Source organism: Triticum urartu, chromosome 7A (assembly GCF_056163025.1).
Source record: "Triticum urartu cultivar PI428250 chromosome 7A, HENAU_Tu73, whole genome shotgun sequence".
NCBI lineage: Eukaryota > Viridiplantae > Streptophyta > Magnoliopsida > Poales > Poaceae > Triticum > Triticum urartu.
In genome coordinates this window covers 89,021,914-89,092,249 of record NC_141879.1, presented here as the reverse complement: position 1 = coordinate 89,092,249, position 70,336 = coordinate 89,021,914, and the positions used below count along the sequence as shown (strand labels likewise).

Genomic DNA, 70,336 nt, shown 5'->3' with positions numbered 1-70,336 from the left:
GTACTGTCAGGGTTAACCAAATCCCCAATCAACATACTTGTATTACAAGTTCACAGAGAGTATCAACCATGACATCACAACTTTGGGTTGCAGAAAAGATCACCCCAATTTTAGCCAAAACACCAAACACTACTGCGAAGAAACTCAAAGTAGACTTGGAAAAGATGTACCCCATTAAACTGAAATATACCACAGTGTGGAAGGCAAAACAAAGGGCAATGAAAATTTTATATGGTGATTGGGCAAATACATTTAGTATGCTTTACAACTTCAAAGCAGAGGTGGAAAAGAGGTCACCTGGCAGTGTTGTGGAGATAGATACAGAGGTATCAGCCAAAGGTGAAGTCAAGTTCTCCAAGTTTTTTATGGCTTTGAAGCCTTGCATTGATGGGTTCAAAGCAGGGTGCCGTCCATATTTGAGCATAGACTCATCATTTTTGACAGGCAAGTGGAATGGTCAGTTGGCAGCATGCAATGCTCTAGATGGACACAACTGGATGTTTCCTATTGCTGTTGGCTTGTTTCAGTCAGAAACAGAGGCTTCATGGACATGGTTCATGATCCAGTTGAAAAGATGCCTAGGGCCAGTGTCACCTTTGGCTATACACACAGATGCATGTAAGGGGCTTGAAAATTCAGTGAAAAATGTTTTCCCACATGTTGAGCAGAGGGAGTGCTTCGGTCATTTGTGGATGAATTTGATCAAAAAGTTTAGAGGAGAAGAATTTGGGCGCATGTGGCCAGCAGCAAGATCTTACACTAGACAGACACACAAATATCATCTTGATAAGATAATGGCAACATGTGATGAGTTTGGTCCATGGCTGAACACCTACCATTCTTTGTTATGGTACAGGTCAGCATTCAACACTGCCATCAAGTGTGACCACATCAACAACAATTTGGCAGAGAGTTTCAACAACAAGGTGAAGGAGTTAAAAGATTTGCCTGTGCATGACATGGTTGACCAAGTCAGGATCATGCTCATGCGGTTGTGGGAATTGAGAAGAAGGATAGGTGATTGTCTGCAAGGTGATAAGCTTCCAACAGTGGTACAACAGGTGGTCAATAGGAGCAGATGTCTTTCACATTTGTTTGTTGAAAAATCTTCACCTTGGGGTGCTGAAGTTAGAGATAACAAAACTGGAAGGAGACATGTTGTTAACACTGAATTGCATGATTGCACTTGCCTCGAGTGGCAACACACTGGTAAACCATGTGAGCATGCCATTCTCTTCTTAGCATCCCAACCGAAGATAAACATGCACCCATATTTGCATGAATATTATTCGGTAGCAAGATTCAAAGCTGCATATGCTACTCCAATTCCAGCACTTACAGATCAGTCTCGGTGGCCTGAAGTGGACATTGAATTTTCCATGTGTCCTCCCTTGACGAAAAGAAAGGCTGGCAGGCCTAAACAGAGTAGATTCAAGGCATGGTTTGAGAAAGGTGGGAGTAGTAAGAAGGGAAATAAAGATGGAAAGCCAAAAAAGGCCCAAAAAGGTAACAAAAACAGATGCAAGTTGTGCCAGGAACTTGGGCACAGAGTGGGATCTGTCAAATTCCGTTACACTCCTGATAAGCCAAAGTATGTTCTTGTTTATTTGTCTGTGTTTTGATTTGGTGCTTTTTTCCAATTACTATATCTATAACATTTTCCCAATGACCACGAGGAAGCGAGCAAGTCAGCCCCTTGTTGTTGAACAGTGTTGGCCAACAAAAAAAGCAAGAGTCAACGGCGGTAGAAAGAAGAGAAGTGTGCCTCAGCCTGAGCAGAGTGAAGAAAATCCTGCTGCAGTCAACATTCAGACTGAAGAAACTGCTCTCGAGGTTGAAACTGAACCTGAGCGTGTCGAAGTTCAGACTAAAGAAACTGCTCTCGAGGTTGAAACTGAACCTGAGCATGTCGAGGTTCAGACTGAAGAAACCCATGTTGAGGTACACATCGAAGAAACTGAAACTGCTGTCAACATTGAGACTGAAGACACTGATCACGAGGGTGTTGGCGAGGTGTTGAAAAGACCAGTGAAAAAAACCAAGATGATCAGTGAACTTGTGTGTGTAGTTGAACCAAAAACAAGAAGTGCTAAGGCGAAGAAGGGCACGCGACGTGGTAGGAAGAGGTAGAACAGAGAACAGTTTGGAAATTTGGGGCATGTAATAATATTTGTAACTTGGTGCGTACTGGTAGTCACTATGTATCCCGTATTTCTATTCGAATTTGTTTGTTGGTATCTTGTCTAAACCAGCCAAATAAAATTCAAATTTGGGCTCAAAATTGAATTAGGGATGGGGTATTGATGTTTTAATGCTATCTAAAGTACCTCAACTGAAATATGTTTGTTTGCTGATCATTCCGAGCCCTTTTGGTAAGTTGAACTCATAGTCATGAAAAGTGTGTCTCAAATGACCTCCAAAGGTAGGGTAAACGGCCTCATATTTAAGCAAGTTTTTTTGCACCTTGTCTAAACCAGACAAATAATTTTTCTACACATCTATTCTACCTATATAGTGTAAATCTGAAGTCTCACTATTTATTGAATTAATTTTCTATTATTTTCTTTTTTTGGAAAAACAAGGTTTAATAGAAAATTATATATATAACAAGTTTAAAACATGAAAATGAGAAAAGTAAGTTAAGATCTTTCTTAGTCAATCCAAAATGAAGTTTTGGTGAGGTTTTCAAACTTTTCATTTTCAAAACCCCACCTATACTCTCGGGTGCCCACTACTCTCTCCCTTGAACTCCATACTACATTGTTCGAGGAATGACAATTTTGTGAAGGATTTTTCACAAAAATGTATGTAAATCATATTTATATTTTTTTCTCGTTACTATACGACATAATAAGACTATGTGCGCAAGTTTTATATTTTTTTGATTTTTTTTGAATTAGTTATGCTCAACCCTAATCAGCCAAAACCCCTCAAAATCCCTCAAAAACCCTCTCAAAACCCCTCAAAACCCCGCACACTACTGGGTCGTCGATCGTTGTGCATGGACGGTTGAGATCAGGCGCTAGGGTTAGCTACAGTGTGCATCGATCCGCATGAGACGCCCTGATTGGTTGAATCAGTGTGCATCGATCCGCATGAGACACGCTGATTGGTTGAATCGGTGGGGTTTGGATCAGTCTCTCTCATTGGGGCATCAGGACCATTCATTTGAATCCAACGACAAGAGTTGACGCGGTGCATGGACCAAGCCTACGCAGTGCCCTTTCCATCATTGCATGTGTGCCCCATGCCTACCCGCAGCATGCATGCTCACCCGCAGAACTGCGCCCGTGCTTGCATGCATGGCCTCGACGCAGCCCTGCTCCGCCACCCCTATGGACACAGTAAGCTGTCGCATGCCTACCATTACAACCGATGCATCGTCGCATCAAAGCATGCACCCGGCCACAATGCAGCAGCCCGATAAAGACAACCAAAAATCCAATGCTGCATGGCGTGCTGTACATGGCGTGCTCCTCTTTGAGGATGCAATACTGGCATGGGGTATCGATGTGGGTATTGATGCAGTTCAAACGGCGTGCTGCCCGTTACAAGATGGGCAAATGAAGGCGTCCATTATTGTCACGTCTCCCATCGACCGAACGTTGCCCTCTAGCCAGGCCCTAGCAAGATGTGCAAATTAATGGGCTACGGCATGAATGCACGGGCGGCACATGCAGAGAACCCGGGGCAGGTGTGTCCCCTTGACCCACGACGGCACAGACGCGTGCGTGAACCCGTCCCCCTTGACCGGCGACCGGTGGCACAGAAGGATCGCAGCCCGTTTCCCACGCTTGTGTACACACTTTCATGGGGCGCCACCAAACGCCGCCCGCCCATTAATTCTATGGGGTGAAACCACGTCGCACTTGGGCTATTTAAGCCGGGCACTATCGTCTTCCTCTCCCTCCTCATCCACACCCCATCCTCTGCCTCCTCTGCCCTCCTTCTTCCTTCTTCTCCATCAAACCCTATCGAGCCCTCGAGCCACCCCACCACCATGCAGTACAATGGCCCCACCTACCGCTTCCCCCCAACCACGCCGGAAAGGCTCTACCTGGCCGGAGTGTATGTAGAGAGAACCCTTAGGGTTTGGGCGATCTTGAGGTGGAGGGGCGCAAGGGAGTTAACGGAGTTCTTCCTTGCGGCCGGCTTCCGCCACCTCCCCCGCGGCTCTCCTCGGATGTACCATCTTGAGGAGGTCAACCACAACGGCGTTGTGGTTGGGCTCCTCGCCACGTTCACTAACCCTTTCGATGCTTTCCATCTCCTCGGGCGAGCGTATTGGGTTGGTTGTGAGTTCATAGCTTTCACAACCTACAATATCTTCACCGACTTCAACGGCATCTTCCCCAACAACGGCGTTATGCACACCCTCCTGTACCCCATCAACAACAGGGAGGGGGAGGAGTGAAGGGCGGCGCCCGGAGGAGCGAGGGCGCCTGAGGAGCGAGGTGGCCCCGGAGGAGGAGGAGAAGAAGAACCCGAAGAACCCGTGTTTGGTGCCCCCCTATCTATCTAGCTTGCTATAGATCTATCGTATTAGTTTTGTTAAGTTGTAATCATTATGCTACTATTATTAAATTTTATTAGTACTTTAAGTTGTAAGGCTATCATGGAGTTGTAAGGCTATCGTGGAACTATGGGTTGCAATCGTTATGCTTCTATATAATCGTTGGGTATGCTACTATATATATTGTGTGTTTTGTTCTATTATTTGTGGATTGCTATGGGTTGTTTTTGCTTATTATTCGTGTATTGCTATGGGTTGCTACGGGCCCGGGTTTCTACACCCCAATCACCACACACAACATCTTCAAAATATTGGCCAAACCATGGACATGCAATTAGGAGCCCCATGCAAACCCACTATGGACATGGGTGCAACTAGGAAATGCAAACTAATTTACTGCGGGCACTTCATGCAAGCACGCAACTCGTTTAGTTCATGGAACCGTAGACATGCATAAAAACAATTAACATTTAGCTTTAGTGCATCAAAAAATGACCCATCACAAAATTTAGTGCAAGAAAAAGGCAAAATAAAAGGACAAGTAACATTTTATTGGGCCCCATTTTATTTGCCGAAGTTAGAGGTGGGCTGGTGCCCCTACGCGGGTGGGCTGGTCTTGGGCATGGTTATTTTCTCAGGGCCCATTTTCTCACGGCCCAACATCTATTCGGCAGCCCAGGTTTGTTTTTTTTACTAGAAACTGAATTTGGGCGTGTACTCTGTTAACTGAAGAACAAAAACAGAGGAAACAGAGCATGAACACTGAATAGGGCCCCTGAGAATATCATTACAATAATTCAAGCAAGTTTTGCTTCACACTAATTCAAATTCATCTAACAAATGGTCCCTGGCTAACTCAAACTACTGGGCACCCCTGAAACTAGTTGACACACTAACTGAAACTCTAACAAATTCTAGCGATTGATGAACATCAAGTAAAATGAACCCATAGCAATGACACAACCATAAAATGCTCCAGCCATCATATTTGCTTGCTGCTTCAAATCGATCAGATGCTTTAGTTGCTTGCCAATTTTCTTCAATTCACACTTCAGTTCTGCACTGTGCATCATCGGATCGGCTCTGTCCGCCAAATTGGGGGCTTGTTCCACGGCAAGCCGCCCCCCAAAATTGAGCTCTTGGGTTCCGGTTGATCCCTCCAATTTCAACCTTTCAACATAGTCATCGAGCCACTCAAAATGCCCACATTTCTTCAGAACCTGAAAAACAGGGGGCCAGAGGCGCATGAATCCTAGATCCACCACCCATATCCACCGCCCTAATTCGAGGAAAAAAGAAAGAAATCGGGAGAAATTAGACCATAGGATTGGTCAAGAACACAGATCTAACCTGCCCCGGCTGTGGCTTGCTCAAGCATTTCACAAACTCGCGCCCACGGTTGCCATTTTCTTCCCTCACACAAGTCAAACGCTTCAGAGGCTCCATGCGCGGGCAATCGGGGCATCTTGTCAACGGCAGTGGACCATACTGCGTCCATGATTGGCGGGAGGCCGAAGTCGAGCTAGACATCACTCGCCGGCGGCGCGCTTCGTTGCCGGAGCAGAGGAAGAAGAAGGTGGGAAAGGAAAGGGGCAGGGCAAGCAATGGAGGGCGGGGGGTGGGGTGGGCTGGCTCGGGCTCGTGGCTGGCTCGGGTCGGGGCACGCTGATGAGCACGGGCATGCTTGCGTGGATAAGTTGTGGGTCTCACCCACATGCGAGTAACTGCTACGTCCCGTGTGTCATAACTCGAATCGCTAACCCCTCGTGTTTTTCATTTCATGGTTAAATAGAGCCCTATCGCATTGGACCTATTGTTTGCTTCTAAAACGTCGCATCGCAGCCATTCATTCCAACAACGTCGCATTTCTTCCAATTCGCATGAAAAACATCGCCCATGACATGACAGGGATCTCGCCTCTCCACAGGGTAATCGACGCCGGCCGGTGGGACGCCGAGCGCCTCCTTGGCCGCCTCATAACCGTCGTCCACGCCGCCTTCCTCGACATCGGCGTCCGGCCGGGTTCCGCGGACGGTGGGCGCGACGGCCTCGACGCTCTCCCTCCGCTACGCCGCGCCGGGCCTGCGGGACGTGGTCGTGCTGAGGATGAGCGCGCATGGGATGCGCGTCGTCTTCTACGTGCGCGTCAGATCCGACCAAGGCCGAGGGCCAGGCCTGCGCTGGGCGTGCGTGGACGCGCGCGCCGCGGCGCCGCTCCTGTCCGGTGGCCTGGACGACACCGCGCGCGCGCTGACCGGCCATGGCAACGACGGCCGCGGGCTGGCCGCACTCTGGAGGGAGCTCGCCGAGAAGCTGTGCCGGGGTGCCCTCGTCGACCTGCGCCGTGCGAATGCCTTCGTGCTGCTCCCCGGCGACATCATGCTGGAAATCCTGGCGAGGCTCGTTGACGGTCTGGACCTCTTGAGGGTGGCGAGCACCTGCGCCGAGCTGTGGCGCCTCGTCGCCGACCACGACCGCGAGCTCTGGAAGCACAGGCTGTCCTCGGCGTGTGGCTGTGGGGATGGCTCGATGAGTTGGATGGAGAGGTAGTGCTGCTGCTGCAAACATACACGATCTGCGAAAGGAATTGGTTTGTCCAGTATGAAAGATGATTATCGTAAATATTTGGAGGGGCTAGATCAGTCAATAGTCAATACTCGCTCAATTGTACCGACGCACTTCTCAGTCCACCAACACTTGACATTTGTAGTCCCACCTTGCCTACGGTGTTCTCTGCCCCTGCTTGTTCTTTCTCTTTGAGATAGCTTACTGCTTGAGCCATGTGGCCGTGGGTTTTTCCTTCGGGTGTGGCTAGGTCTCAGTCGACTGAGCAGTCAAGTGATATAGTAGTATGTAAGAAGAAAAAGAAAAACTGAAAACAATTATTTTGTATGAATCACCATGCAAAATCAAAGAAAGATAGCATCGACTGAGACATCAATCGACTAAGACTTAGCAAAATTGTTTTCCTTTTGCTTGTGGTTACCCAACTCAATTTGGGGCCGGAGTTTCCAGAAGACGTCGTTGGCTATAGTCTAATTTTATGCAAGATCGTAGATGAAAAAAATAAATCCTATAGCCACTACTGCATTTCCTTGTGAAATGGTACACACTTGAATTTAGATTCTCCTATAAACCAAATCAGATTTCAAACATTTTTTGAAGAATCCTGTGCTTTTTCTGATTCCTATGAATCAAGCATCCAACTCCACAAAACATACAACCCTGCCTTATTCTTGTGATTTCCTTATTCCTACGTTTTCGGAATCCCTTGGCCTTAAATGGTGGACGTACGAGGAGGAGCTCCAAACTTATTTGGGATCCCTTCCCATTTAGAGTAACTCTAGCTGATTCCCTAAAACCGGTTAGAGGAATAAACATCTGGTTTTACTCCTCTAACCAGAACCTAGCCGAACCCGTATAAGCTATAGGTGATTATAAATTTTACTCCACCGCTTATCCGGCTAAAAACACTCCATCGCTCGGCCTCGGAGTAAAACTCCCCACGCCTCCTCTGCCTCTCCTCCTCCCCAATCCCTCCCGCCGGCGATCCACCACTGTTCCCGCATCCCCACCGTTGCTGCCATGGCTGGATCCCGTGTCCGTCGGTCCCCGCTACCCATCCACAGCGCGGGCGCATCCTCCTCATGCCGTCGCCGTGACATTGCGGCCCCATCCGATAGGTTCGCCGGCTTCCCCGACCTCCCCATGCTGCCACTGCCACAGAGGAAGTACGCAGTGTTGGGCAGCGGATGTGGGGGGTGTGGGTGGCCAAAATCACCGATTGGGACACCCACAAGAAACTTTGGCTTGGGTAGTTTCACACCGCCGAGCTTGCCAACCGCGAGTACGACCTTTGGTCGGTCCGGCTACACGACGCCGATGCCCGACTGAACTATGTGTGGAGCGAGATGCCGCTCTTTGATCCGCCGCTACCGGGGATGGTGAATGCGGCGGTGGCTCGGGAGGCGAGGGAACGGCTTTTGGTGAAGATCATCGACGAGTCGTACATGGGTGACCTCCGCCGCCAGTACCCTGTGCTAGTGGAGGCGGAGCACAAGCTGTATGAGGAGTGAGCGGCTGGAGGGGCGAACCTCATCATTCTCTCAAGCGACGAGGAGGACGACAGTGGTAGAGAAGGCGGCAACGACGATGGCTTCAATATCAAAGAGTGGAGAAGAACCTTCCCCGGCTGCGACGACGACAATACAGGGCCTGACCCCATTGGCTGTGGCATCTCTAGGGCGGATTGGCTATCCCTCGCGAAGTCAGGTAGCGACTAAGTTTTTGGGTAGATTTAAGTTTTAGTATCGGTTTAAACGAGACTGTTTCGGCGGATGGTAATGTGTATTATGTGTCGAATTTCAGTCCAGAAGTTTGAATCTATGTTCATCTTATCCAAATTTGATTTTTAGTCCGCTAAATTTAGGGGTTCGGATAGAATAGACCAAAACTTAGTAGGGTAAATATACTCCACTAAAGTTTACTTGGCCGGATAATCCTTTATTTTTTAGGAATCGGATGGAGTTGCTCTTCACGAAACATTTTTTAATACATGATCAAATTTTTTCATCATTTTTTTAATACATGGTCAACATTTTTATACACATTTAACATTCTTCAAAATGCGTGTTTAACATTTTTAAATACTTGTTCATTTTTTTCAAATTCTTGATTAACATTATATATACATGATAAAAAATCAACCTGTTTTTAATACATGTTCAACAATTTTTCTATACATGTTCAACATCTTACGAATGCTTGATTAAAATTTTAAATACGTATTCAACATTTTCCGAATGCTTAATTCATATTTTGTAAAATACTTGTTCAACATTTGTTTTTTCAAATACATGTTCAATATTTTTCATGTACTTGTTCAAAAAAATTCGAATGCTTTATTAACATTTTTCAATTAATTTTTCAACATTTTCCAAATATGTTTTGTAGACTGTGTTTTGTAAAATATATTTAGAATATTTTAAAGTATAAATAAAAATAAAAAATATAGCAAAAAACGAAAGCAGAAAACGTAAAAAAATTGTGGACTCGCGCGTGCGTGTGCCGGCTCATCTTGCTGTGCCGAGAAAATCGCCCACAGGCCCATGCTCGCACGGCGAGGGCGTGTGAGGAACGTTCCTTGAAATGCTCCCCCGCCTTGGCGCCCGAACGTAACCGTTTCAACCAACAGGTTTCGCTTCTCCCCCCTCGCCGGAGCGCCGAGAAACCAAGAACCCATCGTCCCCACCTCCACCGCGCAGCGCCCACCGCCTCTGCTCTAGAGTGGTCCAGCGCCGTCGACAGATGGAGCAGTTCCAGGACGGCCACCACGTGCGGCTGCGGAGCCGCGAGCACGGCATGTACCTGCACGCCGACAAGGACGGCCGTGGCGTCTCCCTCCGCCGGCCCCGGGCGTCGATGAACGCGGCGTGGGCGGTGCACTTGTTCCAAGGCGATGACGACGCCCAGTACGTGCTCCTCCACAGCGCCGCCTACGGCGGCTACCTGACGGCCATGGACGCACCGGCGCCGCTAGGCCACTGCGGGCGCCGCGTCGAGCAGCGCGACTACGAGGAACGGGAGGAGGAGGACGTCAGGTGGCAGCCCGTCAGGTTCGGGCCCGGGGACTACATCCTGCTCCGCCACGCCAGCGGCCGCTTCCTCCGCGCCAACGGGAAGTACCTCCCCTGGAACAAGGGCGCCAGCGTCGACGACTTCGACACCGTCAGCACGATGACGCACTGGGTCGTGGAGCGCATCCCCGCCAGGGAGGGCATGCCTGAGGTGAGCCCGCTTCTTGATTCTTCCCGAATTTGCGCGAATTTGGCTCTTGATTGTGTTGATTTCAGTCACCTGGGAGCAATTCATGGTTCTGTTCTTGGCATTTTGCAAAATTTGCGTTTCTTGGGAGCAGTTCTTGGTTGTCATCCCTGTTTCTTCCATCTCTGTTCGCAACTTAGCATTTCCGCTTTGGACCCTGACAACGAGATGGTTCCTCGCGACTCAACTGCAGCTCCCCCTCGCCGGAGGCCTGGACGTCCTGTTGCCGCGGCGGTGGATCGTGTACGCCTGGGCGGACGCCGATGGGGACCACGGCTTCTGGGCTGCGTTCGGGTTCAAGGGGAGGTCTGTGTTCCGCCTGAGGAGCGAGCTGGCCAGCGAGATAGGCATCGGCATGGGCGACCTCGTCATGTGCGTCCAGGCGGGCACTAACGGGCGGCCTACCCCACTCGTCGTCAACCTACCCCGCGGCACGCGGACCCTTTACATCGTCGTCCTCATGGCCGGGGAGCCAGCCTCAGGTGATCTCCATCTCCCCAGCTTCCTACTGGTCGATGCATCTTTGTTTTAATGGAGTGCTATTCAGCTTGTGTTAAGTCCCAAAAACAGTTTACTGAAACTGCTGCCACTCTGCTACTCTGCTTCAGTTAAGACTTGGGAGTTTGTCTGAACTGTTGTGTTTGATATAAGTAGAAGTAATTGAATGCTAGAAAGTGGTCTGAAGTTAATTAGTTGTTGGGAGAAAAACATTTTATAAACACGTATTCACACTCAACCTTGATTTGGAAATTATTGGTTTTAAACTGTCCATGATGTAGATGAATCCAGCTCTTCAATTTAATCTGTGTGCTGTTAGCAGGAAACCTTGGAACTTGAAAACCCAAATCTGGTTCAGTTGAGTAAACAGCTGAACTAGCAGGAAACACATATTTTTGGTCTTGAACTTGTTTTGCATGTTGGTGGATGGCCATGCTTGTGCTGTAAGTACAAGTTAAATGGAAATAATGTTCAGATTTCTTCAGAGAAGCACTGAATAAAACAGTTAATAGTAGGTCTGAAGCTTGTTGGGAGAAAATCATTACATAAGGCACATATTCACACTAAACCTTGATACAGAAATTATTGGTTTCATACTACTGTCCTTGATACAGATAATTTAGTTTCCCATTTGGTACTATTTGCCGCGAGTAGAAACTTTGGAATTTAGAAACCCTAATCAGTCAAGTCATGCGTTTAAGCGTTATAGAGAAGATACTGATTTCTGTTTGATTTAGCATATGTAAATGTTCTGAGTATCTTTTTTTGAACCAAATTCAGGTTGTATACTAGTATAGTAGTATTCCATAAAAGCTAGTTTCTGCACATTATATTGTTGTTTTACAGGTTTTGTGCATAAGCAGTCTTCTTCGTTAGCTCTGCAAAACAGTGATATTTAAGTTATTAATCTTTTACAGTGGTTGTGTTACCTGTGACATGGTGCCTGACTTCCTCACTTTCTGTTCTAATTCAGCCAACGTCGAGCTGCGGTACCCGGATGTCGGTGCAGAGTAGAAAAGGATAACTGGATAAGAGCGGGACTCCCTACCGTCGCCCTGTCACTGTCAGTCCACCTCTTCAGAAGTGTCGCCGCCTCGAACACGATGACACGAGAACTCAGAACTGCATTTTGCATTGAGATACAGGTTTAGGAAAAACCCAGAAGCTCTGGTGATTCTGCTAGCTGAAGTTGATTCATTTTCCAAACAGGAGGAACCTGTCTGTTTCACCCCTGTGGGTCTGAACTTTAGAACCTATGTGAACATTGGTTCGTAATGTTTGCTTTCTTATTCTGACTGCTACTTCAGCGCTGCCGGGTGCACTTCTTTTAGGTGTCAGCAATGACGGATATGGTGGTTCTTGCAGTTAATTGAGCACTCGACTTTAGCTGTGTGTTTTCAGGTTTGAATTTTGACAGAGTTCTGAACATGCATTGAACATTTGGTTTAGGCTGTTGTAAAAAAATTGAGAACAAAATTGTATCCCACGACACCGTATGAATACTAGTTTCTGCAAATTACATTGTTCTCAGGCCCTTTAGAGTCTCTGGCTACCCTCCCTGTACGTTGCACACAGCAATAGGATTGGATTCTCAGGTGGACACCACGGCTAGACAAATCAACAAACACTACACGCACAGCACAGCTAAGAAAAGAGCACACAAAGGACAGCGATTTCCAGCCCTTCTTTTGCTTATTCAGTACCTCATCTTCCAGTCCAAACGGAGAAAATTACACATTTGGTCCTCGAATTTGCTGGCACCTAACACAACCATATCGAAACTTGAAAATTGCTTCAATATGGTCCTTGAATACACAAATACCATCTAGAGAAGGAGGAAATGAGAATATCACCACCCACAGGCATGAACCCTCCCACACGCCACAAAACCGCCCATCGCCAGCCAATGGCATCACAGCGCAAAAAGCGTCTAATTTAGTTGGGGCCCACCATAAGGTTATGTCGAGACTTATGGTACTCATGCGATGATTTCTATAAATGAAATAGGAGGGACAACCCTAAAAAAATAAGGCTATGTCGAAAGACCGGACGTGCGCACCACATCGGGCAGGCCCCCACGACCAAAAAACACTGGCCAGACACGCCCACGATGACAAGAAGCCGGGTTGGTGAAGACCCTCCAAGTCCAATGGAGTTGAGTGGGTGAAGGCGGCGACCCACAGGCACCAGCCGGTAAAGCCCGTGACGCCAAGAGTCAGGCAGGCCAGTCCCTCCACGTCTTGCCAGACCAAGCCCCTGCGCATCCGGCCAGACAAGCCCCCCACGAGTCCGGACAGGACCGATGGCCAAAAAAAACAGCGCGACCACGCCACAGCCCGACAACCCTGATAGGTTGGTCCCACGCACCACAAACATTGCTGCCGCGACATAGGGCCTAATCGGTGAGAGCGAACCGGCATGGCATGAGGACCAACGGTGCTGACAGCCAGACCCACAAGACAACCGGCACTTAAGAGGAAACACACGAATCCGGCTGGTTTGCTCACGGCAAAGGGAGCCCGGCATGCCAGCTGGCATTGCGACCACCACGCGCCCTGGCTAGCGCGACTGGACCAGCCCGGTGCGCGGGATGAGGATGCTCGCAGGCGAGTCCGGCCATGCCATCGCACGGGGGGCAGCGCGAGGGACATCGCTTGCGGTCGTGCCCAATACTACCCAATGACGGTGGCCTCAAACGTGCACCCGCGATCCACCTGTCATGGACCGCTGAGGCGGGTCGCCCGGGCATTGCCCGTCCGGGTAGATCAGACGGCACAGAGAGCCCCCGAGAGGCTCCCGCGGCACGTCACCTTCAAACGGACAGCGCAGAGGCCCTCTCAGTCATCGGCAGCCCCAGGAGACGGGTATTCCAACACCCCTTATAGAAGTAATCTATACCACTGCATAATCTATTAGTGTTGAATGGACCTAAATCATTAATCTTGATCGTTGTCCTCAATCTAACTGTTGAGAGCAGCAGGATTCACATGAACAGTACCCATCAGTTAGCTGTCTCCGATGTATTCTAGAACCATCACGTCATCTTTACCAGAAAAAGGTAAAGGTGCATGCCTCCTAGGCAAGCAGAAGATGTGTTGGGTGGCTTGTAGATGGTTCTAGAAAGAGAATGAGAGAGAAGAAAACTGGTTATTTTCCTTTGTTTTTCTAACTTTTGTCACCAATCAATAGGAAATACACTTTTCTAAAGTACACTTTTCTAATATTTATTTTTTTACAACAATAATAATCCAATCCTTTCTGCATTCAAATATAGACCATATTTTTTTGCATTTTCTTTTCAGGGTGTAGCTTAATGCTTTTCTCCTTATAGGAACAAACCTCACCAAAGGAACATTAACATCAAAGTAGACCCGAGCTCTCAAATTTTTCGAAGAATTGATTATTCCCTCGTTGACAATTGCCGTTACGGGAGGCTCCCCTTCTTTCTCATGAGACCATCTGGCACACCATGAATTCTTGACGAGGCCGAAATCTTATCCAGTTTATAATCTTCCACATTGCTAGAACCACCATACTCTTGCATCACTACAACTGCATGTCGAAACAACCACGGGCCTCCACCTATCAACCATTTCCAATCCCTCCGACATCTAAGCTGAAAAATGAATAAATTTGCTCCCATGGTCTTGAGGGTAATTTGTTGTGTCGACGCCCATGCAGTGCGCATCACGTTAAACATAGCAGTGTGGCTAAACATTCTAGTGGTATGAACTCTGAAGACTGCCAGCCACCTAACCTCACTGATTAGAGTCTCCAACTTTGCGGAGAAATCAAGGTCCATTTCTTCTTCACCATGTAGATTGAGTCCTTCAAAACGTTCTTCCATGGATGGTTCCAATCTCAAATTGCATTCATCCTTATCTACTTTCGGCTGACCCCCATCGTCTTAGATCCATCTCCCTCCCCGGTCCACACTACTGACTGGCTGCACCCTGACAGATACTTCCTTCTCTAACTCCTCTACCCTCTGCGCCAGTTCTCCATCTATCTTCCCTCCAAGTCTTTCCCAACAACCGCGAGGTGGATCCGTCATGCAACCTTGCGCCTTAAGGCCCCTACCTGACTAGACTCAATCCCCCAATAGATCGCTGGTGGAACATGAGGAAATTGGTAGAATTCAACATGATCGCCGAAGGATGGGTAAACCCTAGAAAACTAGAGGGAAACTATTTTGCTTTTCTTAGCTTAACCTTTTTTAGGCAAACATTCTTTATTACTCAGCCGTCATAGTTATATGGATGAAGTTTTGTCCAAGCCAAACATGGCGGCCGGCTCCTAGCGCTAATGCATGTTTTTAGCTTAAAATTTTATTTTGAGGGGTGATAACCCACAAGTATAGGGGATCGCAACAGTTTTCGATAAGTAAGAGTGTCGGACCCAACGAGGAGCTAAAGGTAGAACAAATATTCCCTCAAGTTCTATCGACCACCGATACAACTCTACGCACGCTTGACGTTCGCTTTGCCTAGAACAAGTATGAAACTAGAAGTACTTTGTAGGTGTTTTCAGAAAGGCTTGCAAGAAAGTAAAGAGCACGAAAATAAAACTAGGGGTTGTTAAGGTAAAGAAGCAATAAAGTAAATATAGCGAGTGTGGAAAAGTGGTGGTAGGAGTTGTGAAATTGCCCCTTAAGCAACTGACTACTTTACTAGACCGATAGCAAGTATTATGTGGGAGAGGCCACTGCTAGCATGTCATCCCTTACTTGAAATTCTATGCACTTATGATTGAAACTATTAGCAAGCATCCGCAACTACTAATGTTCATTAAGGTAAAACCCAACCATAGCATTAAGATATATTGGTCCCCCTTCAATCCCGTATGCATCAATTTCTATGCTAGGTTGAAGCTTCTGTCACTCTTGCCCTCCAATACATAGTCCTATCAACATACAACTAACCCTATGGTGTGATCCACGCGCGCGCTCATATGATGGGCACCGAAGGACAGCAACATAACCACAAGCAAATTAAATCAATCATAGCAATTCATCAACCACCGATAGGACAACGAAAATCTACTCAGACATCATAGGATGGCAACACATCATTTGATAATAATATGAAGCATAAAGCACCATGTTCAAGTAGAGGGTACAACGGGTTGAGGGAGAGTGGACCGCTGAAGATAGAGGGGGGAAGGTGATGGAAATGTTGGTGAAGATGGCGGAGGTGTTGGTGTAGATCGTGGTGATGATGATGGCCCCCGGTGGCACTCCGGTGCCACCGGAAGTGAGGGGGAGAGAGCTCCCCTCCTTCTTCTTCTTCCTTGACCTCCTCCCTAGATGGGAGAAGGGTTTCACCTCTGGTCCATGGCCTCCATGGCACGGGAGGGGCGAGAGCCCCTCCGAGATTGGATTTTTCTCTCTGTCTCTCTCTGTTTCTGCGTTCTCAGATTCTTCCCTTTCACCGTTTCTTATATTCCCGGAGTTCCGTAACTCCGATTGGGCTGAAATTTTAACACGATCTCTATGCGGATATTAGCTTTCTTGCGGCGAAAGAAGGGCACCAACCACCTTACGGGGTGGCCACGAGGGTCAGGGGCGCGCCTAACACCCTGGGCGCGCCCCCCTACCTCGTGGCCCCCTCGAGCATCGTCTCGCGTGGATTCTTCTTCCCAAAAATCATATATATTCCAAAAAAATCTCTGTCAATTTTTATTCCGTTTGATATGGATATTCTGCGAAACAAAAAACATGCAACAAACAGGAACTGGCACTGGGCACTGGATCAATATGTTAGTCCCAAAAATAGAATAAAAAGTTGCCAAAAGTATATGAAAGTTGAATAATATTGGCGTGGAACAATCAAAAATTATAGATACGACGGAGACGTATCAGCATCCCCAAGCTTAATTCCTGCTCGTCCTCGAGTAGGTAAATGATAAAGAAGATAATTTTTGATATGGAATGCTACCTAGCATAATCTTGATCATATGTCTAATCATGGCATGAATATTAAGACACGAGTGATTCAAAGCAATAGTCTATCCTTTGACATTAAGACAATAATACTTCAAGCATACTAATAAAGCAATCGTGTATTTTCAAAATAACATGGCCAAAGAAAGTTATCCCTACAAAATCATATAGTCTGGCTATGCTCCATCTTCACCACACAAAATATTCAAATCATGCACAACTCCGATGACAAGCCAAGCAATTGTTTCATACTTTTGACGTTCTCAAACCTTTTCGACTTTCACGCAATACATGAGCGTGAGCCATGGACATAGCACTATAGATGGAATAGAATATGATGGTGGAGGAGACAAAAAGGAGAAGATAGTCTCACATCAACTAGGCGTATCAACGGGCTATGGAGATGCCCATCAATAGATATCAATGTGAGTGAGTAGGGATTGCCATGCAACGGATGCACTAGAGCTATAAGTGTATGAAAGCTCTAACTGAAACTAAGTGGGTGTGCATCCAACTTGCTTGCTCATGAAGACCTCGGGCATTTGAGGAAGCCCATCATCGGAATATACAAGCCAAGTTCTATAATGAAAATTCCCACTAGTATATGAAAGTGATAACTCAAGAGACTCTCTATATGAAGAACATGGTGCTACTTTGAAGCACAAGTGTGGAAAAAGGATAGTAGCACGGCCCCTTCTCTCTTTTTCTCTCATTTTTTTCTTTTTTTCTCTTTTTTCTTTTTTTTGGGCCTTCTTTTTGGCCTTTCTCCTTTTTATTTATTTATTTATTTTTTTTGTCCGGAGTCTCATCCTGACTTATGGGGGAATCATAGTCTTCATCATCCTTTCCTCACTGGGGCAGTGCTCTAATAATGATGATGATCAAACTTTTATTTACTTACAACTCGATATCTAGAACAAAGATATGACTCTATATGAATGCCTCCGGCGGTGTACCGGGATGTGCAATGATCTAGCGTAGCAATGACATCAAAAAACAGACAAGCCATGAAAAGATCATGCTAGCTATCTTACGATCATGCAAAGCAGTATGACAATGAATGCTCAAGTCATGTATATGATGATGATGAAAGTTGCATGGCAATATATCTCGGAATGGCTATGGAAGTGCCATGATAGGTAGGTATGGTGACTGTTTTGAGGAAGGTATATGGTGGGTTTATGGTACCGGTGAAAGTTGCGCAGTACTAGAGAGGCTAGCAAGGGTGGAAGAGTGAGAGTGCGTATAATCCATGGACTCAACATTAGTCATAAAGAACTCACATACTTATTGCAAAAATCTATTAGTCATTGAAACAAAGTACTACGCGCATGCTCCTAGGGGGATAGATTGGTAGGAAAAGACCATCGCTCGTCCCCGACCGCCACTCATAAGGAAGACAATCAATAAACACCTCATGCTCCGACTTCGTTACATAACGGTTCACCATACGTGCATGCTACGGGACTTGCAAACCTCAACACAAGTATTTATCAATTTCACAATTACTCGACTAGCATCACTCTAATATCATCATCTTTATATCGCAAAACTATTGCAAGGAATCAAATATATCATATTCAGTGATCTACAAGTTTATGTAGGATTTTATGACTAACCATGTGAAGGACCAGTTCCTGTCATCTCTCTAAATAGATATAAGTGAAGCAAGAGAGTTTAATTCTTCCTACAAAAGATATGCCCATGCTCTAACAAGTATAAATGAAGCAAACGAGCATTCTACAAATGGCGGTTGTCTATGTAAAGAGAAATAGACAATCCAAACTTCAAATGATATAAGTGAAGCACATGAAGCATTCTATAGAGCTATACTCAAAAAATATAAGTGAAGTGCAAAGAGCATTCTATAAATCAACCAAGGACTATCTCATACCAGCATGGTGCATAAAAAGAAAAATAAAAACCTAAATGCAAAAGACGCTCCAAGACTTGCACATATCGCATGAACGAAACGAATCTGAAAACATACCGATATTTGTTGAAGAAAGAGGGGATGCCTCCCCAGCATCCCCAAGCTTAGACGCTTGAGTCTCCTTGAATATTTACTTGAGGTGTCTCGGGCATCCCCAAGCTTGAGCTCTTGCCTCTCTTCCTTCTTCTCACATCGAGACCTTCTCGATCATCGAACACCTCATCCACACAAAACTTCAACAGAAAACTCGGTAAGATCCGTTAGTATAACAAAGCAAATCACTACTCTAGGTACTGTTGCAAACCAATTCATATTTTGTTTTTGCATTGTTTCTACTGTAATATAACTTTTTCATGGCTTAATCCACTGATATGAATTGATGGTTTCATCAAAACAAGCAAACTATGAATCAAAAACAGAACAGCCTGTAACAATCTGAACATTCACCATACTTCTGATACTTGAAAAATTCTACCACAATTAGTAAAAATAAACAATTTGTATATGAAGATAGTGTAAAAAGAATCCGAACCATTTGACGTTCCAGCTAAAAATGTAAAATCGCGCACTACAGCCAAAGTTTCTGTCCTGCACCGTACAAACCATCAAGCAAATGTAAACATCCTAAAGGAAAACCTTGGCACATTATTTTTATAATACAATGGAATTGTACAAGGGGATAATTATTTTTATTGAAAAGTTTCTGTAATCAAGATTCACAAAGTTGTCGTGAGCATGAAAAAGTTCAAGGAGCTCTCCCACTTCAACAATGCTCGTCTTTCTCACTTTCGCTTTCCTTTTTGAAAAAGTTTTGGCTTCCCCTGTTTATTTTTATTGTTTTTAAACTATATGAAAGCACTCAACAGAAATAAATGACTCTCTAAAACTTCCGGGTTGTCTCCCTGGCAGCGCTTTCTTTAAAGCCATTAAGCTAGGCATATAGTGCTCAAGTAGTGAATCCACCCGGATCCCAAGGTATATCAAAGTCAATTTTAATTAACAATGATTTGTAATTTAGTAGTGATCACAAAGCAACATATATCAAGAAATGACGAAGTCTAACTCTCTTCCTATGCATCGGCATGTCATAAAAGAACAATTCATGCACACCTAGTAAAGGCCAATGCATAGTATAAACAGTTTCTTGCAATTTTATCATGTTGGAAACATAGAGAGGTGGAGATATAGTTCCTCTCTCATAATAATTGCAAATAGGAGCAGCAAGCACATACATATTATACTTATCAAAATCATCATGTGCAATGGTAAAAGGCAACCCATCAATAAAATCCTTAATAAAAGCAAACTTCTCTGATATAGTATAATCGGGAGAATTCAAAAAGATAATAGGACTATCATGCGTGGGTGCAATAGCAACAATTTCATGTTTAACATAAGAAACTATAGCAAGTTCATCTTCATAAGCATAATTCATATTGGCATCTTGGCCACAAGCATAGCAAGCATCATCAAAAAGGGATATTTCAAAAGAATCGACGGGATCATAGCAATTATCATAATATTCATCTTTCGGTAAGCACGAAGGGGAATTAAACAATGTATGAGTTGAAGAGTTACTCTCATTAGAAGATGGGCACGAGTGATCAATCCGCTCTTCCTCCTTTTGTTCTTCGCTCTCCTCCTCATCTTTTTCATCCAATGAGCTCACAGTGTCATCAATTTCTTCTTTCATAGACTCCTGCAAAATATTAGTCTCTTCTTGGACAGCGGAGTATTCCTCAATATATTGTTTAACATAGGTATTAGAAGCATAACTATCATAGCAATATTTAAGTATAGCAAATTTTTCAGATTTGTGAAAAGTAGCATCATACTTTTCAATCAAAGAAGCAATTTCATAAGCACCCTCAAAAGCAACAAATTCTTCAATTTGTTAAATATCATAGTAACTATAAACACCTTTAGCATAAGAGGATAAGATTCCATTATCAATAAACTCACATTGGTAGGGAAGGTGTTTCTTAGGGTTTTCAGAAGAACAAGTAAAATCATATAATTCACATAAATTCCAAGCATAGCATTGCAAACATTGAATTTGACTCCATAGTAATTTTCCTTTTTCAGATATACGGTGTCGCACATAACAAGCATGCTCATCTAAAGATTTTCCCTCAACTAAGCTAGTTGGGGTTTCGGCACAAGCACAAAGGGGTCGAAGATGATCTAAGTAAAAAGCTTCAGCAGTGTGATAGATTTTGAGTGGTTCTTCAACCATTGGTTCAGTAGGTACAACTAATTTTTTTGGTATTTTGCGTTTCCTACCCATAACTAAAGATAGAAAACAACTAAGAACAGCAAATAAAAATTACTTAGTGATAAAGCAAACAAGCACACCCGAGAATATTCACCCCACGCTATTGCTCCCCGGCAACGGCGCCAGAAAAAGGTCTTGATAACCCACAAGTATAGGGGATCGCAACAGTTTTCGATAAGTAAGAGTGTCGAACCCAACGAGGAGCTAAAGGTAGAACAAATATTCCCTCAAGTTCTATCGACCACCGATACAACTCTACGCACGCTTGACGTTCGCTTTGCCTAGAACAAGTATGAAACTAGAAGTACTTTGTAGGTGTTTTCAGAAAGGCTTACAAGAAAGTAAAGAGCACGAAAATAAAACTAGGGTTTGTTAAGGTAAAGAAGCAATAAAGTAAATATAGCGAGTGTGGAAAAGTGGTGGTAGGAGTTGCGAAATTGCCCCTTCAGCAATTGACTACTTTACTAGACCGATAGCAAGTATTATGTGGGAGAGGCCACTGCTAGCATGTCATCCCTTATTTGAAATTCTATGCACTTATGATTGGAACTATTAGCAAGCATCCGCAACTACTAATGTTCATTAAGGTAAAACCCAACCATAGCATTAAGATATATTGGTCCCCCTTCAATCCCGTATGCATCAATTTCTATGTTAGGTTGAAGCTTCTGTCACTCTTTCCCTCCAATACATAGTCCTATCAACATACAACTAACCCTATGGTGTGATCCACGCGCGCGCTCATATGATGGGCACCAAAGGACAGCAACATAACCACAAGCAAATTAAATCAATCATAGCAATTCATCAACCACCGATAGGACAACGAAAATCTACTCAAACATCATAGGATGGCAACACATCATTTGATAATAATATGAAGCATAAAGCACCATGTTCAAGTAGAGGGTACAGCGGGTTGAGGGAGAGTGGACCGCTGAAGATAGAGGGGGGAAGGTGATGGAGATGTTGGTGAAGATGGCGGAAGTGTTGGTGTAGATCGTGGTGATGATGATGGCCCCCGGTGGCACTCGGTGCCACCGGAAGCGAGGGGGAGAGAGCTCCCCTCCTTCTTCTTCTTCCTTGACCTCCTCCCTAGATGGGAGAAGGGTTTCACCTCTGGTCCATGGCCTCCATGGCACGGAGGGGCGAGAGCCCCTCCGAGATTGGATTTGTCTCTCTGTCTCTCTCTGTTTCTGCGTTCTCAGATTCTTCCCTTTCACCGTTTCTTATATTCTCGGAGATCCGTAACTCCGATTGGGCTAAAATTTTAACACAATCTCTATCCGGATATTAGCTTTCTTGCGGCGAAAGAAGGGCACCAACAGCCTTACGGGGTGGCCACGAGGGTCAGGGGCGCGCCTGACACCCTGAGGCGCGCCCCCCTACCTCGTGGGCCCCTCAAGCATCGTCTCGCGTGGATTTTCTTCCCAAAAATTATATATATTCCAAAAAAAATCTCCGTCAGTTTTATTCCGTTTGGACTCCGTTTGATATGAATATTCTGCAAAACAAAAAACATGCAACAAACAGGAACTGGCACTGGGCACTGGATTAATATGTTAGTCCCAAAAATAGTATAAAAAGTTACCAAAAGTATATGAAAGTTGAATAATATTGGCATGAAACAATCAAAAATTATAGATACGACGGAGACGTATCAAGGGGGGCCTTTTTAGCTTTTCTTAGTAGAAAGGGCGCTTTTTAAGTTTTTTTTTTTTGAGACAACGGGGGCTTTTTTAAGCTTAACTAAGAAACAGAGAAGTAGTATGTTTCCTAGGCACGGCCCACAAGCCCACATAGTGCCGAAAGCTGAGCACGGCGACGGCGTCAGGCCACCTTTGAAATACTCCGGCTTGGCGCCCAACGTAACCGTCTCAACCAACAGCTCCCGCTTCTTGGCTTCCCATATTCTCTTCGTCGCCGGAGCGCCAAGAAACCAAGAACCCACCATCCCCACCTCTCCACCGCGCGCCTCTGCTCTCCAGCGTCACCGGCGACCGATGACGCTGGACGGCCAGGACGGCCAGCGTGTGCGGCTGCGGAGCCGCGTGCGCGGGACGTACCTGCACGCTGACGATGACGGGCTTGGCGTCTCCCTCCGCCGGCTCCGCGCGTCGATGAACGTGGCTTGGACGGTGCACTTCTATCAGGGCCGGTACCTGCTCTTCCAGAGCGCCGCCTACGGTGGCTACCTCGCCGCCACGGCCGCGCCGGCGCGGCGCGGCCACCGCGGGCGCCGCGTCGAGCAGCACAACTACTTTCACTCGGAGGTGGATCTAATGCTTTGGCAGGCCGTCCAGATGGAGAACCTCTTCATCAACCACATGAACGGCGGCAACCTCCGCGCCAACGGGAGGTACCGCCGCTGGAACAACGGCGTCAGCGTCGACCACATCGACGACATCAACAACATCAGCACCATGATGCACTGGGTCGTGGAGGTCATCCCCGCCAGGGAGATCATGCCTCGCCTTCCACGTCCGTCTCCGATGAGTCCGCCATGTCTGCTTCTTTGTTCTTCCCGAATTTGCGCGAATTGGGTTCTTGAATATCGTTAACATTCATCGGAATATGACCACAGAGATAGCAAATCGTGTTAATTTGGCTCTGTTCTTGCCAAATTTGCGCTTTCTTTGGCTTCTTTGATTTGATGATGGTTCTTTGCGACTCAACTGCAGCTTCCCAACCTCGTGATGCGGCCGCGGATGATCATGTACGTGTGGCCGAACATCCACGGGGTCCTCATCACCCACGGCACGTTCGTGTTCGGTGGGAGGTCCGTGCTCCGCCTGAGGAGCGAGCTGGCTAGGCGGCTGGGCGAGCTCGCAATCATGGACTTGGAGGTCGCCGACCTCGTCATGTGCTTGCCCACGCATGATGGCCAGCTTATTCCACTGGTCGTCGATCTGCCCCGCAGCGGCGAGACCCTCCACATCGTCGTCGTCATCGTCGGGTCGCCTGGTGAGAAACCTTCCTACTCTTCTCCTTTGTCATCAAGAAACTCATATTTGCAGTAGTCTTGAACTTGTCCGGATATTATGGGTTTCATGTCAGTTGAGTGCTAATCTGAAAACAGTGTTCGAAACTAGTAGTCTGAAAAGCAGTTTGCTGGAAAACAGTTAGTCTGAACTCTGACCTGCTGTAAGTTGCTCAATCAGATCAGTAGGCGTTCAACAGGCACGATATTATGCTAGAAGATTGTCTGAAGCTAGTTGTTTGTTGAGGTCAAAAATTCACACTGAACTTTGATATGGAAATTATTGGCTTTGATGTCACCGTACTTTGATTCAGATAGTTTAGTTCTTCAATTTGATCCACTGAACTTTTATATGCCGCTAGTGGAAAACTTGTGAACTTGAAAACCCGAATCAGTTAGGTCTGCCTAGTTCAGCTTCACAGAAAAGACAATGATTTCTGTTTTTAAGCCTACTGTAACTGTTTCGAGTAACGTGTGTATCAAATTCAGGTTCTATCCCACAACACATTACATTGTTTTGAGGTTTTGTACATCAGCTTTCTTTTCTAGTATCTTCTTATTTAAACTTCTTGCGGTACCTGTGACACCTGATGTCTAACTGTTTAACACTTTTTCTGCCAACTCAGCCTACATGGCGCTGCAGTACGCGGATGTCGATGCATAGCAGAGAGATACCAGAGCCAGGACACCTAGAAGTCTCCTTCATGTCCACCTCGTCGGAAGTGTCGCCGCCTTGGACGCCACGGCATTAGAACTCAGTTCCTTTCGTTGAAATATGGGTTCAGGAAAACCCAGCTTGGTTCGTTGTAATATGGGTTCAGGAAACTTGTATGCGTTGGCATCACCATTCTGTACTTCCGAAACTGTTTGACAACGTTGCTAGCTGCATTCTCTTAGCTGCAGTGAGCACTTGAGTTATTATGCTGAAAGTTTGTCAGAGTTCTGAACATAGTGAGGTTTAGTGTGTCCGGACAGGAGTTGCTGCATTTTGATGCGCCCGTGGCTTATTTGATTCAGCCTATGGCCAGTGTTCTTGGTTGGCCCTTAGGTGCCTCTCAAATTCACCTAAATTTTACCCGCAAAAAAAAATCGCCTATATTCGCTATTTTCTTCGGGTCTGATAGTCTGAACTTTTGATTTGTCCAACACTGGACCTGACAAGAGGGCCATGCCCTTAACCCTGGGCCGCTAGCTCTCTTTTTTCCATGGTAGCCCGGTAGGCCTCTTGAGCGTTTTTCTAAAGATGATTACCCGGGCGCCCATTGAAGGAGGCGAGTGAGCTGGGCCGGCCCATGCACACGGGAGACCACAGCCACTTTTTCTTTTTTTAATGTTTCCTGTTTATTGTTTTTTGCTTTATTTTTGTGCTTTTGTTTATACTTTAAAATATTATATATATATATAGCACAAAAAACACTCTACAAAAAATATTTGAAAAATGTTGAAAAACTAAAAATGTTGAACAACTATTTGAAAAAATGTTGAATAAACATTCAGATATTGTTGAACGTGTATAGAAAAATTGTTGATCATGTATTAAATATGATAATCTTTTATCTGAAAAAATGTTAAACAATTATTTGAAAAGTGTTAATAAAACATTCGAAAAATGTTAAATCTGTTTAGCATTTTTTTAGATTTATTAAAAAATGATGAATTTTTTTGGTCATGTATATAAAAAATATTAATCAGTCGTTTGAAAAAATGTTGAACAAATATTTCAAAAATGTTAATCAAGCATTTGGAAAATGTTAAATATGTATAGAGAAAATGTTGACCACATATTAGAAAAATGATAACAAATTTGGACCATGTACATAAATTTTTTAATCAAGCAATGGAAAATATATTTAATAAGTATTTGAAAATGTTAATCAAGAATTTGAAAAATGTTAAATATGTGTAAAAATGTTGACTATGTATTCAAAATATGCTAATTTTGTATTTGAAAAATGTTAATCAATGATTTGAAAATAAAATAAAAATATGTATAGAAAAAATATTGAATGTGTATTTAAAATGTTTTAAAATTTGTATTGGAGAATGTTAAACATGTATTAGAAAAATGTTCTTGACATATACGAATAAATGTAGAATAAAAACCAAAAGAGACAAAGAAAAACCAAAAAAGAACAAAAACTGATAAAAACAAAGAAAGATACAAAGAAAAAGGAAATTAATAAAGAAAAAACCGGAGAAGGAAAAGAAGAAAAAGGAAAAGAAAAAAGAAAAAGAAAAACGGAAAATGGGTAAAAAAGTATCTCCTCCCGAAACCGAGTTGTACGCCCATCTCCAATAATAAACTTACCCCTATTAAAGAAGGCTACCTTAGTTCTCACTAAACTCTTCCAAAAGGGTGAATCATTTGGTTGTGCCGTTAATTGAGATAAGGTCTTGGAAGTAGGTACCTGTTTTGCAATAACCGTATCCATACCCCTCCTCCTCAGGGGAAAAACGATAAAGCCACTTACTAAGCAGGCACTTATTCTTAACCTCCAGGTTTTCATTACCCAATCCCCCTTGGTCTTTGGGCGTACACAAAGTATCCCACTTAGGCAGCCTATATTTTGCTTTATTCTCATCACTTTGCCAAAAGAACCATGATCTATAGAAGTCTATTTTTTTCGTATCCATATTGGTATTTCAAACAATGAGAGCATAAACATAGGCATACTCATAAGCATCGAGTTTATAAGAATCAACGTAACCCCATAAGACATAAGCTTTCCCTTCCAATAGGTAGGCTTTTTTTCGAATCGATCATCAATACATTTCCATTCTTTGTTCGTTAATTTTCGACAATGAAATGGGATCCCTAGATACCTGAACGTGAGAGATCCAATATCACAACCAAATAATTGCTTGTAATTATTTTGTTCATCTTTGGCCCGTCCAAAAAAGAATAATTCACTTTTGTGGAAGTTTATTTTAAGATCAGACAGTTGTTCAAAAAGAAACAAGACTAATTTCATATTTCTTGCCTTAGGCATATCATGTTCCATGAAAATTATAGTATCATCGGCATATTGTAGGATAGAGACACCCCATCCATAAGATGTGGGATCAACTCCCCCCCCCCCCCCCACCTACCTGAATGTCCTCTTGGGATCCACAGATTAGGATTGCTAGCGTGTTTGCAACAATGTTGAATGGGATAGGGGACAATGGATCTCCCTTGCAACAATTCCTTCTTTGTCTAGAAATGATGACGAACATCATCATTTACCTTGACACCAGCATAGCCTCCTTGTACAAAGGTTTCAACCTAGTTGCTCCAAGCAGTATCGAAACCATCCATCCGCAAAGCTTGCTGCAGCAAGCCTTATCAAAATCCATTTTGAAGATGACTTTGTCAAGTTTCTTGAAATGACTTTCATGTAAAGTTCATGCAGAACCACAACACCCTCTAGTATGTATCGTCCTGGCATGAAAAAAGCAGTCTGAGTCAACTTAACCACATAATGCGCAATCCAAGTTAGACGTTTCGTACTCATCTTGGTAAAAATCTTAAAACTAACATTCAGCGGGCAAATGGGCCTGAACTACTCAATTCTAACCGCCTCTTCGTTCTTAATCATTAAAGTAATAGTCCCAAAGTTAATCTTGAACAACTAAGGTAGGCCATTTAAAAGATCGTGGAAAATGGGCACCAAGTTTCCCTTAATAACCCCCCAACATCTCAGATAGAATTCCACCGAGAGTCCGTCCGAACCAGGCACCTTATTATTCTTCATCTGCACAAATCCTCAAAAACCTCCTTTTTCGTAAAAGGAGCATTGAGCACCTCATTCTCTTCCGCACATAATTGTGGGATATCCTCACCGTGCCCTCATTTAGGGAAACAAAATTCTCTATCGGAGCACCAAAGAGCTTTTTATAGAAGTTGAAAATGTACACTTTAAGATTTTTGTGACCTACTATTGTACCTTCATCCTATTCAAGTTGGATAATTCTATTTTTTTGTGCTTTCCATTCGCAATTAGATGGAAAAATTGAGTGTTATTATCCCCTTGTACGACTTCTCATACCTTTATCTCATACAACAATACCTATGCCATCGGGACATCGGCCCAAAATATACACAAACTCTTTATTGTAAAGGATGCACATACTTGACATTAAAACACAAAATCTACACTTCAATCGATCATCCGTGGGAAATCCTGCCTATGTTAGAAGCATTACAAGGACAAGGGCACAAATGCGAAAAATTAAGAAGAGATGGTGATCGATTTCTCTTTTTTGTCACCCTTGGTGGGTAAGGTCCCACTTGTGATACAATTTGTACAGTTTCCTTTATCTGTATAGCTTGTAACACTGATGCTTGTGAGACAAGGTTTTTTTTATAGAACATGATATGAGAGATTTGTTTTTTTAGTAAAGCATGACACATGGACTTTTGGAATATGGCGCATGTGATGATCATATCCTCTCCATGTGTTCTTATTTGAGATCTCTATTACTATATCATTTTTCTCAATACATGACAAATACAAGCTATACTTCAGTGAATACGAGTGTCTTGACAAATACAAGCTATACTTCACCATAGCTAACAAATACTACCAATCTGTTCGTTGTATTGCAGACCTCTATCAATGTGTGCACACCACTCAATTTTATGGCACTTGTGATTAGGTGGCGAGGGCTCCATTAATGTGTCGCTCATCCATAGGCGGATGAATAAATGGAATACTGACACAAAAATATTAATGTATAATGACTGTTCCATTGGAAACTAGATGGTGTATTGTAATACTCATATGCTAATTAGTCCTAATTATTACTCCCTCCATTCAAAAATATAAGATGTTTTAGATATTTCACTATAAACTACATACAGACTAAAATGAGTAAACAAACACATCAAAAGGTGTCTATATGCATCTGATTCTGAAAAAGTTGGAACATCTTATATTTGTGAACGAGGGTGCAGTAAATAGCTAATAACTGGAAAATTGATTAAACACACCTTTCATGTGATGATTCCCCCTAATTTATCAGCTATATAGTACTAATACATAGAACATCAGCTAAGCGCACGGACTTATTTGCAACCTTGACAAACATGCTCCCATATATTTTGGTAACTAAATGTAGCTAGTAGATATTTCCAGATCATAAAGTTCAGTTAGAAATATGTGGAGTTGATTTTGATGTCTCTAATTTATTCAAAAGTGGGAACAATAATTCTTGGTTAACATCCAAAGCATGATTATGAAGCTAAGATCAAAACCAAAGCCATGAAAAACTCAGTATTCTCGATAAGCAGTGTACATTTTTTCCTATTAATTTTTTACCTGTTCTTCTATTAATTGGCGTACTAGTTTCTTATTAGTGTTGTGTTTTAAAATTCAAATTGTATCTTCCATGATTCAAGTTAACTATGAAAAATGAAGTCAACAGATTTTTTTCCCTGTAAAGTTGCATACTGTATGTAAGGATTTTAGTTGTAAATCATCAGTCCAAAACATGTGATGAAACTAAAATACCCCACCTTCCAAATTGAACAATGTTGGACGGAGAGACCTGGTGTGATTATGGCCATGGTGCTGGCTTGCTGTGTAGTTAACTCCAGAGATGGCGGAAGGTAAGTAAATGAGGCCTTCTTCTAGTAAATGAATACATATCGAGGTGGGCCAAGTGAAGTTGTAACATATGTCACGTCATTTGTTAGGTGGAAATGTTTGCGGATTAATTAAGCATCCGTGCCACACCATGTGTACTGAGGCGACTCTCGAGCCGCATAATACACCTGAGATGGCGGAAGGTTAGTTTGTCATTGATGTTCATTACTTTGGTATTCCTCAAAATATGTTACTGCTTATCCTAGCACATATCAAGATCTTGCAATGTCCACCACTTGATTCTGGATAGGTTGCATGCCCTTCTCACAACAAAAAAAGGATAGGTTGCATGCCCAGACACGATGATATATCAGTACGAGGGGACGAACTGCTCTGTGACATCGAGGAGTACATGGACATGACAAGTAGGCCGGAGATGACCGAGAGGGTGAAGGAGAAAGTACGAACGAGTGGGAACGAAGATGATAATGGGTAAATCAGATGGAAGGAGCTGCGAGGTTGTGAAAGGATAAGGATTTTTGGGGCTGGTTACCGTATGGCGACATGGATAGCACATGCACATAGAGATGAACTGAGAAATGAGAGCAATATGATGAACGGGAGGGGTGAATAGTGGGATAGAGAAAAAGTTTGTGGACATAATGCCCGGCCCGGGTGCAAGTTTGGCATTGACTAGCCTCTCGACATAAGTGGACCTGGTTCATTAAACATGTGGGTCCGATGCACTTATCGTTGTGTGGGATATGCTCGTTGATACCATCTTTCTTAGTTGCGGCAAAAATTATATATGAATTATAGTAAGCATAGTGCATAAATCATGTACCAGCTGAATGGCATGATATTATCCTCACATGGCGCCATGTTCACCTATGAATTTTCGTTTTTCTTGAGCCACAAAAGAAAATTTTTCCTTTTCATTACTATATAGAAACAGAACAGTGTTGTGGACGGTTAGTGTTTTTTTAGAAATACTTCTAACTTCATTCATACTTATAACAATTATAGGTACATTAATTTGGATCTAAGACGAAATAAAATACAAAGTAACTCCCATGACGACTAAGAATTATAATGAAATATCTTGAAAACACCTTTTTCGCGGCATCAATCTCTGCTTGAAAAATTACTTCAAAGACTTCGATAAAGAGGTTGCAATTGGATTAGAACAACGATGGTGTCACTCTTTCACGAAGGCACCTTGAGTCGCCCATACAAAAAGATGGGAAGCCTTGATCGATGAACGTACTTGAGCCGGGGATGATCCTCTAGAAGTGCAGACCATCGAATCACTATGTTTTCACCATGGTGTCAATGAAAGATTTCACATCCACAAAGAATCAGACCAGAGAAAAAAAAGCTTGACACAGCAACATAAAATTCATCAGATCTGAATAATCGGATCTGCGAGAAAAGAAAACTCTCTAACCTTATGGCACCACGAAAAAAAGTAAATTTATTCTCACAGAACTATGATGATCACTAGATGTCGACGAAGAACATAGAGCTTTTGAAGATCTGAGGTCTCCACGCCCGGAGCCGAGGGAACCTACGTTTCTCAGACAGAGGCGGCGGTGGAGACTACACTGCGACACAATTGAGATATTGATGTAGGTATATTCCTCCGCATTGTTGTTTTTCTTTTGAGGGATTTTTTTTCTTTTGAGGGATTGTGGACGATTAGATTAGTTTTTTTCTGAGGGGTTGTGGGCGGTTAGGTGGGCTGGATCGAACTTGCGCGGGCTTCGGGACCTATTTCCAACGGCCCACCTAGTGCCGAAAGCTGAGCCTTGAAATACTCTGCCTTGGCGCCCAGCGCAACCGTCTCAACCAACAGCTCTCGCTTCTTGTCTTCTCCGCCTCGCCGCAGCGCCAAGAAACCAAGAACCCACCCATCATCATCCCCACCTCTCCTTCCCCGCGCGCCTCTGCTCTCCATCTTCACCGGCGACCGATGGAGCAGTTCCATCACGGCCACCACGTGCGGCTGCGCTGCCGCGTGCACGGCACGTACCTGCACGCAGACGACGACGGGCATGGCGTCTTCCTCCGCCAACACCGGGCGTCGATGAACTCGGCTTGGGCGGTTCACCGGCACCAGATCCAGAAAGAGCAGTACCTGCTCCTCCACAGCGCCGCCTACGGCCGCTACCTCGCCGCCACGGACGTGCCGGCGCCGCGCGACCACCGCGGGCTCCGCGTCGAGCAGCGCAACTACAACCATCCTGAAGTGGATGCAATGGTTTGGCAGGCCATCCTGTCGGAATCCGGGGAAGGGGTCTACCTCCGCCACATCGGCGGCCGCCGCCTCCGCGCCAACGGGAGGTACTGGAACACCGACGCCACCGTCGACTACGTCGACGACCTCGACAACATCAGCAGGAAGATGCTCTGGGTCGTAGAGCAAATCCCCGCCAGGGAGATCATACCTCCCCTTCCACGTCCCACTAGGGTGAGCCCGCCAGCCCGTTCCTTGATTCTTCCTGAATTTGCGTGAATCGAGCTCTGTTCTTGCCAAATTTGCGCTCCTTGGTTTCTTTGATTTGATGATCATGTACGGGTTGCAGCTTCCCCACCTGACGTTGCGGTCGCGGCTGATCCATTTTGCCGACCGTCTACGGGGCCCTCCTCGCCCGCGGCACGTTCGTGTTCAGGGGGAGGTCCGTGTACCGGCTGAGGAAGGAGCTGGCCAGGCAGCTGGGCGTCATCGTAAACGTGGAGGACTCCGACCTCTTCATGTGCCTCCCCACGCAGGATGGCCGGATTTTTCCACTCGTCGTCGACCTGCCCCGCAGCGGCCAGACCCTCCACATCGTCGTCGTCGTCGCCGGGACGCCTGGTGAGAGCCCCTCCATATCCTCAACTTCCTACTCTTCTCCTTGTCAGTTGATTTCTAACCTGCCTGTGCTTGAAAATTTTGGGTGTTCTAAACTGCTACTCTGAACTCTGAAAAACAGTTTACTGAAACTTTTGATAATCAGTTTCAGACTTTCAGTTAGGAGTTAAGACTTGGAAATAGTCTGAACTGCTGCTGGATTAAATCAGTAGGTGGTCAACAGGCACGGCATTGTGCCTGTTGGGTTTATGGACAGATGCTAGAAGGTTGTCTGAAGATAATTGTTTGTTGGGGACCGGCCCTTGGGTGGAGGATCATTTCATAAGTAAAAAATCCACTCTGAACCTTGATGCATAAACTAATGTTTTTGAGCTAGTGTTCTTTGACTCAGATGATTCAGTTCTTCAATTTAATACGATATGCCGCTAGGGGTAGACTTCGGAATTTGAAAACCCAAATCAGTTCAGCTTCGAGGAGAAGATAATGATTTCTGTTCTTTAGCCTACTGTAATTGTTTCGAGTAACGTGGGGACAGTACATTACATTGTTTTGAGGTTTTGTACATCAGCTTTCCTTTTTGTCTGCTGACTTGAACTTGTTGCAGTATCTGTTTCAATTACTCTGAACTCTGAACGAGAAGGTTGTTTGTTGAGGTGGAAATCATTTCATAAGTCAAAAATCCACACTGAACCTTGATATGGAAACGATTGGCTTTGATGGTTTACTTCTTCAATTTTATACAATGTGCCGCTAGTGTAAAACATCTGAACTTGAAAAGCCCAAATCAGTTCGGTCTGCCTAGTTCAGCTTCACATAAAAGTTACTGATTTCTGTTTTTTAGCCTACTGTAACTGTTTCGAGGTACATTACATTTTGAGGTTTTGTACACCAGCTTTCTTTTTTGTCTTCTTACTTAAACTTCTAGCAGTACCTGTGACACCTGATGACTAACTGCTTAACACTTTTTTCTGCTAATTCAGCCCAGGCGGCACTGCGGTACGCGGATGTCGATGCATAGTAGAGAGATACCAGAGCCAGGACCCCTAGAAGTCGCCTTCATGTCCACCTCGTCGGAAGTGTCGCCGCCTTGGACACGATGACATCAGAACTCAGTTCCTTTCGTTGAGATATGGGTTCAGGAAAACCCAGCAGTTGTTGTGTTTCTGCTAGCTAAACTTGGTTTGTTCTCCTGACAGTAGGAAGCCTATTTGTGTTGGCATCACCATTCCAAACTTCTGAAACTGTTTGAACAATGATGCATTTCTCTTAGGTGCCAACACAGATTTCGTGGTTCTTGAAGTGAGTTGAGCACTTGACTTTTGTTATTCTGCTGAAAGTTTCAGCCCATTAGCAGAAGATGAATTTTTGTGTCTTCACTGAGACCAGAGTTCTGGACATGGTGAGGTTAATGTGCCCGGACAGGAGTTGCTGCATTTTGATGCGCCCGTGGTATATTTGATTCAGCCAATGGTCACTGTCCAACACTGGACCATTTTCTGTTAAGCTCGGGTGTGGTCGTCTCAAGTTATTCGTCAGTCCAACACTAGACCTGACAAGAGGGCCGCTAGCTCTCTTTTCTCCACGGTTAGCCGGCAGGCCTCTTTTGCTATTTTTTCTTCCAAAAAAAAGATTACCCCGCCTCTACATCAAGCATGCAGGAAGCCATTTTATTATAACAAACCAAGTATTATTGTACGAAAACATCTCAAGTAGTCGAACAAAAACAAAAAGATTGACTAAAAGATAGGACACCATTTCCACACATATCTTATTATTGACCATCACCAAATCGGTTATATGTGGCTCGTGCTACCGTCTTTCATCGGTTGCACTCAATGGCATAAGCTCCTTCGCTTCCACATGATGTAATGATGACCACGTGCGGATTCATCCGGAAAGCTCGGTAGATGACATGTAATTTTTTATTTTTTTGTAATATCTGTTTTGTTAAACACACAAGCATTTCGATTGTTTCAGATGGGCTAATGTAAAGCACAAACTCCCATAGATTTGTGCCGCTATATTGGGCTCTAACCCACCTGATCAGTTACCAAACACATTGCATATATTATTAGGTGGAGGTGCATTAAAGGACATATATATGTTTACCATAATAGCTTGACTAGAGGGCACTTCAGAAATAAATGTTGAATTGTTTTATCATGGCCACATAAACAATACCGTTTACTACCTTCCCACTTACATTTTGTCAGGTTGTCCTTACTCAGAATCACATCCTTATGCACAAACCACATGAAAATCTTGATCTTTAGAGGCACTTTTTGTTTTCCAAATGTGAATAGATCAGAGGATTGGACCCGTATTAATCAAGCCAACGTACGTTGACTTAATGGAAAACACGATGGAAGCAGAGACCCTTCAACAAAATGAATTTGGATCATTTGACAAGGTGACCTCCATCAACCTTCAAACTTAATGTAGCTGTTGACCCCATATTTCTCAGCTCTCATGAATTGGATATTCAGGGGAACCAATCCCAATATTGTATTTACTGATGTGTCCTTATATTGTACAATATTATAAAGTGTTGGATATTATAAGGCTAGCGACATCACGCCCAAGGCCAACCAATCCTCCCAAAACCGAGTTGTACACCCATCTCCAATAATAAACTTACCCCTATTAAAGAAGGCTACCTTAGATCTCATCAAACCCTTCCAAAAAGATGAATCATTCGGTTGTGTCGTTACTTCAAATAAGGTCTTGTAATGTTGTTACTTGTTTCGCAATAACTCTTCCATACTCCCTCCTCCTCAGAAGAAAGCCGATTAAGCCATTTACTAAGCAGGAACTTATCCTTGGCCGCACTCCCAACGGCCTATAGACCGTTGAGGCACACTTTCAGGAACTAGAGGAGACAGCCTACAACTTGCCCCCATCCTTCACTCAGAAACTGGTATAGCAACCGGTGAAGTCGGTGGGGAGAGCGGTGAATCCTTCTGCTCAGCCGAATCCCTCGCCTCCACACGATTACTCCGGAGTCAGCTAGGTGCTGAAGCCACACCAAAAGAGCCAAAGTTAAGCCCCACAGTAGGTGACGATGGTGGCGCAGATCCATTAGCTGCCTGAGGGGTCCGCACAAGACTGGCATTACCAACCACATCAGAGGGAGCGCCATGCTTGTCGTGGTCCACCAAATCATCCTATCTGCCAATGTTATCCTTACTAGTAACCCCATCAGTCCTATCATCATCCTCAAGCATGTGGTACTAATCCTGGAATGAAGAGCCCTCAACTTTTAATCTCAGTTCATAGCAAACGCTCTTGTAGTACCAAGGCACATACTCTGGAATTGCATCAACCTTGGTCACACCTACAAGTAAACCAGAAATCCCATGCCTCCTCGTAAACGACGTGTCGGTCTTACCAACCAACAATCTGACGATCCATGTCTCCATGAAATCATTAAGAGGCTTCGAGGGAGCCCCATGGAACGTAATCCAAACCTCCCATAGTGGTCTCCCTTTGGGCTCCTAGTTCGACAACTCGTCAAACTCCAAGAAAAGCATGTTGTCCGTACTACCCCCATCCAAGTTTATTAGTCCCACATGTATGTTGAGTCAAACTTTCATGTTTATTTTTACTACTACAAAATAAGCTATATACCACCAAAATAGTATCATTGAGAACCTCTTTTGAATATGAATAAAACAATATAAGTTTTCTGACATACAAATTATATTTTGTAGTTAGTTAAATCTATGGTCTAAATTGAGCACAAAATCGAAGGAGACCAAACGAGAACAGATGTAGTATCATGTAAATACTGAACACCATGAGGCGAGAAAGATCCCCCTTCCTCGGAAAATCCACCTTATACACATTGTTCTCTAACCGCATTAGAGTCCAACGGTCTTGTGCGTATACATGGGACGATTTTTCATAAGTCCTCCTCAACCATGAGCCGGTCCAACAAAGGACAACCTTGCTCATCATAATTGGCATGGGTGTAAGAAATGACAATTCAATATTTTTTTCCTTCATTGCAATTTTACGCATGCTACATGATCGGTCATCCAAGTTCGTCGAACTTATCTCCACCTTCTATGTTGCCAACATGTATGGTCAATGGCTAGATCTGTCATACTATGGTTGATGTGCCTTTGTAGAAACGACAAAATGACATGGTATTTAAAGGTAAAAAATCATCTCCTTTGCAGGTTATCTACCACTCTGTGCATCGGATCCGTCTTCTGTTTGTGACGGTGTGCATGCGTTTGGAGCAGGAGAACAATTTTTTTATCCAACATGGGTGATGGCACAATCTACGCATAGGCCTCTGGTATACAATGACTGTTGTGGCTAGTTTTTTTATGTTTCTTGTGTGTGTGTGCGTGCGCGCGTGTGTATGTGTGTGTGTTGGTTCTATGCATCCAAGTCATTCAGAGGCCAGATTTATGCTCATGATGTTGGGATCTACGGTAGGGTGCGTCGACTACAAATTAAAATTTCCTACGCGCAGAACAATCAAGAACATTCTACGGAAGATGGATCACAGCTCGTTACCACTAGACGCGCAATGCCGTGCAGCGGAAGATGAGTTGGGGCAGTGCGTCCGCGTGGATCGTCTCCTCCTCGTCCGATCTCCCTCGTACTATCGGTGGTCGGTTCCCACATACAGGTTCACCGGAGCGGCGCAAGAGCACCGCCTCTAACGGTATCCGCGTGTGCAGGAGGAACGTCGTGCGGCGGACTGCTAGGTCCGATCACACAACCGGCGGCGAGTGGAGGTGTCTATTCGCAACACATGCATGCCCTAGTGACAGCGCCGAAGCGATCAACCCATGAGTGTGCTACACCTCCACTATATATATAGGCGTCCGTCACAGGCTCAACACTTGGGCCTCGCACGGACCCTAAAGCCCATAAGTCTACTCGGCCACAATCCGAATACAGCTCGGATCACATCCGACCAGTGTCCTCGGATCCGACCTCGTAGGTTCCTTCCCTTAAGCGCGCGACCCCTTAGGTTCAAGTCGGCTTGGTCGCAGTTCGGATCAACTCCGAACTGCACGGTTGGTAGCGGCCTCTAGCAAGGCATGTCGAACACCAAGCAGACTATGAAGCTGGTTAGCGAACCTGTACATCACACTTCCATTTCTTTTGCCACACGATATATGTTGTCGAGATCAAGGCGAGTCTGTCATCCTTGTGCTAGCCCGACCTCTTTCTCGTTCCAGTGATGCCGACCACAAACCGGATTATCTCATAATCCTTGTCGCCTGGCCATGCTTATCCTGGTCGGATCACAGGAAGGGCCCAGAGTATATCTCTCCTGATCGGAGGGGCAAATCCCATCTTGCTCGACCACGTCTCGCAGCATGGTTCTGGACAAACCCGAAACCTATCTTTATAACTACCCAGTTACGGAGTAGCGTTTGGTCGGCTCAAAGCAAGTCTGTCACCATCCCGAGTACATGCGTCAGCTCAGGTCTTAGGACATAGAACATATGTTGTACTAGAGACTCACATATGACATATCGCTGCGTCTCATAGTTGGGTCTGTCCGACTCGGACCTTATCTCGACTCGGATCCAACTACGTCGAATCCGACCAGATCCTTCCAAGTCCATATTATCCGGTTAGCATCCAATGCTCCATGGCTAGTGAGACCAAGCCATCGACCGTGTCATATGCTAGTCTAGTTGGCTGCGCGTCCACACAACCCTTTCGACTAGGGACCTTTTAGGACAGTCATCATACAATGCATAGTCCCACAAACAAGTCACGTACTTGCTGATACACATCATTGATAATGTCCAAGTGTACTATCTTTATTCATAAACACATAGGAAATATCATCATACATGATTGCCTCTAGGGCATATCTCCAACACATGATGCATTGTACCCCTTTGTATGACATTCTGAATTAATAAAAGCTCCCTTCATTGAGAAAAGAACCGTGATATGATCCTATAGCTACCCTCGTTGTGGTACAAGCTCTTGCAACACTACTGATACGTCTTCAACGCATCTATAATTTTTAATTTTTCCATGCTATTATATTATCAATCTTGGATACTTTATATGCATTTTAATATTATTTTATATCATTTTCGGAACTAGCCTATTAACCCAGTGCCTAGTGCCGGTTGTTGTTTTTTTATTTGTTTTTGGTGTTCCAGAAAATCAGTACCAAATGGAGTCCAAACGCCGAGAAACTCCTTGATACCACCTTTCTTAGTTGCGGCGGAAATTATATATGACTTATGATAATCATACTACATGAATCATGTGGCAGCTGAAGGGCATGATATTATCCTCACATGGCACCGTGTCCACCTTGTCAAAAAAGAAAATTTTCTTTTTCATATAGAAACAGAGCAGTGTTTTTTATACAATCCCACGAAGATTTTATTTCAACCCATCACCACATTTATAGGGACGAAAGAAATCCCGTTGGGCTGGCCTAACCAAACATGGCGGCCCGCCCCCAACCTCAAAGCATGCTTCGCTAGATTGTGAGACTCAAAATTTGAGCTCCTAAACTCATGAACTAAATTACAAGAAATAAACGAAGATATATAAAGTTTGATCTCTTGGACAATTGCTCCATAAGCAGCAGCGCTTCCTTTATGAACTTCTTCGACCACCCCCTTACAATCAGAAGCAATATGCACCCGGTGCTCGTTCAGGTCCTTGGCTAGCGCTATACCTTCTCGTACTGCTAAGGATTCCAATGTTGCTGGATCACCAATGGAGGTGTATACAAAAGCTGAAGCTCCCAGGAATTTACCCGTACCATCTCTGCATAGAGCACCAACTGCACCATACTCACCTCTTCTGCCCACGGCTGCATCAACATTTATTTTCACATGATGTTCAGGCGGTGGCAACCAGCCAGTTGGCCTTGCCGCTGCACTCCCATGGTTCTCTCTGTTCGGGACTAGAGCTTGTATCTCCGACAAGTAAGAAGCAATAAAGCCATGAATGACCTGCGGGCTCCTGAAAATTCCTTCATGTATGGCTTTCCGACGCGCATCCCAGATTGCCCAGAGAGTAACAAAAAACCCGACAAAATCTTCACTGGAGAGCGCAGCTTGCATGGCGAAAATCCATTCCTTAGCATCCTCCTCCTGATGTATACTTTGCTGGATAATAATCTCCTCCGCACTCAAAGCCCATGTGCTGCGGGATACATGACAGTTTAATAAGGCGTGTCTCCAAGTATCGTGAGCCCCACATAAGAGACAAGCTGGAGTTGTGGCCATGTTTCGGTGGTGCAGAACTTCCCCGGATGGGATTGAGTGCCTTGACAATCTCCACATGAAAACCCTCAGTTTAGATGGAACTTGAACTTTTCAAAGTGACTTCCACTCCTTGCTCTCTTGATTGCTTGAAGACCCCTCCCGGCCTTCCAACCAGCTTTCCCTATTTATTTTCGTCCTGACCAACATACGATATGCATATCCAACCGAGAAAAAACCCCGAGGTTCTTCACTCCAAGCCCAAAAATCCTCGACTCTTCTTGTACACAAAGGGATCCTTAGTATTGCTTCAGCATCAAAAGGTGTAAAAACTGACCGAACTAAATCCTCTTTCTAGGAGGCTGAGGTTGTTTCAATCAGTTACGCTACCATTTGTGGGGGCGATTGGATCAATGAAGTGATCGGGCGTCTGCAACTCTCCCTTGGAATCCAATTGTGTTTCCAGATATTAGTGGACTCTCCATCTCCTATTCTTCGAATTATCCCTTGAGCCAAAACATCTCTTCCATCTATAATAGCCCTCCAAATTTGAGAAGGGTGAGGTCCCAACTCTGCATCTAAGAGGGACACATCAGGGTAGTATACTGACTTCAAAATTCTTGCACTCAAAGATCCAGGATTAGCCATCAGCCTCCATGCTTGCCTAGCAAGCAGAGCTAAGTTAAAGAGTTCCAGGTTGCGAAAACCTAGGCCCCCCCATATATTTAGGTGTTGTCAAAATGTCCCACGCCACCCATGCTGCTTTCCGCTTTCCCATCTTACTTCCCCACCAGAATTGCCTTATGATTGATGTAACACTGTCGCAAAGCCCTCTGGGTAATCTGAAACATGACATAGAGTACACCGGAATCGCTTGAGCCACTGATTTGATTAGAACCTCCTTCCCCGCAGCCGACAAAAGTTTTTCCATCCATCCTTTTACCTTCTCCCAAACTTGATCTCGTAAGTATTTAAACGTCCCATTCTTTGAGTGACCCGCATCAGTTGGCATTCCCAAATAGCGCTCGCTGAGAGACTCATTCTGAACTTGGAGATGGTCCTTCACTTCCTGTCTTGTAGCTTGGGGGCAACCCTTGCTAAAGAATATAGATGACTTGTCATTATTAATTCTTTGCCCCGAGGCTCCATAATAAATATTCAGCAGGTTTGATACTTGTTCTGCACCCTCAACACTAGCCTTGAAAAGCAACAGGCTCTCATCAGCAAATAAAAGATGGTTTATGGCTGGAGCCATTGGGGCCACCTTAATACCTGACAAACATGACTGAGAACTGGATTTCAGGAGGCACGAAAGGCCCTCTGCTGCAATCAAAAATAGGTAAGGGGAGATAGGATCTCCCTGCCGAATTCCGCTGGATGGGCTAAAACTCTCTAGTTTTTCACCATTAAACAAAACTGAGAACGAGACAGAAGATACCATGTGCATAACTGTGTCAACCCATTGGTGTGCGAATCCCAACTTAATCATGATGGCCCTCAGATATGACCACTCCAACCTGTCATAGGCTTTCATCATATCAAGCTTCAAAGCACACGAACTATTGTTTTTTGACCTGTTCCGCTTCATAAAGTGCAGGCATTCATAGGCACATATAATATTGTCTGTTATCAACCTTCCCGGTACAAAGGCTGATTGTTCCTCTGATATTATGTCCGGAAGCACAAGTTTCAATCTATTTGCCACCACTTTAGAAGCTATCTTGTAGATCACATTGCAAATACTTATAGGTCTAAACTGTGAGAGAAGCGAGGGGTTGGTCACCTTTGGAATGAGCACTAATATGGTGTCGTTGATGCACTTTGGGTTCTCTTCTCCCCTAACAATTCTGAGCACAATATCTGTTACATCATCTCCACAAATATCCCAGTGTTTTTGATAAAAATGAGCAGGAAAGCCATCAGGGCCCGGAGCCTTTGTAGGGAACATCTGAAAGAGTACGGTTTTTGTTGGGGAACGTTGCAGAAAACAAAAATTTTCCTACTCGTTTCACCAAGATCCATCTAGGAGTTCATCTAGCAACGAGTCATCGGATGCATCTACATACCTTTGTAGATCGCGTGCGGAAGTGTTCAAAGAAGGGGGATGAGGAAGGCGTACTCGACGTGATCCAAATCACCGATGACCAGCGCCGAACGGACGGCAGCTCCGCGTTCAACACACGTACGGGACGGGAGACGTCTCCTCCTTCTTGATCCAGCAAGGGGGGAGGAGAGGTTGATGAAGATCCAGCAGCACGACGGTGTGGTGGTGGATGCAGGGCGTCACAGTAGCAGGGCTTCGCCTATGCTACAAGAGGGAGACGTAACGGGAGAGAGGGAGGCGCCAGGGGCTGGGGTATGAAGTCCCTCCTCTCCCTCACTATATATAGGGGTGCCAAGGGGGGGGCGCCGGCCCTAGTAGATGGAATCTACTAGGGGGGGCGCCGGCCAAGGGTGGGGGGCTTGCCCCCCAAGCAAGGGGGCGCCCCCTCTAGGGTTCCCCCCCAACCCTAGGCGCATGGGCCCTTGGGGGGTGGCGCCCCAGCCCACTTTGGGCTGGGTTCCCTCCCACTTCAGCCCACGGGGCCCCCCGGGATAGGTGGCCCCACCCGGTGGACCCCTGGGACCCTTCCGGTGGTCCCGGTACAATACCGGTGACCCCGAAACTTGTCCCGATGGCCGAAACAGCACTTCCTATATATAATTCTTTACCTCCGGACCATTCCGGAACTCCTCGTGACGTCCGGGATCTCATCCGGGACTCCGAACAACATTCGGGTTACTGCATATACATATCTTCACAACCCCAGCGTCACCGAACCTTAAGTGTGTAGACCCTACGGGTTCGGGAGACAAGAAGACATGACCGAGACGACTCTCCGGTCAATAACCAACAGCGGGATCTGGATACCCATGTTGGTTCCCACATGCTCCACGATGATCTCATCGGATGAACCGCGATGTCGAGGATTCAATCAACCCCGTATGCAATTCCCTTTGTCAATCGATATGTTACTTGCCCGAGATTCGATCGTCGGTATCCCAATACCTCGTTCAATCTCGTTACCGGCAAGTCACTTTACTCGTACCGTAATGCATGATCCCGTGACCAGACACTTGGTCACTTTGAGATCATTATGATGATGCATTACCGAGTGGGCCCAGTGATACCTCTCCGTCATACGGAGTGACAAATCCCAGTCTTGATCCATGTCAACCCAACAGACACTTTCGGAGATACCCGTAGTCTACCTTTATAGTCACCCAGTTACGTTGTGACGTTTGGTATACCCAAAGCACTCCTACGGTATCCGGGAGTTACACGATCTCATGGTCTAAGGAAAAGATACTTTGACATTGGAAAACTCTAGCAAACGAACTATACGATCTTGTGCTATGTTTAGGATTGGGTCTTGTCCATCACATCATTCTCCTAATGATGTGATCTCGTTATCAATGACATCCAATGTCCATAGCCAGGAAACCATGACTATCTGTTGATCAACGAGCTAGTCAACTAGAGGCTTACTAGGGACATGTTGGTGTCTGTTATTCACACATGTATTACGATTTCCGGATAACACAATTATAGCATGAATAAAGACAATTATCATGAACAAGGAAATATAATAATAATGCTTTTATCATTGCCTCTAGGGCATATTTCCAACAGTCTCCCACTTGCACTAGAGTCAATAATCTAGTTACATTGTGATGAATCGAACACCCATGGAATTCTGGTGTTGATCATGTTTTGCTCTAGGGAGAGGTTTAGTCAACGGATCCGCTACATTCAGGTCCGTATGTACTTTACAAATCTCTATGTCTCCATCTTGAACATTTTCACGAATGGAGTTGAAGCGACGCTTGATGTGCCTTGTCTTCTTGTGAAACCTGGGCTCCTTGGCAAGAGCAATAGCTCCAGTGTTGTCACAGAAGAGCTTGATCGGCCCCGACGCATTGGGTATGACTCCTAGGTCGGTGATGAACTCCTTCACCCATATTGCTTCATGTGCTGCCTCCGAGGCTGCCATGTACTCCGCTTCACATGTAGATCCCGCCACGACGCTTTGCTTGCAACTGCACTAGCTTACTGCCCCACCATTCAAAATATACACGTATCCGGTTTGTGACTTAGAGTCATCCAGATCTGTGTCGAAGCTAGCGTCGACGTAACCCTTTACGACGAGCTCTTCGTCACCTCCATAAACGAGAAACATTTCCTTAGTCCTTTTCAGGTACTTCAGGATATTCTTGACCGCTGTCCAGTGTTCCTTGCCGGGATTACTTTGGTACCTTCCTACCAAACTTACGGCAAGGTTTACATCAGGTCTGGTACACAGCATGGCATACATAATAGAACCTATGGCTGATGCATAGGGGATGACGCTCATCTCTTTTATATCTTCTGCCGTGGTCGGACATTGAGCTGAGCTCAATTTCATACCTTGTAACACAGGCAATAACCCCTTCTTAGATTGATCCATATTGAACTTCTTCAATATCTTATCAAGGTATGTGCTTTGTGAAAGACCTATGAGGCGTCTCGATCTATCTCTATAGATTTTGATGCCTAATATATAAGCAGCTTCTCCAAGGTCCTTCATTGAAAAACTCTTATTCAAGTAGGCCTTGATGCTGTCCAAGAGTTCTATATCATTTCCCATCAAAAGTATGTCATCTACATATAATATGAGAAATGCTACAGAGCTCCCACTCACTTTCTTGTAAACGCAGGCTTCTCCATAAGTCTGCGTAAACCCAAACGCTTTGATCATCTCATCAAAGCGAATGTTCCAACTCCGAGATGCTTGCACCAGCCCATAAATCGAGCGTTGGAGCTTGCACAGCTTGTCAGCATTCTTAGGATCGACAAAACCTTCCGGCTGCATCATATACAATTCTTCCTTAAGGAAACCATTAAGGAATGCCGTTTTGACGTCCATTTGCCATATTTCATAATCATAGAATGCGGCAATCGCTAACATAATTCGGACGGACTTTAGCTTCGCTACCGGTGAGAAAGTCTCATCGTAGTCAACCCCTTGAACTTGTCGATAACCCTTAGCGACAAGTCGAGCTTTATAGATGGTCACATTACCATCCGCGTCTGTCTTCTTCTTAAAGATCCATTTATTTTCTATGGCTCGCCGCTCAACGGGCAAGTCAGTCAAAGTCCATACTTCGTTTTCATACATGGATCCCATCTCAGATTTCATGGCTTCTAGCCATTTTTCAGAATCCGGGCCCGCCATTACTTCTTCATAGTTCGAAGGTTCACTGTTGTCCAACAACATGATTTCCAAGACAGGGTTGCCGTACCACTCTGGTGCGGAACGTGTCCTTGTGGACCTTCGAATTTCAGTAGGAGCTTGATTAGAAGTATCTTGATCATTATCATTAACTTCCTCTCTAGTCGGTGCAGGCACCTCAGGAACATTTTCTTGAGTTGCGCCATTTCCCGGTTCAAGAGGTAATACTTCATCAAGCTCTACTTTCCTCCCACTTACTTCTTTCGAGAGAAACTCTTTCTCTAGAAAGGATCCATTCTTGGCAACAAAGATCTTGCCTTCGGATCTGAGGTAGAAGGTGTACCCAATAGTTTCTTTTGGGTATCCTATGAAGACGCATTTTTCCGACTTGGGTTCGAGCTTTTCAGGTTGAAGTTTCTTGACATAAGCATCGCATCCCCAAACTTTTAGAAACGACAGCTTAGGTTTCTTCCCAAACCATAATTCATACGGTGTCGTCTCAACGGATTTCGACGGAGCCCTATTTAAAGTGAATGCGGAAGTCTCTAAAGCATAGCCCCAAAAAGATAGCGGTAAATCGGTAAGAGACATCATAGATTGCACCATATCTAATAGAGTGCGATTACGACGTTCGGACACACCGTTACGCTGAGGTGTTCCAGGCGGTGTGAGTTGTGAAACTATTTCACATTTTCTTAAGTGTGTGCCAAACTCGTGACTCAAGTATTCTCCTCCACGATCTGATCGTAGAAACTTGATTTTCCTGTCACGTTGATTTTCAACCTCACTCTGAAATTCCTTGAACTTTTCAAAGGTTTCAGACTTGTGTTTCATTAAGTAGACATACCCATATCTACTCAAGTCATCAGTGAGGGTGAGAACATAATGATAGCCACCGCGAGCCTCAATACTCATTGGACCGCACACATCAGTATGTATGATTTCCAATAAGTTGGTTGCTCGCTCCATTGTTCCTGAGAACGGAGTCTTGGTCATTTTACCCATAAGGCATGGTTCGCACGTGTCAAATGATTCATAATCAAGAGACTCTAAAAGTCCATCTGCATGGAGCTTCTTCATGCGTTTGACACCTATGTGACCAAGGCGGCAGTGCCACAAGTATGTGGGACTATCATTATTAACCTTACATCTTTTGGTACTCACATTATGAACATGTGTAGCATCACGTTCGAGATTCATAAAGAATAAACCATTCACCATAGGAGCATGACCATAAAACATATCTCTCATATAAATGGAACAACCATTATTCTCGGATTTAAATGAGTAGCCATCTCGAATTAAACGAGATCCCGATACAATGTTCATGCTCAAAGCTGGCACTAAATAACAATTATTAAGGTTTAAAACTAATCCCGAAGGTAGATATAGAGGCAGCGTGCCGACGGCGATCACATTGACCTTGGAACCATTCCCGACGCGCATCGTCACCTCGTCCTTTGCCAGTTTCCGCTTATTCCGCAGCCCCTGCTTTGAGTTACAAATGTGAGCAACTGCACCGGTATCAAATACCCAGGAGCTACTACGGGCACTAGTAAGGTACACATCAATTACATGTATATCACATATACCTTTTGTTTTGCCGGCCTTCTTGTCTGCTAAGTACTTAGGGCAGTTCCGCTTCCAGTGACCGCTTCCCTTGCAATAAAAGCACTCAGTCTCGGGCTTGGGTCCATTCTTTGGCTTCTTCCCGACAGCTTGCTTGCCGGGCGCGGCAACCTCCTTGCCGTCCTTCTTGAAGTTCTTTTTACCCTTGCCTTTCTTGAACTTAATGGTTTTATTGACCATCAACACTTGATGTTCCTTCTTGACTTCTACCTCCGCCGATTTCAGCATTGAGAACAACTCAGGAATGGTCTTTTGCATCCCCTGCATGTTGAAGTTCATCACAAAGCTCTTGTAGCTTGGTGGAAGCGACTGGAGGATTCTGTCAATGACCGCATCATCCGGGAGATTAACTCCCAGCTGAGACAAGCGGTTATGTAACCCAGACATAGTGAGTATATGCTCACTGACAGAACTATTTTCCTCCATCTTACAGCTAAAGAACTTATCGGAGACTTCATATCTCTCGATCCGGGCATGAGCTTGAAAAACCATTTTCAGCTCTTCGAACATCTCATATGCTCCATGTCTCTCAAAACGTTTTTGGAGCCCCGGCTCTAAGCTGTAAAGCATGCCGCACTGAACAAGGGAGTAGTCGTCAACAAGTGTCTGCCAAGCGTTCATAACGTCTTGGTTCTGTGGGACGGGAGCTTCACCTAGCAGTGCTTGCAGGACATAATCTTTCTTGGCAGCTATGAGGATGATCCTCAGGTTCCGGACCCAGTCCGTATAGTTGCTGCCATCATCTTTCAGCTTGGTTTTCTCTAGGAACGCGTTGAAGTTGAGGACTACGTTGGCCATTTGATCTACAAGACATATTGTAAAATATTTTAGACTAAGTTCATGATAATTAAGTTCATCTAATCAAATTATTAATGAACTCCCACTTAGATTAGACATCCCTCTAGTCATCTAAGTATTACATGATCCGAGTTAACTAGGCCGTGTCCGATCATCACGTGAGACGGACTAGTCAACATCGGTGAACATCTTCATGTTGATCGTATCTTCTATATGACTCATGCTCGACCTTTCGGTCTTCTGTGTTCCGAGGCCATGTCTGTACATGCTAGGCTCGTCAAGTCAACCTAAGTGTTTGCATGTGTAAATCTGTCTTACACCCGTTGTATGTGAACGTCTGAATAAAACACCCGATCATCACGTGGTGTTTTGAAACAGCGAACTGTCGCAACGGTGCATAGTTAGGGGGAACACTTCTTGAAATTAGTATGAGGGATCATCTTATTTACTACCGTCGTTCTAAGTAAACAAGATGCAAAACATGATAAACATCACATGCAATCAAATAATAAATGTGACATGATATGGCCAATATCACATAGCTCCTTTGATCTCCATCTTGGGGCTCCATGATCATCTTGTCACCGGCTTGACACCATGATCTCCATCATCGTGTCTCCATGAAGTTGCTCGCCAACTATTACTTCTACTACTATGGCTAACGCGTTTAGCAATAAAGTAAAATAATTTACATGGCGTTTCTCAATGACACGCAGGTCATATAAAAGAATAAAGACAACTCCTATGGCTCCTGCCGGTTGTCATACTCATCGACATGCAAGTCGTGATTCCTATTACAATAGCATGAACATCTCATACATCACATATAGATCATTCATCATTCATCACAACTTTGGCCATATCATATCACAAACCACTTGCTGCAAAAACAAGTTAGACGTCCTCTAATTGTTGTTGCAAGTTTTACGTGGCTGAATTAGGGTTCTAGCAAGAACGTCTTCTTACCTACGTTAAAGCCACAACGTGATTTGTCAACTTCTATTTACCCTTCATAAGGACCCTATTCATCGAATCCGCTCCAACTAAAGTGGGAGAGACAGACACCCGCCAGTCACCTTATGCAACTAGTGCATGTTAGTCGGTGGAACCGGTCTCACGTAAGCGTACGTGTAAGGTTGGTCCGGGCCACTTCATCCCACAATACCGCTGAAGCAAGATAAGACTAGTAGCGGCAAGAAAGTTGACAAATCTACGCCCACAACAAATTGTGTTCTACTCGCGCAAGAAGAACTACGCATAGACCTAGCTCATGATGCCACTGTTGGGGAACGTTGCAGAAAACAAAAATTTTCCTACTCGTTTCACCAAGATCCATCTAGGAGTTCATCTAGCAACGAGTCATCGGATGCATCTACATACCTTTGTAGATCGCGTGCGGAAGCGTTCAAAGAACGGGGATGAGGAAGGCGTACTCGACGTGATCCAAATCACCGATGACCAGCGCCGAACGGACGGCACCTCCGCGTTCAACACACGTACGGGACGGGAGACGTCTCCTCCTTCTTGAGAGGTTGATGAAGATCCAGCAGCACGACGGCGTGGTGGTGGATGCAGGGCGTCACAGTAGCAGGGCTTCGCCTATGCTACAAGAGGGAGACGTAACGGGAGAGAGGGAGGCGCCAGGGGCTGGGGTATGAAGTCCCTCCTCTCCCTCACTATATATAGGGGTGCCAAGGGGGGGGGCGCCGGCCCTAGTAGATGGAATCTACTAGGGGGGCGGCGGCCAAGGGTGGGGGGCTTGCCCCCCAAGCAAGGGGACGCCCCCTCTAGGGTTCCCCCCCAACCCTAGGCGCATGGGCCCTTGGGGGGTGGCGCCCCAGCCCACTTTGGGCTGGGTTCCCTCCCACTTCAGCCCACGGGGCCCCCCGGGATAGGTGGCCCCACCCGGTGGACCCCCGGGACCCTTCCGGTGGTCCCGGTACAATACCGGTGACCCCGAAACTTGTCCCGATGGCCGAAACAGCACTTCCTATATATAATTCTTTACCTCCGGACCATTCCGGAACTCCTCGTGACGTCAGGGATCTCATCCGGGACTCCGAACAACATTCGGGTTACTGCATATACATATCTTCACAACCCCAGCGTCACCGAACCTTAAGTGTGTAGACCCTACGGGTTCGGGAGACAAGCAGACATGACCGAGACGACTCTCCGGTCAATAACCAACAGCGGGATCTGGATACCCATGTTGGTTCCCACATGCTCCACGATGATCTCATCGGATGAACCGCGATGTCGAGGATTCAATCAACCCCGTATGCAATTCCCTTTGTCAATCGATATGTTACTTGCCCGAGATTCGATCGTCGGTATCCCAATACCTCGTTCAATCTCGTTACCGGCAAGTCACTTTACTCGTACCGTAATGCATGATCCCGTGACCAGACACTTGGTCACTTTGAGCTCATTATGATGATGCATTACCGAGTGGGCCCAGTGATACCTCTCCGTCATACGGAGTGACAAATCCCAGTCTTGATCCATGTCAACCCAACAGACACTTTCGGAGATACCCGTAGTCTACCTTTATAGTCACCCAGCTACGTTGTGACGTTTGGTATACCCAAAGGACTCTTATGGTATCCGGGAGTTACATGATCTCATGGTCTAAGGAAAAAATACTTTGACATTGGAAAACTCTAGCAAACGAACTATACGATCTTGTGCTATGTTTAGGATTGGGTCTTGTCCATCACATCATTCTCCTAATGATGTGATCTCGTTATCAATGACATCCAATGTCCATAGCCAGGAAACCATGACTATCTGTTGATCAACGAGCTAGTCAACTAGAGGCTTACTAGGGACATGTTGGTGTCTGTTATTCACACATGTATTACGATTTCCGGATAACACAATTATAGCATGAATAAAGACAATTATCATGAACAAGGAAATATAATAATAATGCTTTTATTATTGCCTCTAGGGCATATTTCCAACAGTTTTGACCTCTTCCCTCATGTAAGGTGCGCATAGATCATTATTCATAGCGGCCGTCACTTTACGAGGTACATGGTCAATAACCTGTTGTATACCCTGGGTTCCCTCCGATGTATAGAGATGCTTATAAAAATTGTTTGCCATCACTTTTAACTCCGCCGGATCTGTTACCAATATCCCCAAAGCATTCTCCAAGGCTTTAATCATATTCTTCTTCCTTCTCAAGCTCGCACGGAGGTGGAAGAATTTGGTGTTCTTGTCTCCGGGCGAGAACCATTCGATTGGGCTCGTTGTCTCCACATTATTTCCTCTCGATGGAAGAGCTCAACAAGCCTCTCATTTATTTTTAGCTCAACATGCGTAGGGGCTGTTCTTTGCGGGTCGTTCTGGAGCTCGTGCAGCTTCTGCTTCAACTCTTGAATCTCCCGCCTGACGCTCCTGAAAGATGTCCTGCTCCAGGTTGTTAAACCCTTCGAAACTCGCATCAGCTTTTCATGAAGCTGCTGGACAGTCCCGCATGGGCCCCCAGCTGCCCATTCAGAGGAAACTATACCGGCCAGATCTTCATGTTGCTCCCACATCTTTTCATATTTAAAACAGTGTTTGCCCTTATTTCCCTGATTTTGTCCTAGATCCAAAAGAATCGGACCATGATCAGAAGTAGCTGCTGTATGGTGCTCCAGGCTAGCAGAAGGGTTCAGCACGAGCCAACTAGCACTCACCAGTGCTCTGTCCAGCCTACACCTTGTATATGTTCCTCCCACTACCTTCTTCTCAAAAGTCCAAAACCTTCCTCTGTACCCAATATCAATCAACATGCAAACATCCGTGGCTTCACGAAAGGCCTATATTTGTGCATTGCTGTGATTACCAATGCCAACATGCTCGTCCGGACGAAGAACCTCATTGAAATCCCCAATGCACAACCAAGGGAGAGAGCTTGAAGTGCTTATGTTTTTTAGAACATCCCATGTCTGGTGTCTAAGGTGGGTCTGGGCCTCACCATATACACATGTCAACCTCCAGGTCTCTTGACCCGGTTCCTCTATAGAAACATCCAAATGATAACAAGAGTAGCCCAAAATTTCAACTTTTATTGAATCATTCCAGAAAATACAAAGACCACCACTTCTACCTTGGCTATCAACTGCATATGCTCTATCATAGCCTAAATTACCTGCTAATGCTTCTACCCTGGATCCAACTATCTGAGTTTCAACAATACACAAAAGGGTAGGGGCAAACTTCTTCGCAAATTCGCGAAGCTCTCGGACTGTCGCGGTATTGCCCACACCGCAACAGTTCCAACACATAATACTCATTGGGCTCGGCGGCGCTCCTCGAAGGAGCCCGCCAAATTCTTAACTGCTGTTGCCTGAATCTCCTTGCCCTCTGCCTCCGTCTTGGATCTCTTCGAATCTCTGTTGGGCGGCGGGCTAGTTATGTTGCTCCCCGCTGGGACAATTGCGAGGGTACTAGCTGTATGGGCATCCGCCTGGTTCAACAGTGGCGCACTGGGGTTACTACCTGGCTCAGTTCTGACCCCCCTTTTCCTGCTCGGATCATCTACTGCCATGTCAGTCGAGAGCCATGCTGGATCTGATTCCTCTCTTTCATGGTTATTGCCCATATCCTCCCTTTGGCTGACATTGCTCCGGCCTCCCCTTCTGCCACCTCAACGGCCCCGGTTCTCACCTAGACCTCTTCCCTGCCTCATCGTCCATGTAGCTCGCAGTTCCTTGAATACCAAAGCTGAGATGGGATGAATCTCGTTGCCGTGTTCCTTGAAGACATGCCCTAAGTGCCCACACACCGCACACCAATCCGGCAAACGTTCATACTTGACCCTGTAGATCTGTCTTTTCGTGTCCCTAATGAGAGACACTGCATTCTTTAGTGGCTTGTGCACGTTGATGCTGACCCAAACACGGTAGAAATTACCCGTGAAGTCATGAGAAGATGTCTCACAATACAGAACTCCCACTTTGGCTGCCAAAGAAGGAACTAGATGGGCAAACAGATCCGGAACGTCATGGATTTGAATCCATATATCTAATGTATCCAAACTTCACCTTCGATGGTTGTGTCACCCCATCATAGGGTTGGATAATGACTGCATTACCACGAAAATTCCATGGCCCCTCTTGCATTACCCGCTCCCAGTCCGCGAGACACCTGAATTGCATCGTGTACAGGTTTGCTTCAAGAGGTTTAAAATTTACTTGTTGCGCCAGATCCCACGCAGCTCTCATGTTCCTGAAAAACCAAACCTGGCTGTAGGGTTTGTCAATGTGCACATGCGCTATCGCGATCCACCTGGTAGCATCAGCAGGAACAACGTCCTCGTCGACCACTACATCATCCATGTTGTCTTCCCGGAGTCCAAGTTCCTCCATCAACTTCTCGATCTCTGACGCAGATGAGGAGCCACCGGCTGTCGCCGACCCGCCCCCAGTTTCCGCGGCCATCACTTCAACCCTAACCCGATCTGAGAACTCCCGGGTGTTTGTGACCAACCTAACCCGAGCCAACTCTGCAGGAGGGAAGACGCCAGGACCAGGATGCCCCGACGCTCCCCCGGCGCAGATCGGAGGGAAGGAAACAGACGGATCTCAACGACGGCTTAAGTCGCCGCCGAGAGGAAGAAAACCCTAGCGGGAGGGAAGACTTTTCTTGGACGGACAGAACAGAGCAGTGTTTGTGTTATGGACGTTTAGGGGTTGTGGACGTTTAGGTGGGGTGGGTCATAATTGCGCGGGCTTCGGGACGTAAACGGCCCACCTAGTGCCGAAAGCTGAGCCTTGAATAAATACTCTGCCTTGGCGCCCAACGTAACCGTCTCAACCAACCAACAGCTCTCGCTTCTTCTCTTCTCCGCCTCGCCGCAGCGCCAAGAAACCAAGAACCCACCCATCATCATCCCCACCTCTCCTTCCCCGCGCGCCTCTGCTCTCCATCTTCACCGGCGACCGATGGAGCAGTTCCATCACGGCCACCACGTGCGGCTGCGCTGCCGCGTGCACGGCACCTTCGGCTCGTACCTGCATGCCGTCGTGGACGGGCATGGCGTCTCCCTCCACCACTGCGGGGTGTCTATGAACGAGGCTTGGGCGGTGCACCGGCACCCGGGCAGAACGGACAGTACCTGCTCCTCCACAGCGCCGCCTACGGCCGCTACCTCGCCGCGACGGACATGCCGGCGCGGCGCGACCATTGCGGGCTCCGCGTCGAGCAGCGCAACTACAACCATCCTTAACTGGAGGCAATGCTTTGGCAGGCCATCCGGGAACCGCATACTTGAACGTCGCCGACCTCGTCATGTGCCTCCCCACACGTGATGGCCGGCTTTTTCCACTCGTCGTCAACCTGCCGAGAAACCACCAGACCCTCCACATCGTCGCCGTCATCGTCGGGACGCCTGGTGAGAGCCCTTCCATATCCTCAACTTCGAGTTTCATGTCAGTTGATTGCCTGTGTTTGAACATTTTGGGTGTAGTAGTCTGAACTCTGAAAAACAGATTACTGAAACCGGGTTGGTCTGAAACTTTTGATAATCTGTTTCAGACTTTCAGCTAGGAGTTAAGACTTGGAACTAGTCTGAACTGCTGTAGGATTATAGACATCAGTGTAAGTTGCTGAATTAACAGGTACGACATTGTGCTGCCTGTTGGGTTTATGGACAGATGCTAGAAGGTTGTCTGAACATAGTTGTTCATTGTGGGTGGGGAATCATTTCATAAGTAAAAAATCTACACTGAAACTTGACTCAGATGATTCAGTTCTTTAGTTTAATACTCCCTCCGTCCGGAAATACTTGTCCTAGAAATGAATGTATCTAGATTTATTTTAATTATAGATATATCCATTTTATCCATTTCTAAGACAAGTATTTCCGGGCGGAGGGAGTACGATATATGCCGCTAGTGGTAGAAGACCCAAATAAGTTCAGTCTTCCTAGTTCAGCTTCAGTTCTTTAGTTGCAACTTGAAAACCCAAATCAGTTCAGTCTTCCTAGTTTGGCTTCACGTAGAAGATAATGATTTCTATTTTCCAGCCTACTGTAATAGTTTCGAGTTCTGAAACTGTTTTAAGGTTCTCACAGCGGATAAATTCTCCTAAATTACTTGCAGTCTTCCTTTTGGATAAGCCGTGTACAAACATTTTCTTTTCTCTAAATTATTGCCTGATCTTCTATTAATCGGCGTACTTTTTATATATTAAATTTGTGTTTCAAAATCCAAATTGTATCTTTTGTGATTCGACTTAACTATGAAAAACGATGTGAAATTATTTTTTCCAATAAATGTTGATACTACATGTAAGGATTTCAATTTTAAATCAGAGTGGTGTGATTATGGCTATAGTGCAGGCTTACAGTGTACTCCCTCTGTTCCTAAATACTTGTCTTTCTTGGCATTTCAACAAGTGACTACATACGGAACAAAATGAGTGAATCTACACTTTAAAATATGTCTACATACATCCATATGTAGTAGCCATTTGAAATGTTTAGAAAGACAAATATTTAGGAACGGAGGGAGTAGTTAATTCTGGAGACAGCAAAAGGTTAGCAAATGAATACAGATCGAAGCGAGCGAGGTGGAGTTGTCACATATGTCACGTCATTTGTTAGGTGAAAATGTTGGTAGGTCAAGTGACCATTTGCGGCACGCTGTGTACTGAGGCGACTCTCCAAACGCATAATACACCGTACACATATCTTCAACCTGGGCACTGGGAGAAGAAGCTGCGCCAGCTCCAGCGCTGCACACGAGTTCCTATATGGCGCGTCGGTCGCCGTGTAGCACCGTAGCGCCTACCCCCCCCCCCCCCCCCCCCCCCGGTCTTTCCTTCTGTTATCGGGCCGGTTTTGGGAAGGTTCTAGAACCTTCTCAGAACCAGTTCTTATGTTTTTCATATTTTCTTTACTGGTTTTTTCTGTTTTTCTTCTTCTTCTTCACTTTTTGATTATTTTTCGCATTTTTTATTTTGAATTCATTAACAACTTTTTTGTTTATCAAATTCAAAAAATGTTCAACCATGCAAAAATGTCAAACGTGTTCATCAGATTTAAAAAAATGTTCATAAACATTCAAAAGTTGTTCATCAAACTAAACAAATGTTCATCGGTTTTCTTTTTTTTTCGTTGATTTTTTTGTTCATCACATTCAAAACATGTTCATCACATTCAAAATTTGTTCATCATTTTTTCGAAAAAATGTTCATCAAATGCAAATTTTCTTAATAATTTTTTCCAAAAAATTTCACTAACAAAAAATTTGTTCTTGAAATTAAAAAAAATGTTCATCAAATGCCAAATTTGTCCATAGATGTTGAAAATATGATCATCATATTCAAAAAAAAATATTCATTCCTTTGGAATAATGAACATTTTTTACAAAATCGTGAACATTTTTCAAATTCATGAATAGTATCTTAAATCGAAGACAATTTTTTGTAATCGTGAACATATTTTGAGAATTCGTGAACATTTCACGAATGCATGAACTTTTTTTGAAATTATGTTTTTTTTTAAATTCGTGAACATTCTCTAAATTTTTGAATATTGTTGGTAATCATGAACATTTTTTGCAAATTCGTGAACATTTCGCGAATTCATGAACTTTTTTGAAATCATGAACATTTTTTAAATTCGTGAAAATTTCGCAAATGCATGAACTTTTTTGAAATCATGAACATTTTTTTAAATTCGTGACCATTTTCTAAATCTGTGAACATTTTTGGAATTCTGAGCATCTTTTTGTAATAATGTTTTTTCTCGAAATCATGGTTATTTTTTTGAAAATTAGCAACTTTTACTGAAATTTAGAAGCTGTTGATATCCTGAATTATTGAAAAAAGAAGAAAAAACGCAATGGAAAAGATGAAAAAAAAAGGTGTCGTGTCGGCCGCACATTGTCCGGCTCAGAAGGACGCGAATGGGGACCTCCCCTTGTCCACCTGGGAGGCAAGAAGCCTGTTGGGCGCCCCTTTGGACTAGCTGGAGGCAGCCCAATTCGGTAGCTGGCTGTAACGAGCCCGAAAAAAAAACAAGAGAGGATGGGCTGTACATGGTGATGGCTCGGGCTTCTGCTCCTGGCTCCGGTAGCTGTCTCAGCTGTCCGCCACGTGTCGTGCTCTATGCGCTTCCTCTGGATTTTGTTGTTTTTTTCAATTTTTCGGCCGTGTTTTCGGCTTTTTAAACAAAATTTTCAGAGTTTTTCGACGTTTCGGGTTTCCACCGGTCTTCCTTAACTTTCGCGAGAGGCACGGTTTTGCTTTCGTCAAAGTCACGGCCGTGTCTATCGGAAACGAAAAAAACATGTTTTCTGTTTTTTTTCCTTTAGTGAGAGGCACGGTTTTGCTTTCGCGAGAGGCACGGCCGTGCCTCTCAGAAACGAAAAAAACGCGTTTTCTGTTTTTTCCTTTCGCGAGAGGCACGGTTTTGCTTTCGCTAGAGGCACGGCCGTGCCTCTCGGAGACGAAAAAACGCATTTTCTGTTTTTTTCCTTCCGCGAGAGGCACGGTTTTGCTTCCGCGAAAGGCACGATTGTACTTTCGCGAGAGTCACGGCCGTGCCTCTCAGAAATGAAAAAAAAAGTGTTTTCTGTTTTTTTTCCTTCCGTGAGAGGCACGGTTTTGCTTCTGCGAGAGGCACGGTTGTAATTTCGCGAGAGGCATGGGCGTGCCTCTTTCAGAAAGGAAAAAAAAAACCCGTACTTCCGGTATGGTTTTTTTGTCCTTTTATTGTGAAAAAGTTCGTCAAAACTTATCAACATGGAATCTAGTTTTGAAAATCTAGACGTGAGGAATCCATCATGCGTAGGTGGGAGTGATCTTTGTAATGAGTACTCCTTAATTAGTGATTTTGGTGTGTTGCTGTTTCATTTTGTTCGTTCATTTTTTCTTTGGTTTTTCTTCTGCCTGCTTCATGTTTTTCTTGTTTTTGGTTTTTTTAACTTTCTTTGTTTTTTCTTTTCCTTTCCATTAATACATGGTGAACAGTTTTATTTGTGCTCTATGAACAATTTTTATGTGTCTGTTTCTATTCCTTCCTTTTTTGTTATTTTTCTTCGTGTATTATACAAAGTTCATTTCATGTTTATATAGAAAAATGTTCATCATATATCTAAGGAAATGCTCCCCTCTATTAAGAAATTTTTCAACATTTTTTAGAAAATGTTCATTGTGCATGTCCAAATTGTTTGGCGTATATCACAGAAATGCTCGATTTTTATTCAAATATTGTTCAGCATATATCATAGAAATGTTCAGTGTATTTAAATATTGTTTGGTGTATGTCAGAAAAATGTTCAGTGTATATTACCAAATTGTTCAATATATATATTTAGCTTTTTCGTAATATATAAAAAATTCAAAAAGGATTCAAAATTTGTTCACTTTTTAAAATTGTGTCAATTCAAAAAAATTGGATTGTTTTTGCAATTTCGAATTTTTCCCAGAATTTTAAATTCTTTATATCTGTCAAAATTTGTTCGGAATTTTAAATTATTTGTTCACAGTTTTCTTGAATTGTTAAAAAAAAATCAGAAGAAGTTCGATAATTAAACTGAACAGGTCGATTGGTTAAGTCTTTGAGGTCACGAGTTGGAGCTCTCGCTCCTGCAGGTATTTCTTTCGATTTTTTTACACGCTAAAGTTCTTAACCTCTTAATGGGCCAGCCCATCTGCGTCGAATTTCAGCGGAAGCTCGACCCTTTGCCTCCCGCGAGCGGCAAATAGGAGCTCTCATGGGATCGCTGCTCCTGGTGGCTGGTGGCGGGAGTAGCACCGCTGATCACAGGATTCGGCGGGAACGAGACCGCCAGTCCGGGATGGCTGGATCTGTAGTCGGAGGGGAGAATCCGGCCAGCGAAAAAGGGAAGCGGGCGTGACGGTGCGACTAGTGGCGACAGTGAGGGTTCGAGATGGAGAGCTTGATCTTGTAGCCCTCCGCAAGGTGCCTACGTTCAGTTCTGCGGCCGCTGACGCCTCTGTTGTGACGCCCCCAGTACGGTGACGTTGGACTGCATGGCACCGGCGGCAGGGTCCGTGAACTGGTTGCGACGAAGTGTGGTGGCTGATTGCATAACTGCCGTCGGTCAGCCAGTCCGCCCTTCTGCATCTGCCCAACACGGGTGCCATGGGCTGCGCCGTGAGTGGCTAATTCAACCCGGACTTAGCGACAAGAGAAACCTCGTCTTGGCGAAACGGACAGGGTCACATGGCTGCCTCCGTACGAAACCGTCGACGGTCTTGCGTACATCAGTTCTCATTGGAACTGGTCGGAGGCGTCGCAACATGAGGGCCATTGGGCGAGTCGTCGATTGGCCGGTGCTGGGACGGAGGCGCCAGCGGAAGACATGGAAGCACTCAAGTTTCCATCGATCCGGTCGTCGCACGTACGAAAGATTGGGCACGGGATGCTCGCCAGATTGGCCGGTGGGTCTACACTCTGCAGGGCCTCCAGGTTGGGCGGTCGCTTCCCGGCGACTAGTGCAATTGATAAGGGATCATGTGCACCTGTGTTGCTGTCCTCAATGTTGTTTGATGAGAAATCATTCTTCTTCATCTTAGGAAACTAGTATAGAAGAAGTGGGTCTAGTGGGTTCCCGGTGGGTTAACTAGGATAGCCCATCATTTTTTTGTTGTGTTTCACCGGTGCTGGCCCACTAAACACTTTTAAGTGGGATCGGAAGATGAGTCCCACCGGAGTTCTAAAAAAAAAGGAAGATGAGTCCCACCACAACCCACCCCCACCTGCAGCCTGAAGCGAGAGGGAAAGCGAATCGTTTTCCTGACGGTGGCAAACTCTTGTAAATAACGGTGGCAAACTCTTGTAAATAAGTGAAACTTCGGATCCTGTTCAATCGAGAAGCTCGGTTTTCTCTGCTTCTCAAAAATGCACTACGGTCCAAGGCAGCTTCCTGAAGTCAATTTCACAGAGCAAATGCATTTGGCTACGTTTTCACTTTGGAGTTTGTGAAGTTAAGAGTTGGAGAGGTTCAAAACAACCTAAATTGCCAATAATCACCACAATTGTATCCGACGGTGCCAAAAAACACCGTTTTCATAAAAGTTCACCGGAAACACCGATTTTAAGTAATTGAGTTGCCGAAAGCACTAACTAGTCGATTGACCACATATTGACAGAAAAACTGACAAGCAGGGCCCACGAGTCAGGGTCACATGCCAAAGGCAAACGACTGGGATGACGACAGTTATTGCAGATGTGTGGGACCTGTATCTCATATAGGAACAAAAAAAGAGAGAGAATAAGAATATCCGACATGGCGTGGAGCCACGCCTCTCTCTTTGTCCCGCGTGCGCGACGGCATCGTTAGCGGTGCGCGCATGCCTCAAGCACGTCGTGGTGGGGTGGCTGGCTCCCAGGGATGGTCGCCGGCGGGGTCCTACTCCCGGAGGTCTTTGATGCACGAGCACATCCTTGATGTCCCTACGCACGGAGACGTCGGTGAGCTTAGTACATGTGTACTGGAGGCCAGCTTTGTCTGTGGCACGAGCATCTCGGCTACCGCTCGAGGCGGCAACCCCTGGCTAGCGGGGGCTCTCGGGCTGCAGCGGGCAGGCAGGGGCCCCATGGAGGAGCGCTCAAGTCCGTCCCATGAGCTCTCGTCGGCATGGGCATGGAGCTCGCAGCAGCATTCGCAGCAGTAAGTCGGCGGTCGAGAGAGTCGAGGCGCAACGGTGCACGCGTGGGCAGCGGCCCTGACGGGGAGGGAGTCCCAACCGCCAACGGACCAGCTTACCTCCTTCTCTATCTACTTCCTCTCCGAGTTGGCTTTGCAGCTGATGCCGGCGTTGAGCAGCAGTTGCTCCATCATATACCTCCTCGGTGGCATCGTCGCCCCTCGCGCTGCTCAGAAGGTGTTCAACGAAATGCCTGGGAAGGCTGAGGAAGAGAGAAACTCCGTCTCCCGCATCTGTTTTCCCTTTGCCATATAATCGCTAACAGTGGCCCCGCCCGTCAGTTTTTCAGTCAAAACGAGGTCAATCGAACGATTAGTGCTTTCGGCAACGTGATGACTCAAAATCGGCGTTTTTACCAATTTTTTTATGAAAACGGTGAAGGAAATATGCCCTAGAGGCAATAATAAAGTTATTATTTATTTCCTTATATCATGATAAATGTTTATTATTCATGCTAGAATTGTATTAACCGGAAACATGATACATGTGTGAATATATAGACAAACAGAGTGTCACTAGTATGCCTCTACTTGACTAGCTCATTGATCAAAGATGGTTATGTTTCCTAACCATAGACATGAGTTGTCATTTGATTAACGGGATCACATCATTAGGAGAATGATGTGATTGACTTGACCCATTTCATTAGCTTAGCACTTGATCGTTTAGTTTGTTGCTATTGCTTTCTTCATGACTTATACATGTTCCTATGACTATGAGATTATGCAACTCCCGTTTACCGGAGGAACACTTTGTGTGCTACCAAACGTCACAACGTAACTGGGTGATTATAAAGGTGCTCTACAGGTGTCTCCGAAGGTACTTGTTGGGTTGGCGTATTTCGAGATTAGGATTTGTCACTCCGATTGTCGGAGAGGTATCTCTGGGCCCTCTCGGTAATGCACATCACATAAGCCTTGCAAGCATTGCAACTAATAAGTTAGTTGCGGGATGATGTATTACAGAACGAGTAAAGAGACTTGCCGGTAACGAGATTGAACTAGGTATTGAGATACCGACGATCAAATCTCGGGAAAATAACATACCGATGACAAAGGGAACAACGTATGTTGTTATGCGGTCTGGCCGATAAAAGAACTTCGTAGAATATGTGGGAGCCAATATGAGCATCCAGGTTCCGCCATTGGTTATTGACCGGAGACGTGTCTCGGTCATGTCTACATTGTTCTCGAACCCGTAGGGTCCGCACGCTTAACGTTACGATGACAGTTTTATTATGAGTTTATATATTTTGATGTACCGAAGGTTGTTCGGAGTCCCGGGTATGATCGCGGACATGACGAGGAGTCTGGAAATAGTCGAGACATAAAGATCGATATATTGGACGGCTATATTCGGACACCGGAAGTGTTTCAGATGATTTCGGAGAAAACCAGAGTGCCGGAAGGGTTACCGAAACCCCCCGGGGAAGTATTGGGCCTTAGTGGGCCTGAGGGGAGAGAGAGGGCAGCAGCCCATGAGGTGGCGCGCCCCCTCCCATGGGGAGTCCGAAATTGGACTAGGGGAGGGGGGCGCGGCCCGTCTTTCCCTCTTCCTCTCCCTCTCTTTCCTTCCCCCTTCCCTCTTCCTAGTTGGACTAGGAAAGGGGAGTCCTACTCCTACTAGGAGGAGGACTCCCCCCTCCTTGGCGCGCCTCAAGGGCCGGCCGGCCTCCCCCCTTTCTCCTTTATATACATGGGCAGGGGGCACCTCTAGACACACAAGTTGATCTTCGTGATCGTTCTCTTAGCCGTGTGCGGTGCCCCCCTCCACCATAATCCTCGATAATATTGTAGCGGTGCTTAGGCAAAGCCCTGCGACGGTAGAACATCAAGATCGTCACCACGCCGTCGTGCTGACGGAACTCTTCCCCGACACTTTGCTGGATCGGAGTCCGGGGATCGTCATCGAGCTGAACGTGTGCTAGAACTCGGAGGTGCCGTAGTTTCGGTGCTTGATCAGTCGGGCCGTGAAGACGTACGACTACATCAACCACGTTGTGCTAACGCTTCCGCTTTCGGTCTACGAGGGTACGTGGACAACACTCTCCCCTCTCGTTGCTATGCATCACCATGATCTTGTGTGTGCGTAGGGAATTTTTTGAAATTACTACGTTCCCCAACAGTGGCATCAGAGCCTAGGTTTTATGCATTGATGTTATGCACGAGTAGAACACAAGTGAGTTGTGGGCGATATAAGTCATACAGCTTACCAGCATGTCATACTTTGGTTCGGCGGTATTGTTGGATGAAGCGGCCCGGACCGACATTACGCGTACGCTTACGCGAGACTGGTTCTACCGACGTGCTTTGCACACAGGTGGCTGGCGGGTGTCAGTTTCTCCAAATTTAGTTGAACCGAGTGTGGCTATGCCCGGTCCTTGCGAAGGTTAAAACAGCACCAACTTGACAAACTATCGTTGTGGTTTTGATGCGTAGGTAAGAACGGTTCTTGCTAATCCCGTAGCAGCCACGTAAAACTTGCAACAACAAAGTAGAGGACGTATAACTTGTTTTTGCAGGGCATGTTGTGATGTGATATGGTCAAGACATGATGCTAAATTTTATTGTATAAGATGATCATGTTTTTTAACCAAGTTATCGGCAACTGGCAGGAGCCATATGGTTGTCGCTTTATTGTATGCAATGCAATTGCGCTGTAATGCTTTACTTTATCACTAAGCAGTAGCGATAGTCGTGGAAGCATAAGATTGACGAGACGACAACGATGCTACGATGGTGATCAAGGTGTCGCGCCGGTGACGATGGTGATCATGACGATGCTTCGGAGATGGAGATCACAAGCACAAGATGATGATGGCCATATCATATCACTTATATTGATTGCATGTGATGTTTATCTTTTATGCATCTTATCTTGCTTTGATTGACGGTAGCATTATAACATGATCTCTCACTAAATTTCAAGATAAAAGTATTCTCCCTGAGTATGCACTGTTGCCAAAGTTCGTCGTGCCTAGACACCACGTGATGATCGGGTGTGATAAGCTCTACGTCCATCTACAACGGGTGCAAGCCAGTTTTGCACACGCAGAATACTTAGGTTAAACTTGACGAGCCTAGCATATGCAGATATGGCCTCAGAACACTGAGACCGAAAGGTCAAGTGTGAATCATATAGTAGATATGATCAACATATTGATGTTCACCATTGAAAGCTACTCCATTTCACGTGATGATCGATTATGGTTTAGTTGATTTGGATCACGTGATCACTTAGAAGATTAGAGGGATGTCTTTCTAAGTGGGAGTTCTTAAGTAATATGATTAATTGAACTTAAATTTATCATGAACTTAGTCCTGATAGTATTAGCATATCTATGTTGTAGATCAATAGCTCGCGTTTAGCTCCCCTGTTTTATTTTTGATATGTTCCTAGAGAAAATTAAGTTGAAAGATGTTAGTAGCAATGATGCGGATTGGATCCGTGATCTGAGGTTTATCCTCATTGCTGCACAGAAGAATTATGTCCTTAATGCACCGCTAGGTGACAGACATATTGCAGGAGCAGATGCAGACGTCATGAACGTTTGGCTAGCTCAATATGATGACTACTTGATAGTTTAGTGCACCATGCTTAACAGCTTAGAATCGGGACTTCAAAGATGTTTTGAACGTCATGGATCATATGGATGTTCCAGGAGTTGAAGTTAATATTTCAAGCAAATACCCAAGTTGAGACATATGAAGTCTCCAACAAGTTCTATAGCTAAAAGATGGAGGAGAATAGCTCAAGTAGTGAGCATGTGCTCAGATTGTCTGGGTACTACAATCACTTGAATCAAGTGGGAGTTAATCTTCCAGATAATATAGTGATTGACAGAATTCTCTAGTCACCATCATCGAGTTAGTAGAACTTCGTGATGAACTATAATATGCAAGGGATAACGGAAACGATTCCCAAGCTCTTCGTGATGCTGAAATCGACGAAGGTAGAAATCAAGAAAAGCATCAAGTGTTGATGGTAAACAAAAACCACTAGTTTCAAGTAAAGGGACAAAGGGAAGAAAGGGGGAACTTCAAGAAGAACGGCAAGCAAGTTGCTGCTCAAGTGAAAAACCCAAGTCTAGACCTAAGCCTAAAACTGAGTGCTTCTACTGCAAAGGGACTGGTCACTAGAAGCGGAAGTACCCCAAGTAATTGAAGGATAAGAAGGATGGCAAAGTGAACATAGGTATATTTGATATACATGTTATTGATGTGTACTTTACTAGTGTTTATAGCAACCCCTCAGTATTTGATACTAGTTCAGTCTCTAAGAATAGTAACTCGAAACGGGAGTTGCAGAATGAACAAAGACTAGTTAAGGGTGAAGTGACGATGTGCATTGGAAATGGTTCCAAGATTGATATGATCATCATCGCACACTCTCTATACTTTCGGAATTAGTGTTAAACCAAAAATAAATGTTATTTAGTGTTTGCGTTGAGCATGAATATGATTGGATCATGTTTATTGCAATACGGTTATTCATGTAAGTTAGAGAATAATTGTTGTTCTGTTTACATGAATAAAACCTTCTATGGTCATACACCCAATGAAAATGGTTTGTTGGATCTCGATCATGGTGATACACATTTTCATAATATTGAATCCAAAAGATGCAAAGTTAATAATGATAGTGCAACTTATTGGTGGCCATGCCGTTTAGGTCATATTGGTGTAAAGCGCATGAAGAAAATCCATGCTGATGGGCTTTTGGAATCACTTGATTATGAATTAGTTGATGCTTGCGATCCATGCGTCATGGGCAAGATGACTAAGACTCCATTCTCCGGAACAATGGAACGAGCAAAAGATTTGTTGGAAATCATACATACTGATGTATGTGGTCCGATGAATATTGAGACTCGTGGCAGGTATCATTATTTTCTGATCTTCACAGATAATTTGAGCAGATATGAGTATATCTACTTGATGAAACACATGTCTGAAATATTTGAAAAGTTCAAAGAATTTCAGAGTGAAGTGGATAATCATCGTAACAAAAATAAAAGTTTCTACGATATGATCGCAGAAGTAAAATATTTGAGTTACGAGTTTGGCCTTCAGTTAAAACAATGTGAAATAGTTTCACTACACACGCCACCTGGAACACCACAGTGTAATGGTGTGTCTGAACATCGTAACCGTACTTTATTAGATATGGTGCGATCTATGACGTCTCTTACCGATCTACCACTATTGTTTTGGGGTTATGCATTAGAGACAACTGCATTCACGTTAAATAGGGCACCATCTAAATCCGTTGAGACGACACCGTATGAACTATGGTTTGGCACGAAACCTAAGCTGTCGTTTCTTAAAGTTTGAGGTTGCAATGCTTATGTGAAAAAGTTTCAACCTGATAAGCTCAAACCCAAATCGAAGAAGTGCGTCTTCATAGGATACCCAAAAGAAAATGTTGAGTACACCTTCTATCACAGATCCGAAGGCAAGATATTCATTGCTGAGAATGGATCCTTTCTAGAGAAGGAGTTTCTCTCGAAAGAAGTGAGTAGGAGGAAAGTAGAGCTTGATGAGGTAACTGTACCTGCTTCCTTGTTGGAAAGTAGTTCATCACAGAAATATGTTCCTGTGACTACTACACCAATTAGTGAGGAAGCTAATGATGATGATCATGTAACTTCAGATCAAGTTGCTACCGAACCTCGTAGGTAAACCAGAGTGAAATCCGCACCAGAGTGGTACGGTAATCCTGTTCTGGAGGTCATGTTACTTGACCATGACGAGCCTACGAACTATGTGGAAGCGATGATGAGCCCAGATTCCGCGAAATGGCTTGAGGCCATGAAATCTGAGATGAGATCCATGTATGAGATCAAAGTATGGACTTTGATTGACTTGCCCATTGATCAGCGAGCCATTGAGATTAAATGGATCTTCAAGAGGAAGACAGACGCTAATAGTAGTGTTACTATCTACAAAGCTAGAATTGTCGCAAAAAGGTTTTCGACAAGTTCAAGGTGTTGAATACGATGAGAGTTTCTCACTCGTATCTATGCTTAAGTCTATCAGAATCATGTTAGAAATTGCCGCATTTTATGAAATCTGGCAAATGGATAAACAAAACAACATTCCTTAATGGATTTATTAAAGAAGAGTTTTATATTATGCAACCAGAAGGTTTTGTCAATCCTAAAGGTACTAACAAAAATATGCAAGCTCCAGCGATCCATCTATGGACTGGTGCAAGCATCTCGGAGTTGGAATATACGCTTTGATAAGTTGATCAAAGCATATAGTTTTATACAGACTTGCGGTGAAGCCTGTATTTACAAGAAAATGAGTGGGAGCACTACAGCATTTCTTATAAGTATATGTGAATGACATATTGTTGATCGAAGATAATGTAGAATTATTCTGCAAAGCATAAAGGAATGTTTGAAAGGAGTTTTTCAAAGAAAGACCTCGGTGAAGCTGCTTACATATTGAGCATCAAGATCTATAGAGATAGATCAAGACGCTTGATAAGTTTTTCAATGAGTACATACCTTGACAAGATTTTGAAGTAGTTCAAAATGGAACAGTCAAAGAAAGAGTTCTTGCTTGTGTTACAAGGTTTGAAACTGAGTAAGACTCAAAGCCCGACCACGGCAGAAAATCGAAAGAGAATGAAAGTCATTCCCTATGCCTCAGCCATAGGTTCTATAAAGTATGCCATGTTGTGTACCAGACCTATTGTATACCCTGCCCTGTGTTTGGCAAGGGAGTACAATAGCGATCTAGGAGTAGATCACTAGACATTGGTCAAAATTATCCTTAGTGGAATAAGGATATGTTTCTCGATTATGGAGGTGACAAAAGGTTCGTCGTAAAGGGTTACGTTGATGCAAGTTTTGACACTGATCCAAATGACTCAAAGTCTCAATCTGGATACATATTGAAAGTGGGAGCAATTAGCTAGAGTAGCTCCGTGCAGAGCATTGTTGACATAGAAATTTGCAAAAATACATACGGATCTGAATGTGGCAGACCCTTTGACTAAACTTCCCTCACAAGCAAAACATGATCACATCTTAGTACTCTTTGGGTATTAATCACATAGCGATGTGAACTAGATTATTGACTCTAGTAAACCCTTTGGGTGTTGGTCACATGACGATGTGAACTATGGGTGTTAATCACATGGTGATATGAACTATTGATGTTAAATCACATGGTGATGTGAACTAGATTATTAACTCTAGTGCAAGTGGGAGACTGAAGGAAATATGCCCTAGAGGCAATAATAAAGTTATTATTTATTTCCTTATATCATGATAAATGTTTATTATTCATGCTAGAATTGTATTAACCGGAAACATGATACATGTGTGAATATATAGACAAACAGAGTGTCACTAGTATGCCTCTACTTGACTAGCTCGTTGATCAAAGATGGTTATGTTTCCTAACCATAGACATGAGTTGTCATTTGATTAACGAGATCACATCATTAGGAGAATGATGTGATTGACTTGACCCATTTCATTAGCTTAGCACTTGATCGTTTAGTTTGTTGCTATTGCTTTCTTCATGACTTATACATGTTCCTATGACTATGAGATTATGCAACTCCCGTTTACCGGAGGAACACTTTGTGTGCTACCAAACGTCACAACGTAACTGGGTGATTATAAAGGTGCTCTACAGGTGTCTCCGAAGGTACTTGTTGGGTTGGCGTATTTCGAGATTAGGATTTGTCACTCCGATTGTCGGAGAGGTATCTCTGGGCCCTCTCGGTAATGCACATCACATAAGCCTTGCAAGCATTGCAACTAATAAGTTAGTTGCGGGATGATGTATTACGGAACGAGTAAAGAGACTTGCCGGTAACGAGATTGAACTAGGTATTGAGATACCGACGATCAAATATCGGGCAAGTAACATACCGATGACAAAGGGAACAACGTATGTTCTTATGCGGTCTGACCGATAAAAGATCTTCGTAGAATATGTGGGAGCCAATATGAGCATCCATGTCTCGGTCATGTCTACATTGTTCTCGAACCCGTAGGGTCCGCACGCTTAACGTTACGATGACAGTTTTGTTATGAGTTTATATATTTTGATGTACCGAAGGTTGTTCGGAGTCCCGGATATGATAACGGACATGACGAGGAGTCTCAAAATGGTCGAGACATAAAGATCGATATATTGGACGGCTATATTCGGACACCGGAAGTGTTTCGGATGATTTCGGAGAAAACCGGAGTGCCGGAAGGGTTACCGAAACCCCCCCGGGGAAGTATTGGGTCTTAGTGGGCCTGAGGGGAGAGAGAGGGAAGAAGCCCATGAGGTGGCGCACCCCCTCCCATCGGGAGTCCGAATTGGACTAGGGGAGGGGGGCGCGGCCCCTCTTTCCCTCTCCCTCTCCCTCTCTTTCCTTCCCCCTTCCCTCTTCCTAGTTGGACTAGGAAAGGGGAGTCCTACTCCTACTAGGAGGAGGACTCCCCCCTCCTTGGCGCGCCTCAAGGGCCGGCCGACCTCCCCCCTTGCTCCTTTATATACAGGGGCAGGGGGCACCTCTAGACACACAAGTTGATCTTCGTGATCATTCTCTTAGCCGTGTGCGGTGCCCCCCCTCCACCATAATCCTCGATAATATTGTAGCGGTGCTTAGGCGAAGCCCTGCGACAGTAGAACATCAAGATCGTCAGCACGCCGTCGTGCTGACGGAACTCTTCCCCGACACTTTGCTGGATCGGAGTTCGGGGATTGTCATCGAGCTGAACGTGTGCTAGAACTCGGAGGTGCCGTAGTTTCGGTGCTTGATCAGTCGGGCCGTGAAGACGTACGACTACATCAACTACGTTGTGCTAACGCTTCCGCTTTCGGTCTACGAGGGTACGTGGACAACACTCTCCCCTCTCGTTGCTATGCATCACCATGATCTTGCGTGTGCGTAGGGAATTTTTTGAAATTACTACGTTCCCCAACAGTGGCATCCGAGCGTAGGTTTTATGTGTTGATGTTATGCACGAGTAGAACACAAGTGAGTTGTGGGCGATATAAGTCATACTGCTTACCAGCATGACATACTTTGGTTCGGCGGTATTGTTGGATGAAGCGGCCCGGACCGACATTACGCGTACGCTTACGCGAGACTGGTTCTACCGACGTGCTTTGCACACAGGTGGCTGGCGGGTGTCAGTTTCTCCAACTTTAGTTGAACCGAGTGTGGCTACGCCCGGTTCTTGCGAAGGTTAAAACAGCACCAACTTGACAAACTATCGTTGTGGTTTTGATGCGTAGGTAAGAACGGTTCTTGCTAAGCCCGTAGCAGCCACGTAAAACTTGCAACAACAAAGTAGAGGACATATAACTTGTCTTTGCAGGGCATGTTGTGATGTGATATGGTCAAGACATGATGCTAAATTTTATTGTATAAGATGATCATGTTTTGTAACCGAGTTATCGGCAACTGGCAGGAGCCATATGGTTGTCGCTTTATTGTATGCAATGCAATTGCGCTGTAATGCTTTACTTTATCACTAAGCGGCAGCGATAGTCGTGGAAGCATAAGATTGACGAGACGACAACGATGCTACGATGGTGATCAAGGTGTCGCGCCGGTGATGATGGTGATCATGACGATGCTTCGGAGATGGACATCACAAGCACAAGATGATGATGGCCATATCATATCACTTATATTGATTGCATGTGATGTTTATCTTTTATGCATCTTATCTTGCTTTGATTGACGGTAGCATTATAACATGATCTCTCACTAAATTTCAAGATAAAAGTATTCTCCCTGAGTATGCACCATTGCCAAAGTTCGTCGTGCCTAGACACCACGTGATGATCGGGTGTGATAAGCTCTACATCCATCTACAACGGGTGCAAGCCAGTTTTGCACACGCAGAATACTTAGGTTAAACTTGACGAGCCTAGCATATGCAGATATGGCCTCAGAACACTGAGACCGAAAGGTCGAGTGTGAATCATATAGTAGATATGATCAACATATTGATGTTCTCCATTGAAAGCTACTCTATTTCACGTGATGATCGATTATGGTTTAGTTGATTTGGATCACGTGATCACTTAGAAGATTAGAGGGATGTCTTTCTAAGTGGGAGTTCTTAAGTAATATGATTAATTGAACTTAAATTTATCATGAACTTAGTCCTGATAGCATTAGCATATCTATGTTGTAGATCAATAGCTCGCATTTAGCTCCCCTGTTTTATTTTTGATATGTTCCTAGAGAAAATTAAGTTGAAAGATGTTAGTAGCAATGATGCGGATTGGATCCGTGATCTGAGGTTTATCCTCATTGCTGCACAGAAGAATTATGTCCTTAATGCACCGCTAGGTGACAGAACTATTGCAGGAGCAGATGCAGACGTCATGAACGTTTGGCTAGCTCAATA

The 70,336-nt window shown here is 44.8% G+C and overlaps 7 protein-coding genes and 1 pseudogene across 9 annotated transcripts in view; 5 read left to right on the top strand and 3 right to left on the bottom strand.

Annotated features, from left to right (window-relative positions):
* Positions 1-2,130, top strand: part of LOC147958125 (uncharacterized) — a 2,296-nt gene extending 166 nt beyond the window's left edge. Inside the window, exons 1-3 of the mRNA XM_087534476.1 lie at positions 1-1,591; positions 1,677-1,860; positions 1,915-2,130. The exon at positions 1-1,591 is cut by the window's left edge and continues 166 nt beyond it. Coding sequence (XP_087390602.1) covers positions 1-1,591; positions 1,677-1,860; positions 1,915-2,130 — 1,991 coding nt within the window. The remainder of the gene's footprint in view (positions 1,592-1,676; positions 1,861-1,914) is intronic.
* Positions 2,131-5,427: 3,297 nt separating this feature from the next.
* Positions 5,428-6,153, bottom strand: LOC147958124 (uncharacterized). Its single transcript, XM_087531969.1, has 2 exons — positions 5,864-6,153; positions 5,428-5,733 (listed from the first exon to the last, which is right to left on the bottom strand). Exons 1-2 carry the CDS (start codon positions 6,041-6,043, stop codon positions 5,428-5,430), a joined length of 486 nt encoding a protein of 161 aa, XP_087388095.1. The 5' UTR covers positions 6,044-6,153.
* A 261-nt stretch (positions 6,154-6,414) lies between these two features.
* LOC147958123 (uncharacterized) lies at positions 6,415-7,063 on the top strand (annotated as a pseudogene).
* A 2,695-nt stretch (positions 7,064-9,758) lies between these two features.
* LOC125518381 (uncharacterized) lies at positions 9,759-11,974 on the top strand. Its single transcript, XM_087534843.1, has 3 exons — positions 9,759-10,300; positions 10,530-10,818; positions 11,808-11,974. The coding sequence occupies exons 1-3, from the start codon at positions 9,821-9,823 to the stop codon at positions 11,846-11,848; spliced, it is 810 nt and encodes a 269-aa protein (XP_087390969.1). The 5' UTR covers positions 9,759-9,820; the 3' UTR covers positions 11,849-11,974.
* An 11,012-nt stretch (positions 11,975-22,986) lies between these two features.
* On the top strand, positions 22,987-24,627 carry LOC147958122 (uncharacterized). Of its 3 annotated transcripts, none has more exons than XM_087536093.1 (3): positions 22,987-23,470; positions 23,654-23,947; positions 24,590-24,627. In XM_087536093.1, the coding sequence occupies exons 1-3, from the start codon at positions 22,987-22,989 to the stop codon at positions 24,625-24,627; spliced, it is 816 nt and encodes a 271-aa protein (XP_087392219.1). The 3 variants fall into 3 exon arrangements, with proteins under 3 accessions (XP_087392219.1, XP_087392221.1, XP_087392220.1); XM_087536095.1 differs by having other exon boundaries at positions 22,987-23,471; positions 23,661-23,947; XM_087536094.1 differs by having other exon boundaries at positions 22,987-23,474; positions 23,664-23,947.
* A 6,770-nt stretch (positions 24,628-31,397) lies between these two features.
* Positions 31,398-33,402, top strand: LOC147958121 (uncharacterized). The gene is made up of 4 exons (XM_087531968.1): positions 31,398-32,000; positions 32,116-32,208; positions 32,303-32,387; positions 33,365-33,402. Exons 1-4 carry the CDS (start codon positions 31,503-31,505, stop codon positions 33,400-33,402), a joined length of 714 nt encoding a protein of 237 aa, XP_087388094.1. The 5' UTR covers positions 31,398-31,502.
* Positions 33,403-38,767: 5,365 nt separating this feature from the next.
* On the bottom strand, positions 38,768-39,454 carry LOC147958120 (uncharacterized). The gene has a single exon (XM_087531967.1). The coding sequence runs from the start codon at positions 39,452-39,454 to the stop codon at positions 38,768-38,770; it is 687 nt and encodes a 228-aa protein (XP_087388093.1).
* An 11,008-nt stretch (positions 39,455-50,462) lies between these two features.
* Positions 50,463-51,059, bottom strand: LOC147958119 (uncharacterized). The gene has a single exon (XM_087531965.1). The coding sequence runs from the start codon at positions 51,057-51,059 to the stop codon at positions 50,463-50,465; it is 597 nt and encodes a 198-aa protein (XP_087388091.1).
* Positions 51,060-70,336: the final 19,277 nt, after the last annotated feature.

What these genes read in the sequence shown, in the direction of transcription:
- LOC147958124 (XM_087531969.1), bottom strand. Translation starts at nt 6,043, where the DNA reads ATGTCTAGCTCGACTTCGGCCTCCCGCCAATCATGGACGCAGTATGGT. An exon ending in GCAAGCCACAGCCGGGGCAG is followed by an intron (nt 5,734 to 5,863) that starts GTTAGATCTGTG and finishes CCTGTTTTTCAG; the next exon opens with GTTCTGAAGAAATGTGGGCA.
- LOC125518381 (XM_087534843.1), top strand. Translation starts at nt 9,821, where the DNA reads ATGGAGCAGTTCCAGGACGGCCACCACGTGCGGCTGCGGAGCCGCGAG. An exon ending in CCAGGGAGGGCATGCCTGAG is followed by an intron (nt 10,301 to 10,529) that starts GTGAGCCCGCTT and finishes ACTCAACTGCAG; the next exon opens with CTCCCCCTCGCCGGAGGCCT. An exon ending in GGCCGGGGAGCCAGCCTCAG is followed by an intron (nt 10,819 to 11,807) that starts GTGATCTCCATC and finishes GTTCTAATTCAG; the next exon opens with CCAACGTCGAGCTGCGGTAC.
- LOC147958122 (XM_087536093.1), top strand. Translation starts at nt 22,987, where the DNA reads ATGACGCTGGACGGCCAGGACGGCCAGCGTGTGCGGCTGCGGAGCCGC. An exon ending in GCCTCGCCTTCCACGTCCGT is followed by an intron (nt 23,471 to 23,653) that starts CTCCGATGAGTC and finishes GGTTCTTTGCGA; the next exon opens with CTCAACTGCAGCTTCCCAAC. An exon ending in CGTCATCGTCGGGTCGCCTG is followed by an intron (nt 23,948 to 24,589) that starts GTGAGAAACCTT and finishes CTGCCAACTCAG; the next exon opens with CCTACATGGCGCTGCAGTAC.
- LOC147958121 (XM_087531968.1), top strand. Translation starts at nt 31,503, where the DNA reads ATGGAGCAGTTCCATCACGGCCACCACGTGCGGCTGCGCTGCCGCGTG. An exon ending in CCCTTCCACGTCCCACTAGG is followed by an intron (nt 32,001 to 32,115) that starts GTGAGCCCGCCA and finishes TACGGGTTGCAG; the next exon opens with CTTCCCCACCTGACGTTGCG. An exon ending in ACGTTCGTGTTCAGGGGGAG is followed by an intron (nt 32,209 to 32,302) that starts GTCCGTGTACCG and finishes CTCCCCACGCAG; the next exon opens with GATGGCCGGATTTTTCCACT.
- LOC147958120 (XM_087531967.1), bottom strand. Translation starts at nt 39,454, where the DNA reads ATGCAAGCTGCGCTCTCCAGTGAAGATTTTGTCGGGTTTTTTGTTACT.
- LOC147958119 (XM_087531965.1), bottom strand. Translation starts at nt 51,059, where the DNA reads ATGTTGATTGATATTGGGTACAGAGGAAGGTTTTGGACTTTTGAGAAG.